Source organism: Rutidosis leptorrhynchoides, chromosome 4 (assembly GCF_046630445.1).
Source record: "Rutidosis leptorrhynchoides isolate AG116_Rl617_1_P2 chromosome 4, CSIRO_AGI_Rlap_v1, whole genome shotgun sequence".
Taxonomy (NCBI): domain Eukaryota; kingdom Viridiplantae; phylum Streptophyta; class Magnoliopsida; order Asterales; family Asteraceae; genus Rutidosis; species Rutidosis leptorrhynchoides.
In genome coordinates, this window is record NC_092336.1 from 2,432,186 (window position 1) to 2,504,274 (window position 72,089).

Genomic DNA, 72,089 nt, shown 5'->3' on the forward strand with positions numbered 1-72,089 from the left:
TATGTATTTACATTATATAATTACTCTTATTAATTAGTAATTATAATTATAATAATAATACACTTAATATTATAAATAATAATATTATTTATCTTATAATACTAATTATAATGTTATAACAAATTATATATATCAATTTCGTACCTATAGATTATATATTTAAGATAATATTAATATCACTAGTATTGACAGTAATATTAGAAGTAATAACAATATTATTTTAACAACTATAGGTATACTTGTATTATATATATATATATATATATATATATATATATATATATATATATATATATATATATATATATATATATATATGTATGTATGTATTATTATTTATGTAATATTTATTATTCATATATTATATTATATAATAACTTTTATTGATTAGTTATTAATATATATATATTACAATATATTAGATATCATATATATATTTATATATAGATTCACTTCTCATACATACTTAATGATTCAGTTTTATCATTTTACCTTTTTGTAACGACCCAACCCGTTAACCATCCGAAAACGTGCCACAAAAAAAAAAATTTCTGAAACAGTTGATCTAGACGGCGTCCAAAAGCTTGGACGGCGTCCAGCTCTTAAGACTGGGACGGCGTCCAGACATCTGTGACGGCGTCCAGATGTACTAAAACATTCTGATCAGTTTTTCGAACTCACGCGGGCGAAAACCCGCTTCCCGACACTTTTAAACCAAAACACTTTCACAATATATTACAATAGTTTAAACTAAGAGTTTTTCACAATAAAAACCGAGTTTTATGACACCGGGCCCACATCGACCCAAAATACCATAAGTGACTATTTCGACCCATTAGTTTATACAAAAACATAGACCGAGCATGGGATTGGGGACACGCTACCCAATCCTAATCAAATCCAAAAGCAAGTCTTCTAAAGCAACTACGCAAGTTCACTAGTCCCCGCGCTTACCCGAGCCACCGCATCCGTGCAATCTATAAAAATGTAGACAACGAGAGGGTAAGCTAACGCTTAGTGAATGAGAATATACTACATACATATATATGCATAAAATGAAATGCGCATCGCTAACACACAAATACGAGCCACATACCGCAATCTAAGCATAACTAAGCAATGTTATACCTAACGTACCACCAAGTCAAACCGCTAGATTAGTTACAACAATATAAGTAAATACGCGTACATAAATGGGTAACCAAACTACAAGGTTAACCCCTTAACCTCAATCATACGAACATTGGCCGAACAACCCGAGCCTTAGTGAATTCGCACAACCCGAAATTCACTTCTCTACCAATTCAACAACCGAGGTTGGCCGAACTACCCAAGCCTTAATGAATTCGCACAACCCGAAATCCATCACCTCATAAAAAGGATGACCGAACAACCCGAGTCATCATGAATCCGCACTACCCGAGATTCACTTCCCAAATACCAAAACCCACGGTCACGGGATTATAAAATCCACCACATCGGGGTTATCCACATCACAACAATATCAACCCTTCGCCATTGGGGTTATAACATCCACATCACAACCACGTGTGATCACGTACACTCAAAATGTGTACCACGTCAAAGGTGGTCAACCAAAACGCACAACCATGCCAATTGGACTCATACACAAGTCCATCAATCTACCTATATGTGAAGTGAGCTCTATAGCCGAGAATCACTTCACCCGACCCGCACTCATCCTACACATACATATGCATATAGGATATTAACACTCACCTTGTCGCCTTGATGAATGCTTCCAAATAATCCGCAACTCGTCAATGGAACGTACCTATTCCATTATCACAATACAAACAACACAATTAGGGTTGACTTACAAACCAACCCAATTGACCCTTAGTGCAAATTTGACCCATTTGCACTTCCAAGCACAAACTGCGCCCAAATTAATCAATAATCACAATACACGTGAAAATGGTCTTAACACACCAATTAAACCCGAACACAAGTGTTAAACACGTGTCATACCCATTTTGACACCAAAACCCTAATTTTGACCCATTTCAAAATTAGTTAACCAAACTCACCCAAAAGAGTTTCACCACTTCCATAATCACTAAACCTAGTGATTAAACTCAAGATCAAACCCTAAACAACGCTAAAACGTCAACCGACCCAAAACCCGCCAAGTGACAAGAATAACTAGTCACCATAAACCCATTTCATCACTTAAAAGGGTTTCACCACAAACTAACTCAAAATCCTAACTTGAATATCAAATTTAACAAATGAAATTCGGAGTTTGAGCTTACCAATACCACCACAACGTAGCTAGGAGCGAGATGAACAACTTTAGAACCCGAGCTTTTGCGAGAATCCGAATCCTTCTTCTCCAAATCCACCTCTCTCTCTAAAACTCTTACTCTCTCACTAGAACAAGATGAGAGTGTTTGTGTGGGTGTTAGTGGAGCAAATGAGGCTCCTAGAACTGATCTTGTGGCCTTAACTTGTTCCATAAGTGAAAATACCATTTTGCCCCTCTAAAAATCTTAAAATAACCCAGCTGGCCCGACAGACAAACTGGACGGCGTCCCAATTTCTGGACGGCGTCCAGCCTTTAACAGCTGGACGGCGTCCCACCATCCTGTACGGCGTCCCGAACAACTAAAAAGTCAGAAACAGGATTAGGGTCTTACAACTCTCCCCCACTTAGAATCGATCACGTCCTCGTGATCCTCGTCACTTAACCAAACGGACCACACTCCACGGTCCTCAACATAAGTCCCAATCCGACTTTCCTAGGCAACTCTTCCCAAGGAATCACCTTTTACAACTAAAATCGTCTCCCGCGATTTATCAAACCCACTATCCGAGCACTAAAACCATGCACACTCCCTATCATCAGGAAAACTCAACCAATCTCGGACCGAGATATCAACCCTTCAGCGTACCATTACAGGTACAATGCTAGAAGCAACCAAGTCTCAATCCTAAAGTCAACAATCCAAAACGATGAAGACCGATCCAAACGAATCCCTACAGATTACACTTAATACTAAACATCCCTTGTAGTGCGCAATACGACCAATACGCAACTACCGTAACATCATAACAAACGGTTAAAACCGATAGCGCCCAAAACGATCATGGTAACTCTAGATCCCAAGGTGTACAAAATCAACGATCGTCACACCCGTAACAACACGTGAGCGAAACACGGCTATCGCATCACTAAGCACACAACATAGTCCGCGCGACCCCACCATCGGCGTATAAAACAACCGATAGTTCCCACAACATGATCCTAACGACCCCACCATTGGTGCATAAAACAACCAATAGATCAAACCACGCGGTCCTTACGACCCCACCATCGGTGTATAAAACAACCGATAGATCACAACTCAACATGGCCGAAACAACCCGAGCCTGAACACATATGGAGGATGGTCGAAACAACCCGAACCTTAGTGAATTCGCACAACCCGAAATTCACCTACCCAATCCATATATCTCACAACGAAATGACCGCACAACCCGAGTCATCGTGAATACGCACAACCCGATATTCACTACCACCGCCACATAGTATAACCGAGGATGGCCGTACAACCCGAGCCTTAGTGAATCCGAACTACCCGACATTCACTACCTCAAACTATGAGTCCAACCAACAGGGACAATCGTACTACCCGAAATATTATGAATAAGAACAACCCGATATTCACGTCCCGCAACACAACTCAGGAATGGTACTCGCATTTCCCACCGGTACTCGCATTTCCCGATAATGTTGCACCATACCGACATAACACTACTCCCTTGACGAAGTCAGCGGACCCGAAGATCATGCTTCACCAATCAACAACCATGATGAAGTCAGCGGACCCTAAAGGTCATGCTTCACCAATCTCAATACCGGATGAAGTCAGCGGACTCCGAAAGTCATGCTTCACCGATATAACACCTCGCTCATGATGAAGTCAGCGGACCCCGAAAGTCATGTTCCACCAATCACGTACTACCATGATGAAGTCAGCGGACCTCGAAGGTCATGCTTCATCAATCAACGCCCTTTTGGCCTCGAATAACGAGTAGCATAACATCGCGCTCTGCTACGCCATAGTGAATCCTAACGGATACCACTAACCATTCACAAACTCGAGCAAGAACCACCTATATCAAACATAGGCACAAAACAATAATTCTCTAGAAGAGAATCCGACACACACCTCCCTTAACCGAAGGATTTCACCTTGCTCACCAAACACGTCCATTATCTCTCAACGAGATTTACCACATTACCACCTTGGTGATAATTCAAATCCAAACCATAAGTACAATTTATCCGAAATTGTACTCTACCACAAACCGACCAAATTTCCGGATCTACCAAAAGCATCATCCGAAATCTCACACTACAACTTCCTCGGGTGGAAGTGCAACTCCCCCACTTGGAACTACGTTCCAATGTCACAATGATGTTCTAGCAGAGTGGTATAAAATAGTTATTAATTTTAGCAGGAAATACTATTAAATACGATACAATTTTACACAAGATATTTATTTATTTATAGAATGGATATACTTAAACCTTGCTACAACACTTATAGGCAGTGTACCTAATCGTACAGTAGTGTAGTTTTTAGTAAGTCCGGTTCGTTCCACAGGGAATCTTTTTAAACAAAGCTTAACACTATATTAGTTTACTTTTATAAAAATACAAATATATATATATATATAATATTATTATTATAAAGGGGGGGGGGTTTTTACCGTTTAATGACCGGTTTGTCGATTTTAAAACTTTAGTCGCAGTTAAAACCAAATGTAAAATAATAAATAAATACAAGACTTAATTTAAAGCGTAAAGTAAATAATGATAATGAAATTGCGAATAATAAAAGTGTGATAAAATAAACTTGCGATAATTAAAAAGTACGATAATTAAAAGTGCAATTAAATACAATAACAATAAAAATGCGATAATTAGAAGTGCAATTAAATATAAAATAAAGGAAATTAAATAGAAATAAAAGAGTTATGCTTATTTAAACTTCCGTAATCATGATGTTTGACGTGTTGATTTTAGTTTTATGCCCATGGGTTAATTGTCCTTTGTCCTGGATTATTTAATATGTCCGTCTGGTTTTTGTCCATAACAGTCCATCAGTCATAAATATAAAGTGCGAGTGTCCTCGTCAAATTATTCTTATACCCGAAGTTAAATATTCCAACTAATTGGGGACTTAAACTGTAACAAGATTTTAATACTTTGTTTAATAATTACACCAGGATGTCGACTGAGTGTAACCCAAGGTTTTAATATTTTGTTATCAATTATACCAAGTGTCCTTGTACATAATTTCACCCCTGTTTTAATTATTATAGTGGCTATTAATCCATTCCCGTGTCCGGTTAAATGAACGATTATTCGTACATATAAATACCCCGCCCATCGTGTCCGATCGAGTGTATATGGTAATTATAGGAACGCCCAATTGTAAATCTTTATATTAACATTAACAAACTATCATTTAGTTAAACAAATATAAAGCCCATTAATAGCCCATAGTCTAATTTTCACAAGTGTCGTTCTTTTGTCCAAACCCCAATTATGGTACAAAGCCCAATTACCCAATTTTAATAATTAGCCCAACATCATGATTACTTCGTTTTAAATAAGCATAATAATAACTTAGCTACGAGACATTAATGTAAAAAGGTTGAACATAACTTACAATGATTAAAAATAGCGTAGCGTTACACGGACAGAATTTCGACTTACACCCTTACAACATTCGCTAACATACCCTTATTATTAGAATTATAATTAAAATTAAAATATAAATTATAAATATATATATATATTTTACGTATGAATGAGGAGAAGAAAAAGGTGATGATAAAATGCTCAGAATTCGGTTGGCTTTATAGGGAGTTTCAAAACTTGGGGCTCCGCGACTCGCGGCATTTTTGGCCTTCAAACTCCGCGAGTCGCGGAGATTGAAATTACAGCTCAGACCAGTTTGGAGTCTTTCTTGCTGACGGTTTTTATTATTTATTATAATATATAAATAATTATAAGAATTATTTAAATATTATATTATATTTATGTGCATAGTTGACTTGTAATTTTTAGTCCGTTGCGTCGAGCGTTGAGAGTTGACTCTGGTCCCGGTTCCGAATTTTCGAACGTCCTTGCGTACAATTTAATATCTTGTACTTTTGCGTTTTGAATCTTGTACTCTTGTAATTTCGAGACGATTCTTATCAATAATTGGAACCTCTTTGATTGTCTTTTGTACTTTTGAGCTTTTTGGTCGTTTGCGTCTTCAATTCATCGAATCTGTCTTTTGTCTTCACCTTTTATTATTTAAACGAATATCACTTGTAAATAGAACAATTGCAACTAAAAGCTTGTCTTTCTTGAGGAATAATGCTATGAAATATATGTTCGTTTTTAGCATTATCAAATATTCCCACACTTGAGCGTTGCTTGTCCTCAAGCAATATCGTCTTGAAATACTAGAATCGCTTCTTTATTCTTCACACTTTGTACATCAGTGATTTTCTTTACGGCGGTATAAACAATGGTAGTAACGATATGGTTTACAGTCCCACATGACTATAAAAATTTAGATCCATTAAGGAAATTGGATCTTTATGAAAACATTTGATCTTTTGAAAATTAAATCTAGTTTTTACCCTAGATAAGTTTTCCGGAATTGCCCTTTACCGGTGTTTGCAAAATATTTTTGTGGGTTTGGTGGGTTTCAGATTTGAAAATTTTAGCTCAAAACTTGCGGTTTTGTGTCACCCACTTGCTAACCTTGTACTTGGAAAGCAACACGTCCAGTTTACTTGTCCCGTATATTACCTTTCGGTAAACTACCGTCCGGTTGTAAAGGAAAGCGTTGAACAAGCAACTGTTAAGGCAATGTCCCCTGACATGCTTTTAATTATGGTCTATAACGTGTCGGACGCAATTACTATCCTTGGTAGGAGCAATAGTAAGGCTCACCCTTATAATTTTTCGGTCTGGCACAAGGTCCTGTCTTTGACCACTATGCAACCACCGTTCTTACAGTTGACACCCGATTTGGTTCAGGTGACCTAATGAATTCCAGGTGAATTCCTAGGATTTTACGTTCAATGGTAATGAAAGCTTTGAAAATAGGGTTTTCAGAAAACAAATCGGTTTGTAATTTTGATCAAAATATTTTCTCGTTCAAGCTCGAGTTTAGATATCATTGAATTCCATGAGTTTGAATTCTCAATCTTTAAGGTCAATCTCTAGGATTGAGTAATATCAGGCTTAAAAGCTGATTTTTAATCTTTAAGGAGATTATCCTTTCTGGGGATCTGATTTATTAGTCTTATCCAGCTAATTTGCATGGTGCCCCCCCATTTTACGAGATAAATCCTTCTCATGGTTAGGATAAATCTGACCACTTGGAGACCCTGTTTAATGCTGAGGTCCGTGGATTTCCTGCTGATTTTAGTGATGACTTTTCTGGATTTTTCGTCAACCTACAGCTGGTCTGGACTACAACTTCATGACCTAAATCAAGAAGCGCGTGTCTTTTTCGGAAGACTTTACTTCCTTTTAATGATGGAATTGATTCATCGTGTAGATCCATCTTTCTTTTCTTTCATCGGGTAAAACAGTTTAGTTTAGTCCAAAGCAAAAGTATTTTCAGTTATTTGTTACAGATATATGTGACATATGTTTAAGATAACTTGGTAAATATTCCCACACTTGGCTTTTATTTTCCTTTTTTATCGTCCTCTATTCCATTTTAAATGAATTTTAACATTTTAGTTTGTTTCTCAATTTATGTCCTTTCCGAGGTAACAATAATTTCGGTGTTAACACCTAGTTTTATCGTTCATAAATATGTATAAACATGATTTTGAGTTCATTTAATTACAAAAATTTTTTAAAAATTTTACTAGAATTGGGTAGTCAGTATATAAGACTAGGGATGTTCTTTATTATCAGAGAGCACTAGATTCTAATACAACTACTGCTTTACTAGTATTTTTAATGGTAACCAAGTGTATAAAGTAAAAAATTTTAAAATCCGAAAGAATTTAACCCCTTCCCACACTTAAGATCTTGCAATGCCCTCATTTGCAAGAAATTAGTAATAATTTAAATTATTGAGGGTGATTTGTGTGAAAATGATTAAATTTTTACCAAAGTTTCCAAATATATTGGCGTTTGTTTGCTGAATGATAAATGGTGCACATCATTTGTTCATTCCGTCTTGTTGTTATTTCACATATATTTTGCATCTTGTCGTCAAAATTAGTTGCTTTTGCTGAACTTAATGCCAGTCTTTGAAAATGCGTTGTTTTACCCTGTTGTGTACATAAGATAAACTGCAAACATATATACATATTTTTGAAGTTTGGTATATTACCCGACATTCAAAAATTATTAAAATCTAAGAATAAAAGTTAGACAATTATAAAAACTATTACAATATTAACAAAAGTATTAAACGTATCAATCATTACAAATTACAAAAAAAAAAAAAAATAAGTAGACTAGGGATGATATTGATACCAATAGGGGTTCCAGGCATAACCATAGGTGCTATAAAATGCTTTAGCAGGGTTATACGTAGGATATGGTGGCTGCATCTCTATAGACCAGGGAGGGAAGATGGGTTTCGGTGTAGGAATATAGTTTCTACCTATATGTTGGCAATGAGCTATGATTTGGTTCTGATGAACTTGCCAATCTTCAAATGCTCTCTGTCTAGCATTTTCGTACTCCTGAGAAGCTATAAACCTTTGCATTTCTTGCATCTCATTCCCCCCTCCTACATTACCTTGCTGTTGGTTTCTCTCAACCTGTGGATGTCTACCATGGTATTGTACTGCGGCGTTATTTCGCCTCTTCAAAACTTTCGCACCATGGTATACATTTAAACCTATAGTATCGCGGGGTACTGGTTCTTCTACTAATAATCCCCCCCGACTTATATCCACACCGAGATATTCACCAATCAAAGTAATAAAAATACCACCTCCTATTATGCTATGCGGTCTCATCCCCCGAACCATAGCTGATAAATAATAACCCACACAATACGGTATACTTACAGCGCTTTGTGGGTCTCGAATACACATATGGTAAAACAAATCCTGTTCATTTACTTTTTCCTTGTTCTTACCCCTTTGTGTAATCGAATTAGCTAAAAACCTATGAATTACTCTTAATTCAGCTCTATCTATATCCAAATAAGAGTAATTTCCCCCTTTGAAACGGTGATGGCTTATCATTTGACTCCACACACCGTGTGTATCAAAATTTTCATCTATCTTTCTACCATTTAGTATCAACCCTCTACAATCGGCAGATGCTAACTCCTCAGGCGTATATATACGTAAAGCCTGAGCCATGTCTAGTAAAGACATGTGGCACATCGAACCGCCTAACAAAAATCTAATAAAAGAACGATCGGTTAAACTAGCTACCCGATCATTCAACTCTATACTACACAACAATTCTTCACACCATACTTTATATACAGGTCTACGCATGGTGAATAAACGTACCCAGTCATTAAAAGTAGAATTACCATAACTCTGTACAAGTAATTCCCTAATTGGCCCGGCCAATTCTACAGCTTCTAAGGGTCCCCATTCTATGACCCTCGGTACCTCAACAACCTTAGAATGAAGAGTATGCAAACCCCTTTGATATTTTGGATAATCTATCCAAAGTCTGTCAAATCTCAGGTTCGGGTGCAACTCTTCCAAGTGCATATCAGAAAAGGTCATGACTGGATGAGGTATATCCTGCTTGTAGTAGTTATCCACCTCCTGTTATTCCGCATTCTCAGTAGGAGCATTGCGGGCTTGGGATGAAGATTCACCCCTTTCAGTCTGCAAAACACATCAAACACAATTTTTGTGCATCCAAATATGCATTAGTGTCAGCAAAATCATCAATCAAAATAATTACAATGACATGATCAATTTATATCAAACTTAAGCTCATTTTCACATTTTTATCAAATCTACACTTTTTCAAATAAGCATATACGAAAATGTTCGCCAAGTTCATAAGCATTTAACTCAAATAACATGTCAAAATAATCATTACTAGTAATTAAACAAGTTTCAGTTGGCATTATCTCTCAAAAATCAAGTTCACGAATTTTAGACTTGAAAAAGTCCACTTTAATTTTCAAAATCTTGTTTAGGCTCAAAGTTTGGATCATTTAACTACCTAGACATGTTACACTACTTAATTTAGCAACAATTCATGACAAAAATCGGTCATAACCTGTTTATATCAAAAAGCCCCAAATTTGCTCAAGAACACAAACCCTAGATTACTCTAAATTTGAAGTTTAAGGCTTCTAATCATGTTAAATAGCATCAATCTAGGTTATACAAGCATAATACATAAACAATTTAAGCATAATTACACTAAAAAGCATCAAAATCAAATTGGGGAAAAAATTGCTCAAGAACACTAATTTCGGATTAAATGGTGTTTAGGTGTAGAAATTTACCGTTTTTCTTGAGTAATTCCTAGATAGCATCCTTCTCAACATGATTTTAGTAAAAGATTTGATGATTAACGGTTAAAAATTGTGATTTTTGGGGGTGTTTTTCGTGTATTTTCGAGCAGTATTTCGCAGTATGTGTTTTGTGTTGTGGGTTGGACTGATCAGTTCTTGCGTTATATTTTTTTTTCTGTAAATTGGTCCTCCCGCGACTCGCGGGGATTAAACCTCCAAACTCCGTGAGTCGCGGAGTTTGCTATTTTTTTTATTTTTATAATCATTAACTTATAAAACAATTAAGTACTTAATTTTAAAATTTTGTTTCCCTTGTTATTTAGGACGAGGTCGTTTCGGATCGATGTCCTTGTCCGTCCTTCGACAAAATTTTAAAATTTGTCTTTTTGTAGCGATTGTTTTAAAAGCTAATATTTTTGGGTTTTTTAATGTTTTTGGCATTCTTTAATTCAATGAGATTAAAAATAATGATAATAAAAGTTCTCGTCCCTCCCTCGGGTAAAGCAATTTCGGTTCAAAGACCTAGTCTTCAACTTACGACGAATTTTAAAAATCATATTTTTAACTTAATGAGATAAAGTAAATTTTTGTTTTTAAATTCACACAATTTAAATATGAAATTCAAAATTAATATTAAAAATTTCTCACCAAACTTAAAAGTTGAAATGCATAAAATTAAAAATTCATATTTTAAAAATTAAAAATTCACACCAAATTAAATTTAAAAATTCTTATTAGAAATTCACACCAAACTTATATTAATTTTTCAAATATTTACAATTTTAAAAATATTGTTTTTACAAAGTTTACAATATTAATTTAAGATTTAAATATTAATTTTAAAAATATGGTAAAAATAAAATTAAAAATCTTTTTGGCTTTTTATCCCACTTTAATCAATCAAATATTATCAAAAATATGCGCCCCTCTTTTCGGTAAAGTAATTTCGGTTCCAAGACCTAATTTAACTCATGACGAATTTTTGAAATATTTTGGGTTGATTGTTTAAAGATATTTATACCTTAAGAATAAACGTTAAATTTCGCAGTGATGTAATAAATTTTTGAATGATATCAATAATTTCGGTCACCAAACCTAATTTTATTCAATACCAATTTAATACTTTTTAGCGAATAAATTAGCGTTTATTATCAAAAGGTTAAAAATAAAAAAAATAAAATAAAAACTGTACAGACTTACCTGTGAAATAGATTTCTTAGTTATATGATCTATCCCATTCATAAGATAGTCGGTTTAATTGGTTTTCCATGGCTACATAGGCGTAACCTCTAGCATTCAGTGTCTTTTCTTCTAAACATATGAACGGTCCGTCTCTGCATAAAGTAACAAATTCGGTATTTGAATAGGTTTGATTATTTGAACATTTACCTCCATGTGACCATTTTCCGCATTTGTGACATCTTTCTAGGTGTCGTGCTCTTCTTTTCGCTGCGGATTTTGATTTTCCTTTACCAAATTGTAACTTATTATCTTCGCATCTGGATTCTTTTCTAACTCCGTCCATTCTTTCTCTGATTACTGATACTAGTTCACTCGGTAGTATGTCATTATTACGTTTAGTGATCAAAGCGTGTAGCATTAGACCATGGTTTAGTTCACAGGCAGTCTTCATTTTGTAAAAACCTAAAAAAATAAAAATTCAGAATGGGGGGAGAAGACTAGTTCTTTAGGGTCTGCTAGGGAAAGACCATTCGGGTTCCATTTTCGAGAACTACACAAAAACAGACAATCTAACTCTAACAGAAATACATATTATCCTTTAAAGACTTGATTCTCCCCACACTTAGTTAGCTGTGGTGTCGAAATTGTGATTAACTTCGTTGTCGACTTCCATCGGACTATCTATATAATGTTTAACTCTGTGACCATTAACTTTAAATTCAATCCCATTTGAATTTATTAATTCTATCGTTCCGTATGGGAAAACTCTTTTGACTATGAATGGTCCAGACCATCTTGATTTCAATTTTCCGGGAAATAGCTTGAATCGTGAATTGAAAAGAAGAACTCTGTCTCCTTCTTTAAATTCTTTTGAACTTCTGATTCTTTTATCATGCCATTTCTTCGTTCTTTCTTTATAGATTAACGAATTTTCGTATGCTTCATGTCTTAATTCTTCTAATTCGTTTAGTTGACTTAATCGTAAACGTCCGGCTTCATGTAAATCAAGATTACATGTCTTCAAAGCCCAAAATGCTTTGTGTTCAATTTCTACTGAAAGATGACATGCTTTTCCATAAACAAGTCTAAAAGGTGTGGTTCCAATTGGAGTTTTGTAGGCTGTTCTAAAAGCCCAGAGTGCATCCTCCAATTTAATGGACCATTCCTTCGGATTTGATCCTACGGTTTTCTCTAGAATACGTTTTAAGGCTCGGTTGGTATTTTCAACTTGTCCACTTGTTTGTGGATGATATGTGGTGGAGATTTTATGAGTTGCTCCATATCTTTTAAGAACTTTCTCAAGTTGATTATTACAGAAATGAGTACCCCGATCACTTATTAAAGCTTTCGGTGTTCCAAACCTTGCAAAAAGACGTTTTAAAAAGTTGACTACAACTCGTGCATCGTTAGTTGGGAGAGCTTGTGCTTCCGCCCATTTAGATACATAATCAATGGCTACGAGTATATATAGATTATTATGAGATTTTGAAAATGGACCCATAAAGTCAATACCCCAAATGTCAAATACTTCACATACTTGGATGACATTTTGTGGCATTTCATCACGTTGACTTATTTTTCCGGCTCTTTGACATGCATCACAGGATTTGCAAAGAAGGTGTGCTTCTTTGTAAATTGCAGGCCAATAGAATCCAGCTTCATAAACTTTTCTTGCTGTTAGTTGAGGCCCATAATGCCCTCCTGTTGGTCCTGTGTGACAATGGTTTAATATTTTACTGGCTTCATCTCCAAATACACATCGGCGTATTATTCCATCGGGACAACTTTTAAACAAATGTGGATCTTCCCAGAAATAGTGTTTTATATCACTGAAGAATTTCTTTCGTCTTTGGTACGATAATCCTTTTTCAAGGAATCCACATACTAAATAGTTTGCATAGTCTGCAAACCATGGAATTTCTTTATAATCTATCTTCAATAGATATTCATCAAGAAATTTGTCTTGTATGGCCGATTCATTTAGAACTTCTAATTCGGGATTTTCAAGACGAGAAAGATGATCAGCGGCGAGATTTTCTGCTCCTCTTTTATCTCGGATTTCAATATCAAACTCTTGTAAGAGTAAGATCCAACGGATTAATCTTGGTTTAGCATCTTATTTTGAAAATAGGTATCTAAGAGCAGAATGGTCGGTATAGACCACCGTTTTTGCTAGAACGAGAAATGATCGAAATTTGTCAAAAGCAAAGACAATAGCAAGGAGTTCTTTTTCAGTAGTTGTATAGTTTGTTTGTGCTCCTTGTAACGTCTTACTAGCATAATATATAGGTTGAAATTGTTTTTCAATCCTTTGTCCTAAAACGGCTCCCATTGCAAAATCACTTGCATCGCACATTAGTTCAAATGGTAGATTCCAATTTGGTGTTATCATGATCGGCGCATTAGTAAGTTTTTCTTTAAGAATATTAAAAGATTTGATACACTCATCTGAAAAGATGAATGGAGCATCCTTTTCTAGGAGTGTATTCATAGGAGTGGCAATTTTAGAAAAATCTTTTATGAAACGTCGGTAAAAACTGGCATGCCGTAGAAAACTCCTAACTCCTCTAACATTGGTGGAATGTGGAAGTTTAGCAATTATATCTACTTTAGCTCTATCCACTTCAATTCCTTCTTTTGAAATTTTATGACCAAGAACGATGCCTTCTTTAACCATGAAATGGCATTTCTCCCAATTAAGAACTAGATTTGATTGTTCGCATCTAATTAGCATTCGTTCCAGATTAACTAGACATGATTTAAATGTATCACCGAAGACTGAAAAGTCATCCATGAATACTTCCATGCATTCTTCTATCATGTCATGAAAAATCGCCATCATACACCTTTGAAAGGTTGCAGGGGCGTTGCAAAGTCCAAATGGCATGCGTTTGTAAGCAAAAGTACCATAAGGGCACGTGAATGTGGTTTTCTCTTGATCTTCGAGTGCTATTGGAATTTGAAAATATCCGGAAAATCCATCTAGAAAACAATAGTAACTATTTCCGGCTAATCTTTCTAACATTTGATCTATGAAAGGTAAGGGAAAGTGATCTTTTCTGGTGGCGTCATTTAATTTTCTATAATCAATACATACACGCTATCCTGTTACAGTCCTAGTAGGAATAAGCTCATTTTTCTCATTTGTAATGACAGTCATGCCACCCTTCTTAGGCACGCATTGAACTGGGCTTACCCATGGACTATCAGAAATTGGATAAATTAAACATGCATCTAGCAGTTTAATAATCTCTTTCTTTACTACATCTTGCATATTAGGATTTAGTCTTCGTTGGCGTTGCACATACGTTTTATGACCTTCTTCCATAAGGATTTTATGTGTGCAATACGAAGGACTTATTCCTTTAATATCATGAATCTTCCATGCAATGGCTGGTTTATGAGCTTTCAACACAGAAATGAGTTGTGATTTCTCATTTTCAGTAAGAGAAGACGATATTATTACAGGTAATTCAGATTCACCATGTAAATAAGCGTATTCCAAATGGTTTGGAAGTGGCTTTAACTCTAATTTCGGAGGTTCTTCTATCGATGATTTATATCGATATCTGTCTTCTTCTTTTAGCATTTGAATTTTTTCTGTTGTTGGTTCATATCCATTAGCTATAAGTGTAGCTAACATTTCAGCTTCATCAATTGGTTCATTACCTTCTCCTAAAGAACATTCTCCTGTTCCTTGTAATTCTGGAAATTCTTCTAATAATTATGCATGTGCATCTATAGTTTGAATATAATAACATGTATCATCTGCAGATTGTGGTTGTTGCATTGCTCTATCAACTGAAAAGGTGACACTCTCATCCTCTATACTTAGGGTCAGTTTCTTACCGAACACGTCTATCATTGCTTTAGCCGTGTTTAAGAATGGTCTTCCTAATATGAGAGGAACTTGAGAATCTTCTTCCATGTCCAGAACAACAAAATCTACTGGAAATACTAAAGTACCAACTTTAACTAGCATGTTCTCCATTATCCCTCTAGGATATTTTATTGATCTATCGGCTAGTTGTATGCTTATTCTTGTTGGTTTCAATTCTCCAAGGTCTAGTTTAGTGTATAGTGAATACGGCATTAGATTTATACTAGCACCTAAGTCTGCCAATGCTTCTATTGAACTAAGACTTCCCAGAAAACATGGAATTGTGAAACTTCCTGGATCAGATAGTTTTTCTGGTATCTTATTCAACAGCACTGCTGAACAATTAGCATTCATAGTAACAGCCGAGAGTTCTTCCATTTTCTTTCTATTTGAAATTAGATCTTTCAAGAATTTAGCATATCTAGGCATTCCTGAAATCACATCAATGAAAGGAAGATTTACATTTATCTGTTTAAACATATCCAAAAATTTGGATTGCTCGGCTTCAAGTTTCTCTTTCTTCATTTTACTCGGGTAAGGAAGTGGTGGTTGGTATGGTTTAACATAAGGTTTAGCCTTAACAGTGTTATCTTCATTAACCTTTTCAACTACCGGTTCTTTTTCCTTATCTTGATCAGGTTGTGGTTCTTGTGGAGTAGGAATAGTTTCATTAGAAGTTACAGGTATTTCCGATGGTTTAAGTGTTGTACCACTTCTTGTGGTAATGGCTTTAGCTGTTTCATTCCGGGGGTTAGCATTTGTATCACTAGGTAGACTTCCTGGTTTTCTTTCACCTATTAACCTTGCTAGGTTACTTACTTCTTGTTCCAGATTTTGAATAGAAGCTTGTTGATTTCTAAATGCTTGAGCATTTTGTTCATTAGTTTGTTTCTGAGAAGTAAAAAACTGCGTTTGAGTTTCAACTAGCTTCGTCATCATATCTTCTAAATTCGGCTTTTTATCATCGGTTTGTTGTGGTGGTTTATTTTGAAAATTAGGTCTTTGCTGATTGTAAGTATTATTGGATACTTGTTGATTGCTAGGACCTTGTTGGTTGTTGTATGGAATATTTCTGTTATAACTCTGGTTTTGATTGTAAATCGGTCTTGGCGGTTGATAATTATTCTGATAATTATTTCCAGGCCTTTGGTTTATGTATGAAATATTCTCTCTTTGTTCCATTGTTAATTCAATACTGAGACAATCTTTTGTCAAATGTGGTCCTCCACACTGCTCACAACTAATTCGTATTGAGTGAATATCTTTAGTCATCTTTTCCATTCGTCTCTCGACAGCATCTATCTTTGCGGAAATGGAATCTAAGTCATGGCTAGAATCGGCTCTAGCTGCTTTAGATGATCTAACGATATCTTTTTCTTGGTGCCACTCATGTGAGTGGGAAGCAGTGTTATCAATAATTTTGTAAGCATCAGTTTCGGTTTTCTTCATAATAGAACCACCAGCTGCTATATCTATGTCTTTTCTTGTAGTGATGTCGCATCCTTGGTAGAATATTTGTACTATTTGACAGGTATCTAAACCATGTTGCGGACATCCTCTTAACAACTTTCCATATCTTGTCCACGCCTCATATAGAGTTTCATTCGGTTTCTGTGTAAACGTAACAATTTCTGCTTGAAGTCTTACGGCTTTAGATGCAGGAAAGAATTGTTTAAGAAATTTTTCAACTAAAACGTCCCATGTATCAATCGCCCCTTCAGGTAATGATTCCAACCAATCTTTGGCTTCTCCCTTTAAAGTCCAGGGAAATAACATGAGATATATCTGTTCATCCTCTACTTCTCGGATTTTAAATAGTGTGCAGATCCTATTAAAGGTACGTAGATGTTCATTTGGATCTTCCTTCGGCGCACCACTAAATTGGCATTGATTAGTCACCATGTGTAGAATTTGTCCTTTGATTTCATAATCTGGCGCATTAATGTCTGGATGAGTAATTGCGTGACCTTGGCCAGTGCGTTTAGCTCTCATTCGGTCTTCCATACTTAAAGGTTCCAGATTCTCCATAATTGAATTTGTTGAATCGGTATCACTAGATGATTCTGATTTAATGGTTCGTTCCTCAACAATCTCTGTTTGAATGATTGGTGGTTCCGGGGGAAAGTTTAGTGGTTCAGGATCTACGAATCGTTCCTGAATATTCTCCGGATTCTCAATTGTGAGGTCGGGTTCAAAAAATGGATTATTGGAAATTTGAACTGAAGTACTTGGTCGACTGGATGACGTTTCTAAAGAAAAATCAACGGTGGTAATATTTGCTAAATGTCTTGATCTAGTTACAGGTGGTGAACGTACAAAAGGTGGTGAACGTCTTGCTCGGTGCATTCACTGAATATCCTATTAGTTTTTAAAAGGAAAGAAAAATTATAATAAGTTATCCAATCAATAGACTTTTCTGATTTTGCCCACATTTCGAATAGCCAAAAGATGCAGCAGAGGGGCAGGATTCGTTTGGTCTCAATATAATTGAGGACTGTTTGGCTCCAATAACCCGGTCCACATACAAATCCAACTATTACTACGAACCAGAAAATTTTGATGTCTATTAATTTAACCACTTAAAATAAATTTTCGTAATTTTAAGAAAATTTAGATAAGAAGTAGAATAAAAATCTATGTCCTAAAACTAGAATAGCGAGAAATAAGAAAGAAAAAGAGTTCGTCGAAAAAGGTCGAAAAAGAAAAATGGTTGAAAAATAAAAGGTGACGGAAAAATAAAAGAAACTTATAACACTTAAAAACACTTGACTAACCTAACCTTATTACTACAACTAACTTAAAATTATAATCGCAAATTGAGATAACTAATTGGAATGATAATTGGTACATAGTAAAATGTGTCTAAAAATATTAAAGCTTACAGGAAAAACTATATCCCAAATGGAAATAACTTAAAAAGAAACTAAAACTTAAAAAGGCGTCGCAAAATTCTAAAGCACCTAAATCTTAGTCTAAAGAAAAAGCACTTAAAGAATTCTACGGCAAAGCCTAAAAATCTAGAAGTAAAAATAACTATTGCAAAAACTAAGTTTAAAACTAAATATGAGCGAAAAATACAAATATTACGCTAAAACGATTGAAAAAGGACAAAATATAAAAATATACAAAAAGTTGTAAAAAGTACAATTTTTATAAAAAATATTATTTTTATATTATTTATTTATTAAAACTACTAATTTTATAAATTAATTAAACTAATTAATACTAAATAAAACAAATTAAATAAAAAGAAACTAAACTAATTAATAAATAACTAAAACCTATTTTAGGGTTTTTAATTAAATAATAATAATAATAATAATTACACCGTAATTAATGCCTGATTAGGGCTTCTGTCGCGTGTCAGAATACCTCCGCGAGTCGCGGTATTTCAAACAGCAAACCCCGCGAGTCGCGGGGTTCCAAATTTCAACCCTGGAACAGTTTAAATTTTACGCGTTTTTTTTTTATTTTTTATTTTTTATTTTCTGTTTTAAATTTTTCTGTTTTATAATCTAAAATTTATATATAAAAAAAACTTATATTTAAAAACTAAAATAAAAATAGAATTACTTTATAATTTTATAAATAAAAATATTAAAACTAGATTTATATATATATATATATATATATATATATATATATATATATATATATATTTTCGGTTTTTATATTTATAAAATATATTTATAAAATAAATTAAATAAAACTTATATTTTTACAAACTAAAGAAACTTTATAAAACTTAAATATTTATCAAACTCCTAAAAATATTTATATTTTTGTTTTTCTTTTTATATTTTTGAATATTTAAAACGTATTTTTATAAAAACGAATTTTAATAAAAGTAAACTAAAAATCTTTTTTTTTATTAGCGTTGCGCTTCCGGCTTTTAAGAGAGTCCCCGGCAGCGGCGCCAAAAATACTTGATGTTCTAGCAGAGTGGTATAAAATAGTTATTAATTTTAGCAGGAAATACTATTAAATACGATACAATTTTACACAAGATATTTATTTATTTATAGAATGGATATACTTAAACCTTGCTACAACACTTATAGGCAGTGTACCTAATCGTACAGTAGTGTAGTTTTTAGTAAGTCCGGTTCATTCCACAGGGAATCTTTTTAAACAAAGCTTAACCCTATATTAGTTTACTTTTATAAAAATACAAATATATATATACAAATAATATTATTATTATAAAGTGGGGTTTTTACCGTTTAATGACCGGTTTGTCGATTTTAAAACTTTAGTCGCAGTTAAAACCAAATGTAAAATAATAAATAAATACAAGACTTAATTTAAAGCGTAAATTAAATAATGATAATGAAATTGCGAATAATAAAAGTGCGATAAAATAAACTTGCGATAATTAAAAAGTACGATAATTAAAAGTGCAATTAAATACAATAACAATAAAAATACGATAATTAGAAGTGCAATTAAATATAAAATAAAGGAAATTAAATATGAAATAAAAGAATTATGCTTATTTAAACTTCCGTAATCATGATGTTTGACGTGTTGATTTTAGTTTTATGCCCATGGGTTAATTGTCCTTTGTCCTGGATTATTTAATATGTCCGTCTGGTTTTTGTCCATAACAGTCCATCAGTCATAAATATAAAGTGCGAGTGTCCTCGTCAAATTATTCTTATACCCGAAGTTAAATATTTCAACTAATTGGGGACTTAAACTGTAACAAGATTTTAATACTTTGTTTAATAATTACACCAGGATGTCGACTGAGTGTAACCCAAGGTTTTAATATTTTGTTATCAATTATACCAAGTGTCCTTGTACATAATTTCACCCCTGTTTTAATTATTCTAGTGGCTATTAATCCATTCCCGTGTCCGGTTAAATGAACGATTATTCGTACATATAAATACCCCACCCATCGTGTCCGATCGAGTGTATATGGTAATTATAGGAACGCCCAATTGTAAATCTTTATATTAACATTAACAAACTATCATTTAGTTAAACAAATATAAAGCCCATTAATAGCCCATAGTCTAATTTCCACAAGTGTCGTTCTTTTGTCCAAACCCCAATTATGGTACAAAGCCCAATTACCCAATTTTAATAATTAGCCTAACATCATGATTACTTCGTTTTAAATAAGCATAATAATAACTTAGCTACGAGACATTAATGTAAAAAGGTTGAACATAACTTACAATGATTAAAAATAGCGTAGCGTTACACGGACAGAATTTCGACTTACACCCTTACAACATTCGCTAACATACCCTTATTATTAGAATTATAATTAAAATTAAAATATAAATTATAAATATATATATATATATATTTTACGTATGAATGAGGAGAAGAAAAAGATGATGATAAAATGCTCAGAATTCGGTTGGCTTTATAGGGAGTTTCAAAACTTGGGGCTCCGCGACTCGCGGCATTTTTGGCCTTCAAACTCCGCGAGTCGCGGAGATTGAAATTACAGCTCAGACCAGTTTGGAGTCTTTCTTGCCGACGGTTTTTATTATTTATTATAATATATAAATAATTATAAGAATTATTTAAATATTATATTATATTTATGTGCATAGTTGACTTGTAATTTTTAGTCCGTTGCGTCGAGCGTTGAGAGTTGACTCTGGTCCCGGTTCCGGATTTTCGAACGTCCTTGCGTACAATTTAATATCTTGTACTTTTGCGTTTTGAATCTTGTACTCTTGTAATTTCGAGACGATTCTTATCAATAATTGGAACCTCTTTGATTGTCTTTTGTACTTTTGAGCTTTTTGGTCGTTTGCGTCTTCAATTCGTCGAATCTGTCTTTTGTCTTCACCTTTTATTATTTAAACGAATATCACTTGTAAATAGAACAATTGCAACTAAAAGCTTGTCTTTCTTGAGGAATAATGCTATGAAATATATGTTCGTTTTTAGCATTATCACACAACCCGTACAACCGTACAATGCTACCAAAGGTAGACTTTACCAACAATTGGGTTCACACGACCCATCACCATTCCTTGCTCCAACCTTGAGCATACGAAGGATTTTAACCTACCCTTAAACACTTTAAACGAGAGGTGTACCACAAATTACACAACTACACTCTCGCAATCATCCAATTGCTATAGCTTGTCAACTTCACCTAGTCACTCATGTACTTAAGGGTTTCATCTCGGTACCCTAAGTACAATGTAACCACAACACAATCGGAGTTGAACAACACGCTAGTAGGTATGAAAGAGGCACCTAATTTCGTGTCACGTAGACTCCTTTACCAACATACATCGAGATTCAAAACACTCGATTTCAAGGGTTCCAACCACCCGACGAACCTCACGGTTCACCAATCTCAACACAAAAGTGTACACGCTCTTAACAATCGAACACCAAAACCCATTTCCATGGCTTGGTAGAAACATTTCCCAAATACTAAGGAATGCTTGGTTACACCAAGTCTTACGCCCTTCATGTAGCGACCTGACAAAATCGTCATTTGACGGCGCCGACTACTTAGGTCCCGTTACGTGGTCATAAGTCTTTAAAATAACGTTTGACTAAAATATGTCGCATTCATTGCAAAAGTAAAGATTGTTCCCTAGTTTACAAGAATTGTTCATCAAAAAGTTACGTTACAAAGTTATAAGTACAAATGAAACCTATGCGACACAATTTAAAAGTAGCCAAAAGATGCTCCATGTATGCATAAATACTCGACATCCAAAGCAAGTATCAAAATAATGAGCAGAAGCATGTAACACATATAGTTCAAAGACCTGAGAAAAACATAGAAATCTGTCAACGAAAACGTTGGTGAAATCATAGGTTTAAGTAAGTAAGTGAGTAAATAAGTAGATTGAACCACAAGATTTGCAACATCGAAATAATAGTTAACCATTCCCAAATTTGTTTCACGAGCACCCAATTATCAATGCTTAACATTTCTCCCATTGAACCCCATCACCTTAGTGTTAGAACATACACTGATTCTCGAAAATATATTTCATTCGTAGACGGTAGCGAACCGTCTGAATGAGGGTTTGTCAAACCCATATGGATCCACATAACATAAGTTCACGCTTACACCCGGCAAGTGTAACTAATGATAATTGAATTGAGGATTTTGTTCTAAACTCGTATGTAGAATGTTTGTTTTCCTGTACTTGTGTTCACTTAGTAAAAAGAAACGTTTATGTTTTCTCATCCCAAATGTAAATTCAAAAGAGTAAAAGTGGGACTATGATCTCACCTTGAGTGCACGAGTAATAAAGTACTTCAACAAGTAAACGTGTGCAAAGAACAATGCTAGTCTTGACCTAAACAAGTAAGTTGTATCAATAATGGTAAACGCGATTGGTCAAGGATGTTCAATTAGTCCTATGGCTCGTTACGACTCAATTAAGTAGCATGTGAATCAAATTGTCAAGTTTCATGCAAGATACAAGTATAGAAGCAAGTTAGAGAGATTGCATAAGTATTCAGTTAAGTTTGGCTATAAGTCAAACTTGGTCGGGTCAAAGTCAACGAAAAAGTCACCACGTTCAGGTCGGGTCCCGAACTATTTTTCTGAGGTTTTTAATCATATATAAGCATGTTAGTCAAGTTTCATGTTAATCGGAGGTGCGTAGCATAGTTAGAATTAATCGAAAAATGACCAAATTGGACAGCACCTGATAGGCCATCTGGACGGCGTCCAAAATGGCTGGACGGCGTCCAGTATTGAAGTACTGGACAGCGTCCAAAAGACTGGACGACGTCCAAGTCTGAAGGGCTGGACGGCGTCCAAGAATCTGGACGGCGTCCAGATCTGTATCCAGGCCCTGTTTTGCTGCAACAAAGAAATGCACGAACCAAAACTCAAACAATCCCAATTTATGACCCACAAACAATCAAAACATGTATCCTATATCATCGGGAAGGTATTTTGACAAAGGATACAACTAACCACATATCATCAATCGAGTTTATCATTTACCATAACTGAATTCTCGTCAAGTGATCATTTAGAGTTCGTTTTCCAAGTTTCAAGTTCACAACTTCATTTCATGATTCGGTAGTCCAATCTACACATACGATATGCCGTTTCGAAAGTAATTAAACGTACATTGCAACTAAACACTTACTAACAACATTAACAAGCATTCAATGCATCAAAAGTTCATTTTAAGGTTCATCAAACCCTAATTAAGAATCACAAAATCAATAATCATGTTAACGCAAGGTTTTCATATCATCCAACATACCAAAACGAAACTAACGATGCTAGTAACACTTTTAACACAATGGGTTTAACATCTAACAACATTTAATCAATCAAAATCAAAGATTAAACTAACCCATTTCAAGTGTTCATGCTAGTTACACCAAATAACAAGATCGAGCATACAAATTACATACACGACATCACAATGAGCCATAAACACTAACTAACATCATTTCAAGTCAAAAACACGAATTTAGAGAAATCTAGAGTTTTAGAAATGTTACCCAAACGAGATGAAGTTGGTACCAAAATGAAGAGGATGAAGAGAGGATCACGAATATGTAATTTATTTTGTTGCTAGCTCCCTAAATCGAATTTGGATGATGATTTTGTGTTTGAAGGTTTTGAGAGCATAAAAAGGGAAGTAAGAAAAAGAGATAGAGAGAAATGGGAGGTTGGTGGTGGATGGTGGGTTACTAGTTAGCCAAGTTTTCCCGAGTGGCGAGATTAGTCCCTCGCGTTTGTAGTCGGGTGCGGGAATTACCTAAACGGAATATTTTAAAACGCGTATTAACGGAGGATGTTAAAATCCAATAACGGAAAAATATTAAGAATGTTAGCTAACGGAGGATACGAATTTAGTTACGAAGGATATTATTAAAATAAAAAAGACGGGCGTTAAAATAATTTAACAGAAAAATGCGGGATGTTACATTACCCACACCTTAAAAGAAATTTCGTCCCGAAATTTAGTTGGAAGTAATAGTCGATGTCTCTTCCTTGAGACCTTGCATTGTCAATGCTATGAATAAGTGAAGATACGTCCTTGGGCATTCCCACGAATTTGGACAGTCGGGGTTTTATGTTGTATTAAGGCTTGGTTTTACGATCCACAATTTCAACCGGTCTTTCTACGAAGAGGAGTTGTCATCAATAGTAAGTTTATCTAGAAGGATAGCACATTCCTGTTCCGCAGGACACGTATCTAAGTTTGTTACATGGAACGTAAGGTAAACGGAAACTTAATTGAGTCGGAAGTTCTAAACGGTAGGAAGCGGTTCCAATACGCCCCAAGATTTCAAAAGGATCAATATTGCGGATATAAATTTCCTCGATTTCCCGAAACGGATTACACCTTTCCAAGGTGTGGTTTTCAATATTACACGGTTACTGACTTTAAATTTGAGAGATTTTCATCTAACATTGGTATAACTCCTTTGGCGACCACGGGCCGTCTTGAGACCTTCTCGGACTTGAACTATCTCAAAGGTTATTTCTTGAATGATTTCAGATCTGATGATTTTCTTGTCACCTACTTCGGTCCAACGAATAGGAGAACAACATTTGTGGTTATATAAAGTTTCGAAAAGTGCGCGTTAACACGCGAGTGGTAACTACTATTGTAAGAGGGATCAACTAAAGGCGACAATACAAGTTTGTAACATGTCTTTCCAAGATGTAAATTGTTCATTTGCTTAGCTCGTCTGTTTGTGGAAGATACGCAGTACTCACGTCTAAACGTGTTCCGAAGGCTTCTTGTAAACAAGATGTGTAACGAGTATTTTCGATCCGGGATAATTGAGAATGATACACCGTGTTGGAATATAATTTCTTAAGATATGCTTGGACAAGTTAGTTAGGGTTCGAAAGCGTTTGTTGGAACAGGTTTCTTGTCGGCTACTAAAAAATGTTCGTAAGGGCTAGTCACCCTCGTGGCGAATACTAGTAACACGTGAAGAGTCTCTCTCTCCATTGAGAAATTATATAAAAAGGTTTCCGTATACGGAAGTACGAGCGAAAAGATAGGAATGAAATGAGAACTTAGAATAGGATGAGTTCACATTTTGAGGTAGCCATATCGCGAATCTAGTGGCCAAATGTTGAGACTTGGTGGGAAACGAGATAGTACACGTAGTTGTATAGCTCGGGGTTGAGTAGTAGATGGCCGTATAACAGAAGTACAAGGACGTTAAGTCAAAGAAGAAAGGGGTATCCTTGGATTGTGTGTTATCTTTGGTCCCAGTAATATCAGACGGTAATAGTGAAATAGCAGAGCTATGTAGCGTGGTACGTGATGACGAGAAGATTGATCGGATCCATAAATATGTATTCAAATTCTCCGTGTAAAATAACGGATTTCAGCTTCCTTGATTTCGAGTCGAGAGGGGTTGCTTTTCAGGCGTTCACGTAGAAGTATTTCTATATTTGAGTTCCATTTTATGCCACACGAATTTATCTAGTAAGGTTGGTGTGAAAAATCACGTTCAAAGTCCGGACACGGAAAATGTTTAATTCTTTCCCTTAGTACGTTAACGAGGTTAAAGGACGAGCGATACGGGAAAAATCGGAAATTAATCTTTGGTAATAATCGCGAGATCCAAAATTTTACGAATACAAGTCGGAGTCGTGAGGGTTTCTCCAAAATTAATTAATTAATTAATTTTTTTTTTTTTTGCGAGATCTACTGTAATACCTTAACCACTAACAACATGGTTTAGAATTTGGATTTCGTTTAACCAAAATTTTCACTTGGAGAATTCGGCATAGAGTTGCTCTTTTCTCAAGAGTTCGAGCGTAAGACGGAGACGTTGTTCGTTTTTCCTTTCTGCTTGAATAGCTTAAAACATCAATTATAAGTACGGTAACGGATTTGTCTAGATAAGTTTGCATACGCGGTTCCGGAGGTCTATGAATACGGGCGGAGCCTTAGATAAACTGAATGGCACTAAAAGAAATTTATAACTATCGTAGCGAGTTCGGAAAGCGGTTTAGGAGACATCTTCTCCCTTAACCCTCAATTGATGTTAACTAGAATGAAGGTTGATTTTAGAATATACGCAAGATCCGTGTAACAGTTCAAGAGGTTGTTGATACGGGGAAGAGGATATCGGTTCTTAAACGGAAATTATTTAGTTCACTAAAATCACATATATGTGGGGAAAACATTCCCTTCCTAACGTATAGGTTTTGGGCTCCCTAGTTCTATAAATGTCAAATCAAAGTTCAAATTACCTACCCAATAAGTTTGACGTACACTCTCCGATAAATTTGTCGGTACGCAATAGTTTTCCGTTGGTCACTTGAATGGCCTAAGTAATATCTAGGGGGTGGTGGAGTGCAAATAGTAGGCTCCAAAGCCTTGGATACAAAACATATATCGACATCCGAATCGAATAAACATGAAGTATAGAAGTTGTTAAGAAGAAACGTACCCGTGACTAGTTCATGTCGTTTCGAGCATCCTCGGTGCTAATGTTGGAAGTTCGGCCGCGTGTGTTGGGGTTGGCTTTCTTCGTTGGACATGCATTCCTAAAATGACCCGGTTGGCCACATTCGAAACAAACACCCGGCTTTTGTGTGTTGGGTCCCTTTTGACTGACGGGGGCGGTACTTCCACAATATTTGGCAATATGACCACTTTCCTGGCACCGGTGGCAAATTAGCTTGCCACATTCACCAAAGTTATGCTTGTGGCATTTGTTGCAAAAAGGTCGAGTTCCAGCATAACTTTTCTTGCCGACAGAGGTGAAAGGTTCCTTGGCAAAGTTGTTGCTGTTGTAGTTGCTGGATTGAGAGGCTTCCCATTTTCTTTTGTTGTTACCCGGTTGGTCCTCGGCCGTTGGTGCCGGTGCTTCAATTTCATCCACCGTTTCTATAGATTGGCGAGCCATCGTTAAAGCCTCTTGTAGGTTGGCGGGTTTGGATGACATTACCCTGTGTTGAATGCTCTTCGAAAGGCCATCCATGTAAAGTTCAACTCTTAGGGACTCGAGAGTCATGAGGTTTGGACACATTAAGACTAGTTCAGAAAACCGTTGATTATAAGCTTCGAGGTCATTCCGGACCGTTTGTAAATTTCTTAGCCCCTATTCGAGCCTTCGAGTCTCGTCACGCGGAAAGTATTCGGTGATCATTCTTTCTCTTAATTCGGTCCAAGAGAGTGCGTGGGCTTCATCGATACCCACTGATTGTACATACGTGTTCCACCATGAGAGAGCAATACCGGTGAGAGTGAGGGTGGAAAACTTGACCTTATCTTGGTCCCGACAACCGCTTATGTTAAAAACGGCTTCCGTTTGTTCAAACCATCTGGTGAGAGCAACTGGTCCCTCGGTTCCATCGAAAGTGGAAGGTTTGCACCCCATGAAAGCTTTATAGGAGCATCCCTCGTTTGAGTTACCGGCTCCATTATTGTTGTTGTTGTTGTTGTTGTTGTTGTGGTTGTTATTATTATTGTTGTTGGATGAGTGACCAGCCATGGCCGCATCTACGGCGGTGGCTATCATGTGTTGTAGAGCTTGTTCGGGAGTTTCACGGCGTGGCGCACGGCGAGGAGGCATTGTTCCTTCAAAACAAAAGAATACCGTTGGTTAGTATTCTAAATAATACTAACCGTGATATGGAATAAAGATAGAGAGAAAATTTTCCTTGACTCGCCTTAAATTCTTTATGCCACAATGTCGGAACGTTCATATGAGTCACCGTAATATAATCCCGGAAATTATATTACCCTGATTCATATGTGCATTCGACATCATTTCATATAGTCAAGGTGGCGTGTCAATCAAATTAAACAACGTGAGATTAAGATGAACTAAGAGTAGATATGAGTAGAAGCGTTCAAGTATAAATGCACAAGTAGTCAAGTAATTCCTACTTCAAGTCTATATGCCGGTTGTAGTCTAGACTCACCAATGTACCCTATGACTCGAGGTTGACACCAATGAACTATAAATCCCTACAAACCTGGCTCTGATACCATCTGTAGCGACCCGACAAAATCGTCATTTGACGACGCCGACTACTTAGGTCCCGTTACGTGGTCATAAGTCTTTAAAATAACGTTTGACCAAAATATGTCGCATTCATTGCAAAAGTAAAGATTGTTCCCTAGTTTACAAGAATTGTTCATCCAAAAGTTACGTTACAAAGTTATAAGTACAAATGAAACCTATGCGACACAATTTAAAAGTAGCCAAAAGATGCTCCATGTATGCATAAATACTCGACATCCAAAGCAAGTATCAAAATAATGAGCGGAAGCATGTAACACATATCGTTCAAAGACCTGAGAAAAACATAGAAATCTGTCAACGAAAACGTTGGTGAAATCATAGGTTTAAGTAAGTAAGTGAGTAAATAAGTAGATTGAACCACAAGATTTGCAACATCGAAATAATAGTTAACCATTCCAAAATTTGTTTCACGAGCACCCAATTATCAATGCTTAACATTTCCCCCATTGAACCCCATCACCTTAGTGTTAGAACATACACTGATTCTCGAAAATATATTTCATTCGTAGACGGTAGCGAACCGTCTGAATGAGGGTTTGTCAAACCCATATGGATCCACATAACATAAGTTCACGATTACACCCGGCAAGTGTAACTAATGATAATTGAATTGAGGATTTTGTTCTAAACTCGTATGTAGAATGTTTGATTTCCTGTACTTGTGTTCACTTAGTAAAAAGAAATGTTTATGTTTTCTCATCCCAAATGTAAATTCAAAAGAGTAAAAGTGGGACTATGATCTCACCTTGAGTGCACGAGTAATAAAGTACTTCAACAAGTAAACGTGTGCAAAGAACAATGCTAGTCTTGACCTAAACAAGTAAGTTGTATCAATAATGGTAAACGCGATTGGTCAAGGATGTTCAATTAGTCCTATGGCTCGTTACGACTCGATTAAGTAGCATGTGAATCAAATTGTCAAGTTTCATGCAAGATACAAGTATAGAAGCAAGTTAGAGAGATTGCATAAGCATTCGGTTAAGTTTGGCTATAAGTCAAACTTGGTCGGGTCAAAGTCAACGAAAAAGTCACCACGTTCGGGTCGGGTCCCGAACTATTTTTCTGAGGTTTTTAATCATATATAAGCATGTTAGTCAAGTTTCATGTTAATCGGAGGTGCGTAGCATAGTTAGAATTAATCGAAAAATGACCAAATTGGACAGCACCTGATAGGCCATCTGGACGGCGTCCAAAATGGCTGGACGGCGTCCAGTATTGATGTACTGGACGGCATCCAAAAGACTGGACGGCGTCCAAGTCTGAAGGGCTGGACGGCGTCCAAGAATCTGGATGGCGTCCAGATCTGTATCCAGGCCCTGTTTTGCTGCAACAAAGAAATGCACGAACCAAAACTCAAACAATCCCAATTTATGACCCGCAAACAATCAAAACATGTATCCTATATCATCGGGAAGGTATTTTGACAAAGGATACAACTAACCACATATCATCAATCGAGTTTATCATTTACCATAACCGAATTCTCGTCAAGTGATCATTTAGAGTTCGTTTTCCAAGTTTCAAGTTCACAACTTCATTTCATGATTCGGTAGTCCAATCTACACATACGATATGCCGTTTCGAAGGTAATTAAACGTACATTGCAACTAAACACTTACTAACAACATTAACAAGCATTCAATGCATCAAAAGTTCATTTTAAGGTTCATCAAACCCTAATTAAGAATCACAAAATCAATAATCATGTTAACGCAAGGTTTTCATATCATCCAACATACCAAAACGAAACTAACGATGCTAGTAACACTTTTAACACAATGGGTTTAACATCTAACAACATTTAATCAATCAAAATCAAAGATTAAACTAACCCATTTCAAGTGTTCATGCTAGTTACACCAAATAACAAGATCGAGCATACAAATTACATACACGACATCACAATGAGCCATAGACACTAACTAACATCATTTCAAGTCAAAAACACGAATTTAGAGAAATCTAGAGTTTTAGAAATGTTACCCAAACGAGATGAAGTTGGTACCAAAATGAAGAGGATGAAGAGAGGATCACGAATATGTAATTTATTTTGTTGCTAGCTCCCTAAATCGAATTTGGATGATGATTTTGTGTTTGAAGGTTTTGAGAGCATAAAAAGGGAAGTAAGAAAAAGAGATAGAGAGAAATGGGAGGTTGGTGGTGGATGGTGGGTTACTAGTTAGCCAAGTTTGCCCGAATGGCGAGATTAGTCCCTCGCGTTTGTAGTCGGGTGCGGGAATTACCTAAACGGAATATTTTAAAACGCGTATTAACGGAGGATGTTAAAATCCAATAACGGAAAAATATTAAGAATGTTAGCTAAAGGAGGATACGAATTTAGTTACGAAGGATATTATTAAAATAAAAAAGACGGGCGTTAAAATAATTTAACGGAAAAATGCGGGATGTTACACTTCGTCCAAAAAAACAATCATTACCACAGGGTACTTCCATTAGGAACGTCACCGTTAACAATAACATGCACAACACAATGCAATAACAAAACCGAACTTGAACGCCACATAAATAAATATTCAAATGACATATTTATTAAAATGAAACGTACCTCAACGTCTCCTTACGGCATTCGCCGCCAACTCGGGACAATCCGGCTTGCGATGCCCCTCCTTGTGACAATAGTAGCACATCCTGTCATCACTTCTCGGCATTGTGCACTCCCATAACTTGTGGTCCCTAATACCACAATTGAAACATCTAGGTGCACGAGAATCCACCGTGCCTTTTCCCACATTACCCGTACTCGCACTTGCACCCTTATCTTTCTTACCCGGGGCGCTGTACGAATCAACCCGAACCTTACTTGAAGGTTCACACATCTTTGATCGCGTATACGACTCGAAACCTCTAGCCAAGTTGAATAATTCCGCAAACGATTTCGTTTGACCCCGACTAATTTTACTTTTCAAGTCATCATTCATGGTCCGATAGAAATCCCCCATTAACAAATGATCATTTCCCAAATACTCCGGGCAAAAACGAGCCTTCGACATAAAGGTCGTCTTGAGAGTATTCAAGTCCATAGATCCTTGTCGCAAATTTCGCAAGTCATTACGTAATTCCCACAAATCGGCCGAAGTCCGGAACTCCTCAAAGAATTCCTCCTTAAACTCGTTCCACGATAAGGCCATAAACGTTTCGCCACCGACAAGATCGATCTTACCATCCAACCAATCCCTTGCCCTGCCCCGCAACAGACTAGTAGCGAGTCTCGTCTTTTTCTCGGGAGGGCAATCAATAGTACTAAAACACCCTTCAACATCCGAAATCCAAGTTGTGCTCACCAAAGGATCCGGTTTCCCATCATACATCGGGGGTTTAGTTCTCATGAAGCTCTTAAGATAACGCTCCATTTCACCACTACTTTGAAGTTTGGAATACTTCCTATCCATTTCTTCTCGAAACGCACTCATTTGCTCCACAACGGCGGCCGCAACTCTAGAGTTAAACTCCTCGTCATTCGTCTCGATCTCGTTTCGCGTCGTCATTCTAAAGAATGCAAAACGATTAGTCCACGAACGTATAAAACAACACGCATAACACCGCCCCATCTTGCTCAACACTCGTCGTACATCACTTGTTAAACACGATTTGCACCCGTAATAAGGTTTGCAAGTCCTTATTACGCACACACATCGTATCCCCTCGTTAGTACAACGACCATCTTGCTCGATGATATTCGCAACGCAACATAAACATAAACATAACACAATCGTATATTAATAATATCCACGTATTAATACACACGTTAGTCCACCTATCAATTAAGGCACTAACCAAATTCCCATTCCGACCCGTAATCCTACAAGTCCTGCAACAAATAAGCACACACAAAAGTCTAAGTCTAGGCACCTATCTCAAGTCACCTAAATCCCTTAGACCATGCTCTGATACCACTTGTAACGACCCAACCCGTTAACCATCCGAAAACGTGCCACAAAAAAAATTTTCTGAAACAGTTGATCTGGACGGCGTCCAAAAGCTTGGACGGCGTCCAGCTCTTAAGACTGGGACGGCGTCCAGACATCTGGGACGGCGTCCAGATGTACTAAAACATTCTGATCAGTTTTTCGAACTCACGCGGGCGAAAACCCGCTTCCCGACACTTTTAAACCAAAACACTTTCACAATATATTACAATAGTTTAAACTAAGAGTTTTTCACAATAAAAACCGAGTTTTACGACACCGGGCCCACATCGACCCAAAATACCATAAGTGACTATTTCGACCCATTAGTTTATACAAAAACATAGACCGAGCATGGGATTGGGGACACGCTACCCAATCCTAATCAGATCCAAAAGCAAGTCTTCTAAAGCAACTACGCAAGTCCACTAGTCCCCGCGCTTACCCGAGCCACCGCATCCGTGCAATCTATAAAAATGTAAACAACGAGAGGGTAAGCTAACGCTTAGTGAATGAGAATATACTACATACATATATATGCATAAAATGAAATGCGCATCGCTAACACACAAATACGAGCCACATACCGCAATCTAAGCATAACTAAGTAATGTTATACCTAACGTACCACCAAGTCAAACCGCTAGATTAGTTACAACAATATAAGTAAATACGCGTACATAAATGGGTAACCAAACTACAAGGTTAACCCCTTAACCTCAATCATACGAACATTGGCCGAACAACCCGAGCCTTAGTGAATTCGCACAACCCGAAATTCACTTCTCTACCAATTCAACAACTGAGGTTGGCCGAACTACCCGAGCCTTAATGAATTCGCACAACCCGAAATCCATCACCTCATAAAAAGGATGACCGAACAACCCGAGTCATCATGAATCCGCACTACCCGAGATTCACTTCCCAAATACCAAAACCCACGGTCACGGGATTATAAAATCCACCACATCGGGGTTATCCACATCACAACAATATCAACCCTTCGCCATTGGGGTTATAACATCCACATCACAACCACGTGTGATCACGTACACTCAAAATGTGTACCACGTCAAAGGTGGTCAACCAAAACACACAACCGTGCCAATTGGACTCATACACAAGTCCATCAATCCACCTATATGTGAAGTGAGCTCTATAGCCGAGAATCACTTCACCCGACCCGCACTCATCCTACACATACATATGCATATAGGATATTAACACTCACCTTGTCGCCTTGATGAATGCTTCCAGATAATCCGCAACTCGTCAATGGAACGTACCTATTCCATTATCACAATACAAACAACACAATTAGGGTTGACTTACAAACCAACCCAATTGACCCTTAGTGCAAATTCGACCCATTTGCACTTCCAAGCACAAACCGCGCCCAAATTAATCAATAATCACAATACACGTGAAAATGGTCTTAACACACCAATTAAACCCGAACACAAGTGTTAAACACGTGTCATACCCATTTTGACACCAAAACCCTAATTTTGACCCATTTCAAAATAAGTTAACCAAACTCACCCAAAAGAGTTTCACCACTTCCATAATCACTAAACCTAGTGATTAAACTCAAGATCAAACCCTAAACAACGCTAAAACGTCAACCGACCCAAAACCTACCAAGTGACAAGAATAACTAGTCACCATAAACCCATTTCATCACCTAAAAGGGTTTCACCACAAACTAACTCAAAATCCTAACTTGAATATCAAATTTAACAAATGAAATTCGGAGTTTGAGCTTACCAATACCACCACAACGTAGCTAGGAGCGAGATGAACAACTTTAGAACCCCAGCTTTTGCGAGAATCCGACTCCTTCTTCTCCAAATCCACCTCTCTCTATAAAACTCTTACTCTCTCACTAGAACAAGATGAGAGTGTTTGTGTGGGTGTTAGTGGAGCAAATGAGGCTCCTAGAACTGATCTTGTGGCCTTAACTCGTTCCATAAGTGAAAATACCATTGTGCCCCTCTAAAAATCTTAAAATAACCCAGCTGGCCCGACAGACAAACTGGACGGCGTCCCAATTTCTGGACGGCGTCCAGCCTTTAACAGCTGGATGGCGTCCCACCATCCTGGACGGTGTCCCGAACAACTAAAAAGTCAGAAACAGGATTAGGGTCTTACACTTTTTAACTCATGTGATTATATTTTATTAACTCAAACTATTATACATATATATATATATATATATATATATATATATATATATATATATATATATATATATATATATATATATATATATATATATATATATATATATATATATATATATATATATATATATGCACATGTTCCTGAATCGTCAAGGATGGTCAAAGGGTAATTGATTATATGAATAAAATTCTAAAAAATTTAAGACCCAACCTTACATACTTTGCTTATCGTGTCGTAAATATATAAAGATTAAGTTTAAATTTGGTCAGAAATTCCCGGGTCGTCACAGTACCTACCCGTTAAAGAAATTTCGTCCCGAAATTTGAGTGGGATAGTCATGGCTAACAATAAAAATGTTTTTATGACGATTATGAGTTGATAAATAGAGTTTTATGGATTAATATAGATAAAACGATTCGATCATGTGAAACGTACGAGTGAAGCTATCACGCAATAGTGAAATGAGAAAGACAAGTTTCATCATAACTTTTGACTAGTCATGGTTGAGTTTAGACAATAAAGTTCGTCTTAACTTTTGACGTTGTCTTAATTGAATTCCGGAATTCAAGGAATTTAAAAGATCATCTTCGAAATCTATAAGATTTGATTCTTCGAGATTTAAGGAAATTAGGATCTCTATATTTAAATGCGATCATCTGTCTTGATTGCTCTATCGGATATTTCCATTATAAATTTACCTTTTCTGTTCCATTAGTTTTCACCACTTCTATACTCAATTCCCAAATTCAAAAGATTTATGAAAATGCTTAACCCTGTCCTGATCCTTGTTCTTATTCTAACTATCGTAATGATCGTTCTTATTTTCCAACTCCCACCAGAGAAATCTGCTTTCTTCTACTTCGCCCTTGGGATTATAATGTTCTTTTTAATTCTCCCGTGTCTTTATGTTGTGATAAACATTAATATACACGGTTTGTAATTTATGTGTTGTTATCGGGCTTTATATTCTCCCTTATATTTCAGAGCTCTATGCTTTTGTTTTCTCTTCCCGACTTCAAGTCAAGCGAATAATGGTCCAGAATTTGTAGATATAGAGTTTCGAATGATTATAATGTTCTAAGCAGGAAGGAACATGATAGCACGATTTGATTTTCAAATTTATCAACATCACGGAAGATAGAACCATCAAGAATACATTTTTTTTTTTGATTTGTTCAGGAGTTAAGTAGAATGAAAGAGTTATGTAACATGACACATGATGACGGTATGATCTACTGTGAACCATCATCACGTTTTATTAGAAACTCAGCATGACTTACTGTAATATAATCACGTTGATCAAGTGTCATTATATTATACTAACTCGTGCATCAGTTCCCAATACTACTTCAAAAACATTCATATTTTCGACTCGAAAGTTTACAGAATATAGAAACTAACAATTTCTATATGATGTAACACTGATAGCACGAAGAGATTAATGATTTCAGATAAGAATAATTATAAAAATATCTTCAGAAATATGGAGGATATTTATAATGAAAGATACGATAATATCTTTGAATATCTAAGAATCAGAGAATGATGGAGACTATTGTCTACAAGGGTTTAGAGTAACGAGCAAGATATTCGCTAAAGACTTCAGCAGACATTGAATCATTTAGATTCTTTGAAGTCAAACTTATTCTTTGTGATTTGTCCACGGATTTCTTCATAGTTTCGCATAATCTGCTTTTCGGTACTAAATTTTCTCTTGGATGTTTCCAATATAATGATACACAGGAAACACGAAGAGGTATATAATTTTGAAAGAGAATATTTTTGAAAATATCCTCAGAAATATCGAAGATATTGTTGATGATATTTTGGAATTTCTAAGTTCGATAGTTGATGGAGAAAGATTTTTCGCAAGATTTTAACATGACTTCGGAGCAAGATATTCTCTAAAGATTTCATCGGATTTAGAATTAACTGGATTCTTTGAATATAGGGTTTGGTCCTTGTATTTGTCCTTGGTCTCCTTCGTGATTAGCTCAATTCGTTTTCCAGTTCCAACTTTTCTGAGCTTTTCCAACATACTATTCTTTATCATCAAACTTCCGATGATTAAGGTCGTTTACAGTTGTCTACGATTTCTGCTGCTTCATTCAGCTTTTTCAACATTCAGAGTATTGATTTGTGACTGAGTGCTTTTCAGAATTTCAGAATGAGAGATAATAATTCTAAGAGATAAATGTCATACATATAACTGTTGATGTAGATATGCTGTGAGTTTTCAAAGTACTGATTGCTGATTCCCGGTAATTGTTATGGCAGTTCTCGTTACCAGATGCAGATGAGTATATGATACGGTTTCAATGAATAAATATAATGATTTGTCAGAGAGATTTAAGCCAAAAACAACGAGGTTGCTAGTACGTCTGCTGGTAATATGGTGGAATATAAAAGAATTCTCCGGTATCAAAAGGGTAATTGTATATATTAGGATTATAGTAAGGCTACTTCGAATGAAAAGTCGAAGCTAACTTGTTGGAGCTGTGACAAATTTGGCTACTTTGAAAAGGGATCGCAAAAATTATTTTTGCTAATAAATGCCAAAGGATCTAACGCGGCTACGTGTTAAACTTTTACTCAGTTGTCGAGAGTTTCTCAGGTGCATAACTATATGCATAAATCTTTCCTTTCGTAGATAAAGTGCGGTTGATTCATCCTATCGATTGGGGTGTTTTCAAGAATCATGAAAGATTTGAACGCAGATTGTAATCGTCAAGATACAAATGGGGTTTAAGATGAAATCAAGTGGCAAACTTGAAGAAATGTTTAGTTTCATATGTTTTAATCAATATTTTAATTCATTTTGATTGTCCAATTTTATTAGTCCACAGTCGATAGTCCACAATTTAACAGTCTGATAATTCATATATAGATTAATATATAATATTCTAATTGATTAATACGTATCGTGACCCGTATACGTCTCAGACTCGATCACAACTCAAACTATATATATTATTGTAGAATCAACCTCAACCCTGTATAGCTAACTCCCGCATTACTGCATATAGAGTGTCTATGGTTATACCAAATAATATATATAGATGCGTCGATATGATATGTCACAACCTTGTATACGTGTCCCGATATTTAAAGTGCGTAAAATAAATACAGAAATTAAATGACTATAAATAAAATTGCGAGAATTAAATTGCGATAAAATAAATTGCGATAAATAAATTGCGATAATTAAATGTAATACGGAATTAACAGTTAGCTAGGAACAGTTAGCGTGGATTCTTAACAAAATTTCCCATAATTAATTTGTTTGTTTCTAACAAATTTTATTTTGTCCGATGTTTTCTTCATTATGCCACTTGTTGGATTCTGATAAGTCGAAATCCAAATATGAAGTTGAATGAAAATGATTATTCTGCAGTGAACGGATACGTATATCTGTGGATGTAAGTAGGATAGTAAATGACTGTTGAATCAGATTCGATGAACATACAATGTAACTTATTAATGTGAAATCTAAATATTCCTCGGGTATTACCTACCCGTTAAAATATTTTCACCATTAACAGTTTGTACAAAAGAATTTTTAATTACAATTTTTATGAAAATATACTTACATATATATTTTCTTCAGATGTAATATAGATTTAATGAGTTAATATGATATTAATCTCATTTGGTTTACCGTCAAAACTAGAATACATAATCTCTATAACATTAGAGATTACATAATAGCCATGAAGAACGAAGATAATTAATGTAGAACGATACGTAGAACGATGATTATACTCGAGGTACATAATAAAATGTTGAGGCATGGATTGTTGATGGTACTGGTGCTGTTACTGATGGTGCTGTTGGTGCCGGTGATGTTGCTGAAGCTGGTACATTTTGCACCATATTTTCCAAGGCTACAACTCGGGTGCGAAGCTCGTTGACTTATTACTCCGGAATGATTGTCGGTAGGAACGAGTGAATGAATAAGGTTTAGAATTTTAGATAGAATATAATCATGGCGAGATATTCAGGTAATGAGGGTGAAAATGATGTTTCGGATTGGTTAAACCGGTGAGTGCTTCAGGTTCATAACCAAGAGGGAAATTTGAAAGGATCGCCTTCTTCTCGTCTCCATTGATTTGGTCGACTACGAACTCATCAGATGAATTGTGGATGGATGATTGATTGATTCATTCAGGTGACGCTGCTTTCGGAGCTGGAGTGGGACTCTATATCGGAATCCGAGGGACTTGAACTAGTTGTGAGTTTCGTTTTGTACGTTTGAATAAAGAATTTTTCGATATGAAATGATTTTCGGATATCGGATGATATTCTAATTACATAGAATACCTATACATAGTACAGAAGATCTCGTAGATTACGAAGAGAATTACGGAAACATGTCAGATAAAGTCTACAGTAACAGATACGCTAAGATATGAATTAGTAGATACGCTAAGATATGAATTAGCAGATACGCTAAGATATGAATTTTTTTGTCTATACACTATTCATGCATTCAATGCAGTAAAATGTGTCTAGACTAAGAATGATAAGTAAGTGATTCTCTAAGAATGATAAGCAGGTAATTTTTGACACGAAATGATAAGCAAAACTTTTGACATGCAGACACGGTCGAAGTCCAGACTCACTAATGCATCCTAACGACTATCGGTTAGACACACTAATGCAAGACCCGGTTCGCTAAGACCACCGCTCTGATACCAACTGAAAGGACCCATCCTAATCCATCTGGACGAAGTCACCAACATCTGGTTCCATTGCGATGATCGACTCCAAATAATGTCTTTAAAATGAGCAAATGCACATCGGACTGTTTCTTTCATACCTGAGAATAAACATGCTTTCAAGTGTCAACCAAAAGGTTGGTGAGTTCATTAGTTTAACATAAATAATCATTTCATAATTTTAATAGACCACAAGATTTCATACTTCCATTTCTCATAACAAACGTCCCATGCATAGAGACAAAAATATCATTCATATGGATTGAACACCTGGTAACCGACATTCACAATATGCATATAAGAATATCCCCATCATTCCGGGCTTCGGGCATGATATAAATTTCAAAGTACTAAAGCATCCGGTACTTTGGATGGGGCTTGTTGGGCCCGATAGATCTATCTTTAGGATTCGCGTCAATTAGGGTGTCTGTTCCCTAATTCTTAGATTACCAGACTTAATAAAAAAGGGCATATTCGATTTCGATCATTCAACCATATAATGTAGTTTCAATTACTTGTGTCTATTTCGTAAAACAGTTATAAAAACAGCGCATGTATTCTCAGTCCCAAAAATATATATTGCGAAAGCATTTAAAAAGGGAATAATGAAACTCACACATATAAATATTGTAAAATAGTTAATAAAGCATTTGCATGTATTCTCAGCCCAAAAATGTAAAGAGTAAAAAGGGCAAATGAAACTCACACAAAATCAGTTTTAGTATTTGTATTCATTTCATAAAACAGTTATAAAACAGCGCATGTATTCTCAGCCCAAAAATGTATATAAAAAGGGAATAATGAAACTCACCATACTGTATTTTGTAGTAAAAATACATATGACGTCATTTAACAATTGTAGGGTTGGCATCGGATTCACGAACCTATATAATTTATAAATATATATCAACACATAATCGTAAACGAATAAGTTTATATATATAACCTATTAATGATGTTATTTTTTATTTTTTTTTTATATTAATAATATACTTGGTTTAGTAATAACTTTATTAGTGATAGAGACATTGATATTACTAATAATACTTGTAAAAGTATTAATTTTACAGTCGATGATAGTTATGATAGTATTTTTAATGATAACAGTATTAATAATAATAATTATAATATTTATAATAATAATCCTTTCACTATTAGTAGTAATAATAATATTAACAATAATAACAATACTTATGTTGATTATAATCCTAGTCTTCCTGTTTAATCTCTAAACTAAAAACTAAAGCTCCTATAACATCAATTTGTAATTCTAGTCATAATAATAATAATAATAATAATAGTAATATTTATATTAATAGAAATCATAAATATATTTATTTTACTACTAATGAGAATAATGATAATGAGTTAAATATCAATAATACTAGCAATAAATAATGATGATGAAAATAATAATTTTGATATTTACTACTTAATACTTAATAATAATAATAGTAATAAAAATCTTATTACTAATGATGATATTAATAATAATACTAATTAATAATAATACTATTAATGATACATTATATGTAATAACAATAATAATAATAATTGAACTAAAACTTATGATAGTAATTATACTAACAATGATAATTATAATACAAGTAATACTATCAAGAATTAATAATAATAATAATAATAATAATAATAATAATAACAATAATAATAATAATAATAATAATAATAATAATAATAATAATAATAATAATAATAATAATAATAATAATAATAATAATAATAATAATAATAATAATAATAATAATGGAAATGAGAATAAAAAGTATACCCTAAAAAGAAATGCACCCAACGGGACTCGAACCCAAGACCTCTCGACACCCGACACCTTTCTTAACCGTTCCTCCAACTCTCTCTTTCTGTTTAATATCAAATATTAATGTACTTAACATATAATATTTCTGCTTTGTATTTCTTCTTCTTCATACTTTATACACGAACCAAGATCAAACAAATTTGGTAACAGCGTAATATTAACTGATTTAAAACTTTTAAACAAAATATATTCAACCTATATAACACTTTGAATCACTTGAAAACGAAAAAAAAATATAAAACAAAAAAAATTCTGCTGCCTCTGCAGCCGTCGAAGAACAACAAAAACAATTAATGGGATTTTGATTTTTTGAACGTTATAGCCAAAGGTTATAACACGAATTATGTTTTAAAATACTCCTAGAAACTTTTAAAATCCTTAATTGAACCAAATTCTTTACAGAATACCCGAATTTCTTGATAATCAAATCTGTTGACTTTTATTTTCATAACTTTGACTCGAAAATTCATCCTTGATATTGCAAATTGATACCTGTAAATTTGTAGACAGAATCACCATTTGATTTAAAACCTTTCTGCATTTCTAGATTTTGATTTTTGATTCGAAATCGAGTTATGAAAAAAAACAAATTTACGAACAGAGTTAAAGAGAAAAGAAAAAAATAAATAAATAATTTTGTTTGAATTACCAGTTAGAATCTGATTGAAATAGTGGTGATTGATATGAAGAGTGAAAGGTCGATTGAATTCTATCACCAACTTGATAATACCGAGCGTTATACGGAACTGAAGGAATCCACGGTTTTCATCAGACAAAGAAAAAAAAACAAAAGAATAAAAAGGTGATAGTAACATGTAAAAACTTTTGATATTTACATAAAAAAATTTCGTTTAAAAATAAATATAATAATAATATTAATATTATTAATATAAATATAAATATTAATAATAATAATCATAGAAATATTAATATTACTAATACTAATAATAATAATAATAATAATATAAGTAATAATAATATAATGATCACAAAATAAAGATTTTTAATAATAATTAAAATAATACCAATAATACTTTTAATACTATTATTTATATTAATATTAGTTATTATTAATGATAATAATAATGCTGGTTATAATATAACAATTTATACAAAACAAATTATATATATATTTATCTCACATTAGGATTAATAATATTAATTTTACTAATATTGATATTAATAGTAATAATAAAAGTATTAATAACATTACTCTAACAATTATATTTTTAACTTGCATTTAGTATGTAATACTGAAACTTTATATATATATATATATATATATATATATATATATATATATATATATATATATATATATATATATATATATATATATATATATATATATATATATATATTCTAATATACATATCATAATATTTATTTATAGAAATCATATTCATTTATATATAAAGTTTCATTTTATTTTATTTTTTTTATTTTTTTTATTTTTTAATACTATACATATCTGTTTATACATCTGTATTAATATATATGTATTTACATTATATAATTACTCTTATTAATTAGTAATTATAATTATAATAATAATACACTTAATATTATAAATAATAATATTATTTATCTTATAATGCTAATTATAATGTTATAACAAATTATATATATCAATTTCGTACCTATAGATTATATATTTAAGATAATATTAATATCACTAGTATTGACAGTAATATTAGAAGTAATAACAATATTATTTTAACAACTAAAGGTATACTTGTATTATATATATATATATATGTAATATTTATTATTCATATATTATATTATATAATAACTTTTATTGATTAGTTATTAATATATATATATATATATATATATTACAATATATTAGATATCATATATATATATATATATATATATTTATATATAGATTCACTTCTCATACATACTTAATGATTCAGTTTTATCATTTTACCTTTTTAACTCATGTGATTATATTTTATTAACTCAAACTATTATATACATACATACATATATATATATATATATATATATATATATATATATATATATATATATATATATATATATATATATATATATATATATTTATATGCAAATGTTCTTGAATCGTCAAGAATGGTCAAAGGGTAATTGATTATATGAATAAAATTCTAAAAACTTTAAGACCCAACCTTACATACTTTGCTTATCGTGTCGGAAATATATAAAGATTAAGTTTAAATTTGGTCAGAAATTCCCGGGTCGTCACAATTATACAGTGACGAGTATAGTGATCCATTCCATGCTTATAATTAGACTGTGTAATGAGTCTGTGACCAGTATTGTGACTATATGTGTTTATGTGCGCACCAGTGAACGTCGAGGTGTTTTGTGCGACGTAAGAGGTCAATGCTATTTACATTGTGTATTTAGGGTAATAGTATTGGGTCCAAGTGTTACTAATTAGTGGTATAGTTTGAATGACGAGTGCGTCACGTCTGGAAGACTGTACCAGTGAATCAGTAGTGTGGACTATCGGTATATTCCAGCTTGATCAGCTATGAGTTGCCGGTCCTCTTGTGTATGGCTTTAAGTGATTAGTGACCAGTGCCTATAAGCTGTGCTTGATGCTTGTAGTGATGTCCACCTAGATATTGCAATTCACTTAGCGTTATACTAATTCCCCCACAGTGTTTTGCCCTGCAGGTGTGTATTAGCAGCTTTTGGTGGGTTTTGTCGGGCAGCTGCAGATGTTTGACACAGTGTCACTCTGATGTGTTTTGTAATAAACTATATGGTTAAATGGCTTGTAGTAATAACGAAACACCCATGTTTTGTGTAATCATATGTTTGTGTAAATAATATATGATATGTAAATTAATTAGTCTTTCGCTGTGAGTGTCTTAAAAAAAATGTATGTAAAATGTACGGTGTTACAAATTCAACCTTATCCTAACACATTAAACACTCTTTCAACTACATCTCATTCAATTTTAGAGAGAGAGAGAGTTAGGGTTTAGTGAGAGAGAGCTCACTTGGAGAAGAAGGAGACCAAATCTCACCCGAGTCCAAGTTTTAAAGTTGTTCCCCACGTCTCTAGCTACGATTTGATAATGTTGGTAAGTCTTAACTCTATGTTTTGAGTTTTAATTGATTTATAGCTAGGGTTGGTTCATTTGGAACTTGTAAGACCCATTTGGGGGTTAAATGGGTGAATTTGGGTTATATTGATGTAAGGAAATCCTAATGGCTATAATCTAGGGTTTGGTCATGTAAATTGAGATTTGTAAGTGTTAATTGTGTTGTTAGTCACTAATACACTTGTTAAATGATGAAAGATTTGTTAATGGGTTAAGTTTGACCACATTTGTAAGTCTAAGTGTTAAAATGGGTCAAATGGGTAATGTTGACCTAGTTTGGGCAAGATGGGTATGAAAATACCCTAAATGGTGTTAGTTGTTGATATTGGACTATAATCACTAGCTTTTAGTGATTTATGAGGAGTCTTGGCCATTAATGGACGGTTTTGGTGTAAATGAGTCATTTAATGCAATCGGGTCATTAAATGCTCAAGTGTTAAATGTTGGTGTCTAGTCCAACTAGTTTGTGTATTGAAAGTGTACTTAATGTAATAGGTACTTTGCTTTGAAGCTTTCGGGAGTTTTAAATCATCACCTTGGCGTTAAGGTGAGTGGGATATTTATGCATGTATGTGTATAGTATATTTATTTGTATGCTAGGGCATGACCCACGAAGCCGGGAGTGCTATAGTGTGTGCGAGTGTGCTATGATGTGAACCACAGAGCCGGTAGCATCATGGTGCATGTGTTGTGATGTGAACCACGGAGCCGGTTGCATCAAAGTGTGAACCACGGAGTGAGTAGCACTATAAAATTAGGTGTGAACCACGGAGCCGGTAGCACCGAAGTGTGAACCACGAAACTGGTAACTATAAAAGAGTATGACTCGAATGCGTAGTGACGTGAACCACGGAGCCGGTAGCGTCATAGCATTACGTATGGTGTGAACCACGGAGCTGGTAGCACCATGACGTGTGTATGGTTAACCATATAGTTTGTGTATGTATTGTAGTGTAGCATATTATATTTTGGGTATATGCTATTGTTTATGCTAGTTGCGGTAGTGGAGGTTATTAGCGTTATATTTGGAGTTCGTACGCTAATATGATATTGCTAGCATGTTTGTGGTATGTGTGTAGGTGGTCGCAAGTAGGTATATTATATATGCATGTGTATACTTATTGCACTCACTAAGCGTTTGCTTACCCTTCTCGTTGTTTACATTTTTTGGTGCGAACATGGAGAAAGGGAAAGGGGTTGTGGGACATTAGATTCCCGTGATGATTGCTAGTTGAAGCTTTTTGGAAGTCGACCTAGTGTTTTGGGTAGTTTAGCCCCAAACCATGCTCGGGAGTAGTTTGGATTAAAACTGTCATTTTAAATGGGTCAAACTTGTATTACATTTGATCAATGGCATTCGAGCCTTTTGTAAACATTAAACTTGTCGTATGTTTAAACAAGTTGTATGTCACATTCTACTTTATGTAACCATTTGAATTGGGCGTTAATGGTTTATTATTCAAAAAAAAATCTATCCGGTTGATTACTGGTTGTGTTGTTTCAAGTGGCATCAGAGCATGGTCTAAGGGATTTAGGCGACTTTAGATAGGTGCCTAGACTTAGACTTTATTGTGTGTGCGCTTTAAGCGGGACTTGTAGGGGACGGGTCGGACCGGGATTGGTTAGTGCATAGGTTTATGTAAACTAACCTTGCGCTACTTGTTTTGTGTTATATTTGCAGTCATCAAGCGAGATAGATGTCGTACTAGTGAGTTAATGCGATGTGCTCGCGTAATAATGACTAGCTACCATTGTTACGGGTGCAAATTGTGCCAAACGAGCGATGTATGACGATTGTTAGATGGGGCGGTGAGGTGCATATGTGTGTGTGTGTGTATATATATATATATATATATATATATATATATATATATATATATATATGTGTGTGTCGTTTCTTTTCATTTCATTGTTTAACATATTCCGTCTTATAGAATGAAGACAAGAAACGGACTCGATAACGAAAATGAGGGTACGAGCGAGGACTCCGATTTCAAGGCCAAGGTTGAGGCCATCTTCAAGAGTCAAAAGATGAAGTTTCTTGAAGATGTTAGAAAGGTCTTCCAAGAATTGGTTGATGAGCAAATAACCGAGTTAATCAATGAACGAATGAATGTCGTGATCGAAGAGGCATTTCAAGCTAGAAACATTTATCCTCGTGGCGAAGGGGGTGATGGTAATGGTGGGAATGGAAGGCGGGACTTCCATTACAAAAATTTTAAGGATGCTCAACCCCTATGTTCAATGGGGTTAAGGGATCCGGTGAAGAGCACCTGTTGGATCTCCGATATCGAGGGGGCCTTCCGTACCGCCTAATGCCCTATTGAGAAGAAAACAAGATATGGTTCTAGCATGTTGCGTGAAGAGGCTAAGTCGTGGTGGGATTATAAATTTCAATTATACGGGGAAGAGCAATGTATGAGCTTGACGTGGGAGGAGTTTAAAAAGGAGTTCTTTGATGAATATCGAACTCAAGCCGACCTTAACCAAATCCGGGACGAGTTGCGCGATTTGCGACAAGGTTAGATGGACTTGGTTACTCTCAAGTCTACCTTCTTGTCAAAAACTCGTTTTTTTCCGGAGTATGTTGGTGATGACCGAATGTTAATGCTCGATTTCTACCGTACCTTAAGCGATGAGTTGAAACGCAAGATTAGTCAAGGAATGGCTAAGTCTTTTGAAGAATTGTTTGAGTTGGCTCGGGGTTTTGAACCGGAGGTTCCGAAAAGAAGTGATTTCTCTCTTTCCAAGAGAAAGTTTGAAGGTTCGAGTCATTCGAAATTTTCAAACAAAAAGAACAAGAAAGGCTCCGAAAGTGTTAATAGTATGAAGAAGGGTGCTTCCGGGGGCTTCGGACCCACGTGTTATAATTGTGGGCGGCAAGGACACATGGCTCGTGATTGTACAAACCCGTCTTCCGCGAACAAGCTCACTTGTTACAATTGTCAAAAGGAAGGTCACCAAAGGACGGAATGTCCTGAGTTGCGAGATGATCAAGTTAAAAGGCTAGAGAAGGTGGCGGGTATGGCTTTGGGGTGAAATTATTTGATGACCAATGATGAGGTCAAACAATCCAATGAAGTTGTCTCAGGTACTTTCATGATTAACTCTAATCCGGCAAGGATATTATTTGATAGCGGTGCTAATTTGTCTTTTGTGTCGTCTCAATTTGTGTCTAAGCTTAACAAACCGCTAGCTAAGCTAAGTCATCCGGTAGAAGTTGAAATAGCGGATGGTAAGAAGGTGCTAGGGGTTGATGTGCGTAAAGATTGTAATGTTGTGTTTGGTACCGAAATGTTTAAAATTGATTTCATTCCGATGACTTTGGGTGAGTTTGATATTGTTGTGGGTATGGATTGGCTCGATTGTTATAGAGCCGATATTGCATGCCATGATAAGTTCATTCGTGTGAAGACCCCAAGTGGGGGAGAGTTGATTATTCATGGTGATAAACAAAGAAGACTCGTACCATTATGCACTTATGCACGGGTGCGACGTTTTCTTAAGAGTGGTGGTATGGTTTTTCTCGCCCATGTAGTTGATACTCGTGATGAGCCACCATCCATTCATGAAATTCCGGTGGTTAATGAGTTTGAAGACATTTTTCCGGATGAGTTACCTGGTGTTCCGGGGGAAAGATAAGTCGAATTTCGCATTGAGTTGGTTTCGGGAGCTACTCCCATTGCTAAAACTCCTTATCGTTTAGCGCCGACAGAAATTCAAGAGTTGTTAAATCAAACCCAAGAGTTGCTTGAAAAGGGTTTTATTCGACCGAGAAAAAAAAAGATGGTACTATGCGGATGTGCATCGATTATCGGGAGTTGAACAAAGTGACGATCAAGAATCGTTATCCATTGCCTAGGATTGACGATTTGTTTGACCAACTCCAAGGTGCAATGTATTTTTCTAAGATTGACTTACGATTCGGCTATCATTAAGTGTGGGTCCGTGAGGAAGACATAGAGAAAACGGCTTTCCGAACTCGTTACGGGCATTTTGAGTTTGTAGTTATGCCTTTTGGTCTTACGAATGTACCGGCGACATTCATGGATCTTATGAACCGAGTGTACCAACCTATGTTGGACAAATCGGTGATTGTGTTCATTGACGACATACTTGTTTATTCTAGGAGTATGAAGGAACATGAGCACCATTTGTGTAAAGTGTTGAAGACGTTGCGGAAGGAGAAGTTGTATGCTAAATTCTCCAAATGTGAATTTTGGCTAAGGGAAGTGCAATTCCTTGGCCATATTGTGAATAGAGAAGTCATTCAAGTAGATCCGGGGAAGATTGAGACGGTGAAGAGTTGGGGAAAACCGACTACTCCTACGGAAATTCGAAGTTTTCTCGGATTGGCCGATTACTATCATCGGTTTATCCAAGACTTTTCTAAAATTGCTTCTCCTTTGACGAAATTGACAAGGAAGAATGTGAGGTTTAATTGGGAAAACGAGCAAGAAATTGTTTTCCAATTATTAAAGGAGAAATTGTGTCAAGCTCCAGTGTTGGTATTTGATAGTGCTCTAAATGAACATATATTTAGTCGCAATATCATCCCAATATGTAAAGTTTTTAGTTGTAATTGTTCTATTTTTGAGTTGTAATCGTTTAAATAAATAAATACGAAGCACGAAGATTAAAGAATTGAAGAAAAAGTGTCACTAAAACTGGAAAAGGGTCCTTAAAGCCATAGTGCACTCAAAAGCGTCCTAAAAAGTGAGTTAAAAGACTTGCGCGGATTTTGGGAGTTAAGGAAAATAATTTTTTGTGCAAATTACAAATTGCGAAACGCAAAGTACAAGATATCTCCGCGTACGAAAGGACGTTCGAAAATTCGGAACCGGGACCTGAGCCAACTATCAACGCGCGACGCAACGGAGCTAAAATTACAAGTAAACTATGCACAAGAATATAATATAATATATATATAATTAATATAAATTATATATATTATATATATATATATTTAAATAAAACGTCGGCAAGAAGAAAACAAAAGTAGGTGGCATGATACAGCTGGCCATGCGATCGCATGGCCTGGCTGCCTTAATCCCATGCGATCACATGGCAAGGAAAAGGTGGCCAGGTCCTATAAATTCGCCAGTTTTCTGCGAGTTTTAAACATCTTTTTCTTTTCATTTCTATGTAACGTAAATATAAATATAAATATATATATATATATATATATATATATATATATATATATATATATATATATATATATATATATATATATATATATATATAATTTTAATTTTAAGTTAATAATAATAAGGTTATTTTAAGAATGTTTTACGGGTTTTAAGTGGGGGAGAGTTGTAATATCCCGAAAATTTGAAGTATTATTTTAAATGGTAATATAATAATACCAAGGGTGATCGAGATGTTGTAGTGACTTGAAATATTATTATTTCCGATAATGATTTTGCGTTGGGGGTGTCGGGAGTTTGATGCGCAAAAGTTTGGTGTAGGTAGCGAGGTTATGCGCAAGTTCACCATTTGGGCCATAACTTTCTCATACGAACTCGGATTGAGGCGAATCAAAATCCCAGACGACCATAATTCGAGCGAGGATGTTTTTAATTTCAATTTGTGAGCTGGAAGGCTCCAGGAGCGCCACTCTTGGGCTAGGAGCGCCGCTTTTGGGCCTGATCAGGTGCTGTTTGCATTTTTGGACCTTTAAATGAAGGGCATATTGGTCAATTCACTTATGAACGTGTATATGGCTTGGAGAGCAGGTTATTATTATCATTTCATCTCCTTTCTCATCCACAAAACTCTCTCATCCTATCCTAGTGAGAGAAACTCATTTAGTGAGAGAAAGCTTTGATTGGAGAAGAAGAAGCTTGAATCAGGTGAAGGCGCAAGAGTCTAAGTTGTTCTTTTCTTCCCTAGCTACGTTTTAGTTGTAGTGGTAAGTCTTGAATCCAAATTTTAGTGTTTGATTCTTGTTTGTGTTAAAGGTTTGAGTTAGTGATGGGTTATAAACCCCATTTCTTGTGATTTAGGGGGTTTTTGGGTAAGATTCATGTGAGTAAACCCAAATTAGTGACTTAGGGTTTTGATTAATGAAATTATAAGTTTGGGTCTTGCATGTGTTGGTTTAAACCTTAGAACACTTGTGTACTAGTGATTTTGGTGTTTTAAAAACATAATCACTAGTCGTTAGTGATTTTGGGCATTTTTGGGACTTATGTCAAAATGGGTGAATTGAATTAGGTCGAATTTGGTAATGACACTAATTTTGAATTAAACGAACGTTAAACACTTTAGTTAAGTGTTAAATGGTGTTTTTGAATGAAAGTGATTGTGGGAAGTGACTTTGGGTTAAAATGGCATTTTAACATAAGTCAAACGGGGTCAAACGCAATATGGGTCAATATTGCACGTGTTGGGGTTTTGTTGTAAATGACGTTTGAAATAATTACTACCTAAGTAGTAATTTAGTGTTAAGACCTAGGTTGGTCTAATTGGTGTCAAGTATAATTTGGGTTAAGTTATACTTGTTTGTATGGGTCGGAATTACCACCCGTAGTGGTAATTGGTTAGTGTCCAATAGGTGTTAAATGGGAGGGTTTTTGCGAGCAAGGTGTGATCCCTCGGCTAAGGGATAATTGTCTCAGATTCTCTTTTAGAGAATGTATATTTATGTGTATATTGTGCCTATGTGCGATATAGGTAACTACTTGCTCGGATATGAGGACTGAGATCATAATACACTACTCGTGCGGACATTCCAAGGTGAGTGGAATAATTATATATATGCGTATATAGTTTATTTGCTTGCGGGCTTATGGTTAGTGTTATCCGGGCGTGTAGATTCACTATAGTGTTATCCGGGCGTGTGGATTCACTACTCTTTTGTGTGATGGAGACCACATGTGCGTGAAGGGTGGTTCGGTAAGTGCGGACGTCCACCTAGGGGGGTTATTGTACACTAACGGTCATTGTGCGAGTACCAACGGTCATTGTGCGAGTATCGTTCCCTTGTATGTGTGTCGATGGTTAATCATGTGCGTGAAAAGTGGTTCGGTAAGTGCGGACGTCCACTTTGGGGGTTAGTTTATACTAACGGTCATTGTGCGAGTATTAACGGTCATTGTGCGAGCACCGTTCCCATGTATGTGATAATGGTTAACCATGGTTATGTGTTGTAGAGTAGCATATTATATTGTTCGGATTATATGCTATTGTTTGTGCTAGCTTGCGTATTGGAGATTTTAGCGTTATACTTTGCGATGGTATGCTAATTAAATTGCTAGCGTGTATGCGATAATTGTGTAAGTGATTGCAAGTAAGTAGATTATATATGTATATGTATAATTATTGCATTCACTAAGCTTTATGCTTACTCCCTCGTTGTTTACCTTTTTGTATAGGTACCAATGGTTGTATTGGAGGATTCTAGTAGCTCGGTTAGGTTGCTAGAAGTTGGCTTATGACGGAGTAGCATTGGCTTTGGATGTGGGTTGGGGATTTGGTAGTCCCCGGGATTATGCTCTTGGTATCGGGTTGGGATGTCGAGTCTTAATCCTTGTTTTGGTGTAATTGGGTCGAATTTGTCACCTTGATTACATTGGGGCGTTTTGTTGTAACTAATGGTTATGTAAGACTAAAATGTGTAAACGATGGTATTTTGTGTCATAATGAACTTGTGTTTGGGTTCATGAAGTGTAAACTTATGTTTGGGTAATTGGGTTGGAATGACACTTAATCAAATTTTGAATCTGCAACATTCAGGTGCAGGAGCACCGCTCTTAGGGCAAAAGCGCCGCTCCTGGCCAGCATCTGGTAGTCTTTTTGGTCAGTCGTCAGAAGCGCCACTTTTGGCAGCAGAAGCGCCGCTCTTGAGTCTTCAAAAGCGCCGCACCTGGGAGTGGTGCGCCGCTCCTGTTTTAAAAAAACAATTTTAGTCGGTTTTTAATTAAACGGGTTGGAGTCGTTTCAATAAGTCAAAGTATTCTATTCATCCGGGTGCAACAAATATGTACTATGATTTGAAGAAAGAGTATTGGTGGCCCGGTATGAAACGTGATGTTGTTAAGTATATTGAACAATGCGTCACGTGTTTGCAAGTTAAAGCCGAACACCAAAATCCGTACGGTAAGCTACAACCATTGGAAGTCCCGAAATGGAAATGGGAGCACATTACCATGGACTTCATTACCAAGTTACCAAAGACGGCGAGAACCCAATTTGATACGATTTGGGTAATAGCTGATCGGTTAACGAAGAGTGCCTTGTTTCTTCCCATTCGGGAAACGATATCGTCGGAGACTTTGTCCAAGTAATTTATCAAGGAGGTGATATCGAGACATGGGGTTCCTATATCTATTGTTTCGGATCGAGATACTCGTTTCACGTCTCGGTTTTGGAATAAGTTTCATGAAGATATGGGTACTCAATTGAAAATGAGCACGGCGTATCATCCTCAAACGGACGGTCAAACCGAGCGTACGAATCAAACGTTGGAGGATATGTTAAGGGCGTGTGTTATTGATTTCGGTGGTAGTTGGGATGAGCACTTACCATTGGTGAAATTCTCGTACAACAATAGTTACCACACTAGTATTGGAATGCCACCATATGAGATGCTTTATGGGCGTAGGTGTCGAACTCCTATTTATTGGGGTGAAGTGGGTCAAAGAGAAATCGGGAGTACCGATTTGGTTTTAGAGACGAATTGTAAGATTGAGATGAATCGGGCTAAACTTAAGGCGGCGCAAGATAGACAAAAATCTTATGTCGATAAAGGAAGGCGACCGATTGAGTTCCAAGAAGGTGACATGGTGATGCTTAAGGTTTCGCCATGGAAAGGTGTTATTCAGTTTCGAAAGTGAGGAAAGTTAGCTCCTCGGTTTATTGGTCCTTTCAAGGTTTTGGCTCGTGTTGGTGAGGTTGCTTATAGACTAGAGTTACCCGAGGAGCTTGCGGGGATTCATAATACGTTTCATGTTTCCCATCTCCGTAAGTGTCTTGCGGATGACTCGACTTGGGTGCCATTAGATGAGATTACCTTGAACAACAAGCTAGAGTATGTTGAAGAACCGATAACTATTCTTGATGAAAAGGTTAAATTGTTGCGTAACAAAGAGGTGAGGACCTTTAAGGTCCAATGGCGACATCGAAAGGGTTCCTAATTTACGTGGAAATCCGAAGAGTTTGTTTTGGTTTATCTTCCTGCTTGTCATGCGGTTTGGATCGCGAGGACGCGCTCCAATTCAAGTGGGGGAGAGTTGTAACATCCCGTTTTCCTCTTATATGATTTAAGGTGTGTATTTAACCTCGTGTACGTTTAATAATGTATCTATGATCGATTGTGTATAGTTAAATGTTAGGAAATGTAGAATATGATTTGATCAGGTTTTCTGTCGCATTTCAACTCGAATTATCGCGTAATGGTTTGTCGCGATACGCGACAAATGGGGCTGGGACGCGATAGGTTCTGAAACCCATCTTCTGTTTATCTATCGCGTCTGAAGTGAGCATGTCGCGTCCGAAGCCATCGCGATTCGCGATGGAGTACACTGAAACGCGGCGAGTCCTGAACCCAACTTCTGTTAATATGTCGCGTTCAAAAAATACGTACCGCGTTCTGTTATCGCGTAGCGCGACAGGTGGTCGCGGATCGCGACGTAAGTCGCTGAAATGACTTTTTAGCCATTTTAAATGGCATCTTTTGGGGGCATGTTGGTCTTTTCGCCATTTTAACTCTATGTTTTGAGTTTTAATTGATTTATAGCTAGGGTTGGTTCATTTGGAACTTCTAAGACCCATTTGGAGGTTAAATGGGTGAATTTGGGTTATATTGATGTAAGGAAATCCTAATGGCTATAATCTAGGGTTTGGTCATGTAAATTTAGATTTGTAAGTGTTAATTGTGTTGTTAGTCATTAATACACTTGTTAAAATTAGGGTTTGATATTTTAATAAAAGATGAAGATGGCAATTTAAAGAAAAAGGACTACTGAAGCTTGGCTTGAGTGGTATGAGAGTGAGATTTAACTTGGAATACTGCTAACTCATGTTCGATTCTCACTCCAAGCAATGAGTTTCTGACCTTTGATGGTACTGCCAACGTCAATGCGATTTTAGAAGGTCTCTAGGGGTTTTTCCAACCTTCGATGGTACTGCCAACATCGTTACGAATTGAGTTCCTCCTAACGCGTGTGTGGGTGAAAAATGAGAGCATTCGATATCGATATTGCCGTTCAGAAAACAAAAAACATGTAATATGATGAAAACATCATTTTGGAGTTAACATAGAGTATTAAGAGTCATTAGATAATTGGATTATTAATGTAAAAAGTGCAAAGTAATCATATAGGGAATAAAAGATTGAGCTATCGCGTACCCTTTTTAATACGTTTGATAATAAACTTATAGAGACTACGAATTATTTTGTTGTTACAAATGGAAATTCATTTGGTTAGAATGGAGTTTGTTCTCAGAATTTAGCTTCCAACAGTGATGATTCACACCCTTATTATTCTTCTCTTTTTGAAGATATCTCAAAAAAGGTTATTGGGCCTTTTTCTATGGTCTCTAACCTTAATTTTGTTGAGCCTAATTGCGTTAACGAGCCGAAGGTTGGCTCGAGTCCTATGCTGGAAAATGTTTTAACAAAAGTGGCAGAAGAGTGTTTTGGGCTTGGTGCTGCAACAACTTGCATAGTTGGGTCAGATTATGCTTCTCGGCCGATCGCTGATGTTAGATCAAGGTTTGATAAAGTTGGGCCTGGTATCAGTCAAATAAGGATGCTAAAGATTCTTCGGTTTGTGTTGGACCTGGATTTGGGCCAGGTATTTTGCGGGTACATCTGCAAATTCGAGTCCGGTTGATTCAGAAGATAAGGGTGTGGGTTTGGATGTGAGTATAAAGAAATTGTCGAATGCTCATGCAACATTATCGGAGAAGGTGTCATCTTGTCGTAAATATGAAAGGTTCATCTCGGTCGGATTTGGAAGTGGCAGACGGAGATATTGTGATTGTACGACTCCGTCGTGTGAAGGCTTTTGCAAGGAATGGTTTCATTTGAATAGGAAACATGCAAATTTTTATGTTGATGTAGAGCGAAAAGTTTCGCTTAAACGGGAGAAGAAGAAGGCCACCTCAGGTTCTTTTCATTTGCTTGACCATGATGAACATCTGGATACATGTGTAGCAATCCAAAATTTGTTTAGAGATATTCCCGTCGATGGTAGTGTTGGGTGTTCTTCGGGTGCGGGTCCCAAAACAGTAGGAAAAGGTTTCTTCAAAGATCTCGAGGATCGTGGGATTAGTGCCCCTTCAGAGGCAATTTTGCTAGGTGATGGATCCTCCAAAATTTTGACTTACAAGATCGTTAATCGGGCCGGAAAAAGAGTCGACAAAGACACGGTAGACGGTAAAATGAAGAAAGCCGTTTCGTAGGGTGGTTTTTGTTTATTCGTTTACTATCTTAATATGTTGTATTTTGTAGGTTTGATGAGTCTCGTTTTGATTAAATATATTTGTAGTTTTTGGATGTTATTCACTCTAGTTTGTTTCCATTATCGCGGTTTTTTTGTGTAGTCGAGGCTCAGGGTAGATAGTTATAGCTTGTTCTCGTTTTCTAGGGTAGTGCCTCTTAGTTCATTGTTGTATTCTTTTGGGTGAGTTCGTTTTTTTTTTAAACGTTTTCGTTCTATAAGAGTTTTGCTATAAAAAAAAAAAAGAGCAAAGGCTATCCGTGTATTTTTTTTTTATCTTCCGATTAACTTAATATATAAGTTAACTAGGTTTTGAGCCCGTGCGTCGCACGGCTACTCCAAAACCGTTTCAAAATCCATTATATATATGGACATCGATAAATATAGATTTTGTAGTCTATATATAAAAAAGAAATGACGATTCTTCCTTAATGATATTTACACCAACTACGCAATATAGATTTTGTTATGCATATATTGTCGAGTTGTTATGTGTTGACACGACTCCTTTAATGATATTAACATTGAAAGTATGAATGTCAAGAGTATATTTTGGGCAGTTAAAAAAATTGTATTATGGTCATTTTAACTATCTTTATCAACCAAAGAATCTGCAAAATGTACATATTAATTAATTCCTAAATGAATTGAAATTGGTTTCTTAATATTATGTTTATTAGTTACGAAGTATTGATAATAACATGATGTTTGACCAAATCTTCAAAGTTGGATGTAATTATCCTTATTTCATTAATCAACTTTATTTATATAATTAATAATAATATCAAATTAGTTTACGTTATTTGCTGTTTAATTTTGTAAAAATTTATGGAATGGACATGTGGATTTTCCACTTGGCACAATTAATTATAATTAACGTGTTAAAGACATGTCACTATTTTTTAAATCTTTTTTATCTCTAATCTCTAATCTTCTCTATCTCTAAACCTTATAAAGCGAGAGACTTACATCCGACGTGTCACTCCACTAATTACTCTCACTAATCTAATCTACGTGTTAATTAACTAAGTAATCAAGATTATCCCACTTGATCACAATAAAATTACACGTGTACCAATTGTCTATACAATTAACCAGGAAAAAAAAACAGAAATTAAAAGTCAAAACCTGCAAATCCCTATTTCTCTCTCCATCGTTCATGGAAAAACCCTAAAAAAAAAAAAAAACTTCGCCGATTGTGTACGGGTAAGGCAATAAAAAACACAGCCGCTATCCCTCAATTATCCGTCATAATTTTTTACACACATCGGTATCAATTTTATAGATTTCACACATTTTTCTTATACACCAGCAGATTTTTACGGCGAAAATATCCGCCGTCCAACGACTGCCATTCATACCGATCATAACGTATACAATAATTACACTTTTTCGTAATTGATTCAAGTCGCTTGAGAAGTTTTTTTGTTCATATCATCGGTAATCGGATGGACTTCCGTCTCATCATATTCAAAGGTCCATGAATGGCTAATCAAATTATATTGAGTGGTAATAATTTTGTATATTACGTTTGATAAGGTAATGGTACTGTTATGGTATTATTTCATAATTCATAATTTTGGTTGTTAATCTTTGGTTTTCTGGATTACCAAATTCAATATTCAAGATTGAAATCACTCTATCATGCCTGAATCATTGACATAATTTCATAAATAACAAAATTGAAAAAGTTCAATGTTTCTTATGCAAAGTGTGCATATAATTAACCAATCATAATCTGTCAATTTAACATTGTATCAAGACGATTATCTACAGGTATGTTAATATTTGCCACAAATTCGAATTTTTCTACATTTTTTTTTTGCTACCAGTCAACCAGTCGTCAATCCTGTTTGATTTTTCTGCTACCGATTCGATTGATTTTAAGTTGTACGATATTTTTGTGTTTTATTATGTTTTGTTGATGTTTGTTAATATAATTAAACTTTGTTATTTAATTATATCACGATATGTAGTGATTTGTAGTTTATTCGCTCGCTAACAAATTGATTTGTAGTGTTTTAACCGTATGATTTGTGACTTTTTAGGTTTTAACCATTGTTTGGCTTCAGTAAGAAACCACACGATTGAGCCTATACTTTTTCTACCTCATTTACTAAAAACTTTGTTTTTAATCGATTTTGTAATGTATCTGAAGAGGTTTTAAGTAGATGCAGGTAAGTCGTCCCTCAACTAAAGCTTCCTGGTATGTGATACGATCTACTGTTTTCTTTCATATCTTCCCAACGTAATAAACTTTATTCACGTGTTTCTTTTAAACTAAAATGCTTATTTGGTTTTACTCATCATTTTTCCCTGTAGTTGAAGAGGCTATGATAGTCATTTAACATATTGCGGCATAAGCTTACGTGTTATTCATTATTGTGGATAGGCACATGCTTTTTCTTTGGTCAATATGAATTCCTATTCACGGATGGGCATACAATTTTTCTCTTTGGTTGCTTGATTTGAAATCATTTGCTTGGTACATCTACGTTTACCATCTATCTACTTATAAATAATTTAGTTTGATTATTCTTTTATCAATTAACTAATATTTTTGTCGACAAAATAGTAACCTGTTATGCTTAAATCATGTTTCAGTCAGTTACTTTTTACATCTTACTATCATTAATAATATGTTATTCTGCTATATTTGTTGACATCTGTTATATAAATGCAGGAAATAGAATATGGAATTTTGTGTCCCAGTTGAAACAAATCAGGTTGGGTTGGTATAACAGTTTACAGTTTTGACCCGTATGTCCCTTTTTTAACAGATTTATAAAGGCAGGACATGACGGTGAAGAAGTCTCTGCAAACTTTCTATCCTCTTATGACACACGTTGATGATTGCATATATGGTGTTAGGCTTCAGGATGTACTCCTTCGTGAAATAGGCAACTTCAATTCTTATTGCCATCCTTCCAGAAAACAATGTTTGTCTTTATGGTATGTAATTTCCGTTCACATATCTTTTACATAATAATATTACGTACTTACCAGAGGTACTCATATTTGATAAATTATATATATTCACTATTTTGTGTAGATTCGTTTCAATTGTATGATTCAAAGCAATTTAATATTTGGTTATTTGTTTGGTTTTGTTAGGGAGTCGTTAACCATCAAGATTTCAATGTATATACCGGTACTATCAGATCTGGTGAGGTACACATATTGTTCAATATTCGGCTAAACGTTTAAGGTTGAAATGGGTATTGTAAAAACTATAATGGGTTTGGTCAGGACTCACGTAACATGTTTGTCGAGTTAGCTAACAAATAAGTTCAAAAGGCTAAGATACTTATGACCTAAGTCATCAAAAGACCTTATTTAGTTGAATGTGTCTATGCATCTAAAAACAAGGTTAAACTGCTTATGACCTAAGTTAGCACATTTGTATATGTCTTAAATTTGATACATATACTTTTGCTGGTATGAATGTGAATGCATTAATTTTGAATCCAGCAGGAAGAGGAGTCATTCACTCGGAGATGCCTACATGCCCAGGTATTATATGCATAAAGTAATCAACCTATATTCAATAATTTATTGACTAAAGTCATATATGAGCTTATACGCTTAATCTTGCATTATTAATTAAATTCAATGTGTAAAGTTGCCATTGCGATCTTACCGTTACTTTGCAAAGTATGAGGTTTTATCTGTAGGATTAAATATTTATTCACTCGGAAATATAGGTGTGCTTCTCCACCAATGCCAGAAGAATCTAAAAGGTTATAGGAACTTGCCTTGTAGGTTGGGGTTTGTCTTCCGATGGCCGAATGCTACAAAATTTCTGATGGTCTGATCCAATATCGGTAAACGAATTTTAAATTGTTAGTTATTTATATTGAGATCTTTGGTGTAAAGAAAGGTCTCAAATTAGGCACAATTCACCTACACTTGGAATAAAAAGGTATGCTCAGTATGCAAACCACCTTTTTGTTATCTTTTACGGAGTATTATCTTTTGAATTCTTTGAATTCCTATATGATGACTTCGAAAAGATTTAATAGAATCATTATGTTTCATACGAAATGCACCATAATCTATGTGTCACACCCCCCAAAATAGACCAGGGGTAATTGTGACCAATCATATCATAACACAGTTGTATAAACAAGAACGACTCTATATGAGACTTTTTAAATAAAACATTTGTTAATAAAACAGCTGAAGCAGTAATACATGTTTACATTATTATTAAAACGTAAAATAAATGTTTATGAACTAAAATATAATATGCGATGTGGACTCCATGCAAGCATCAAATCTATCATCACAAAGTTGCAAACAGCTAGCTCAATCATCACCTGAGACAAAACATGCTTAAAGTGTCAACCAAAAAGGTTGAGTGAAATTCACAGGTTTATAAATAATATCCAAAGTTTTAGACCACAAGATTTAGTTTAAAGTTGATTGATATAGAAATATCAATCTAAAAGTGTTGCTGCATTTTGTAATATCGCTACTAAACAAGTTTACCCTATAACACCTTGTACTGTCAGTGTCGTGGAATCATTATTATGTAACCAAAGACCAATGGTCGAATGGTTAGAGACGTTACTCTCAATAGGCCTACTCACAATAATTAAGTTTGCATTTAAACGTAGCAATTGACGATATTACGGTAGGGATTTAGCATGAATCAAAGCATGACAACATAGTTAACAATTTAGTACTTGTGTCTAAGTGTAAAACAGTTATAAAGCAAGCATGTGTCTCACCTCAAAAGTTATAAATATTTAAGTAAACAGTAAAAGTGGGGCTATGAAAATCACCTTAGTAGCACAAAAGAGTATTCCACGAAAGAATTGAACGGAAGGACGTGACCGAGATCTCAACCTAGAGATAGAACGTATGATCAGACATTGCCTAACAGACAATAGTATATATTACTATATGGATAGTAATGGTTCACTGAAGAATTTCCATTTTCGGAAGGTTACTATTTATGGAAAGTTTCCACTTATAGTAATTTTCCAATTTTAGAAATTTCGGGTTAATCTTTAGCAAGACGTTGTATAACTTTACTCAAACTTCGTTGCTATCAAATAAGTCAGGAATGACCAGATGTAACCGGGGGCCCAGGACTCTTGACCAGAATCTAAGTCATGGCATTCGAGATCCACAAGCTTACCCATAAATGGCAACCTAGACATCATTCACTTACGACCGTGAGTAGTGATGAAGTTCATATGAATTATACATTATCTTTGATTAACCTTCACTTTAGGTTTATATGTTATTATATATGTTATATAATATTTATTAATGTATTAACAATTTGATTATCTTATATTATATACTATAAGTTATTATTATTAAATTAGTATAGTTATAAAATAAGTGTTTATTAATAATGTATTGTTATTAACTTACATTATCAGCATTATACTTTATTATATAGTATACTTAGTTATTAACCGTAAGTTATAATAATAATATTAATTTAGTATATCTAATATACTTATGTTAATCGAAATTCATACTAATATATGTTAATTCGAATATTAATTCATTAAATATTATATTTATAATTTTTATAAACTTAGTTAATTATACAATTCAGTAGGATATTTTATAAAAATAATTTTATCAAGTTTTGGTATTTATTTCCCACTTTTCTTTATATATATACTCGGTTTATATTAATCAAATTTAATTAGGTAATAAATATTAAATTGACCTAAATAAATAATTTTATATTTTTTATAGGTTCTATATTATGTAAGAATGTTATAAAAATTATTAAATCAAATTTTATATCAAAATATTATTTATTTAATGTTTTCTAATTATTTAACCATTGTAATCGGCCTATAATTAAATAAATAGGAAAAATAATTTAAAATTAATTTTTATATTTTTTTTAAAGTATCTAGTGATGCTACTAATCATATAAAAATTTTATAAAAATATTTAATACACGTTTTTATTTATTTTGTATTTTCTTTATTATTTTTCTCGGTTTAGAATAATGCAAAAGTAAATTCTTTTTAAATACTAATCGTCCCATTTATTTAAGTTTTATAATTTTAGCTTGTTTATAAAAGTATAATAATCTAAAAAAATTATAATTATTTTTATTACTGTTTAATATTTTATTACGAATTTTATATTATTTTTATGTTTAAATACTACATAATTCGTATTTATTTATAAATAATATTCCATAAATTATTCAAATTATTTTTATACATTATAATACTTATAATACTAATTATAACATGTAAAAATAATTTATATATATTAAATTCAAATTTTTAAAGAATATATAAAAAAATAAAAGCAATTCGATAAAAAATATAGAAAATACCTCAAGTACTTTTTCAAGTTTGTGAGAGAGTTTTTCCAAAGATTTGATACAAGTTTTTATGAAATGGAAGTGGGTATTTATAGGAAAAAAAAATGGTTGGTGAAAAGAAAAAATATAAATAAAATAAAGGTGCCAATTTTGACAAAAAATAAAAACATGTTAAAAATGTTTTTAATAAGTTTTTGTTTTTGAAAATATTTAGTCAAAATTCATGGGCTCATTATTTAATTTATAAAAAAATCACTTTTTTTATAAGCTAAAAATATATATATATATAATGATTAAAATAACTTATCATTTAATTAATAATTATGTTTCATATAGTTTTAAATGTAATACGCATTAATGTTAATATTAACTAAAGTTATTTTATATAATTAGTGTAAACTTTAGTTAACAAAAAGTGTCGACTAAAAATAAATATTTGATCAATGTCAAATTTAATTATATATTACGTATGGATAACAACCCTATAGTCAAATTAGTCAATTCAGGTATGGAAATATGAGGGTTGTTATAGTACCTACCCGTTAACAGAAATTTCGTCCCGAAATTTAGTCGTTGCCATTAATCGGTGTTGTTCGTACATAGACGAGGATATTTACGTTTTATTTGGTTTTCACGTTCCCAGGTATGCTCGGGGCCTTGCGTGAATTCTAACGGATAGAATATTGTTCTGTTTCAAGAATTAAAATCATACAAACCATAATTTCTACAAGTTCTTCTAAAAAGTGCATTTTATTATTAATGCGGAGATCATTCAAAATGATGATGTTTTACAAGTCATTTCAGTAAATTAGATACATGAAATATGTTATGAATAATATTGTGCTCATTTAAAACCTTGAGCGTTTATGCCACAATATTGGGGCAGATAAGACAAAGAGGAGTTCGTGAAATCATATTCATGAAATTTGATAGAGATCATCATTGTTACAACAAGAATATCTTAATGATGAATATGAGTTGAAAAATAAAGTTTTATCACTATTTAATAATATGGATAAAACGATTCGATTATGGAAAGCGTATAAACGAAGTTATCGTAAAAGAGTGAATGAGAAAATTAAATGTTCGCCTTAACTTTTGACGTAGTCACGATTGATTTCCGGAATTCAAGGGATTAAATGAAATCTTCATAATCTATAAGATTTGATTCTCCGGTATTTACGGAATTTTGAGATTTCTTTGATTAAATGCGGTGAATTGCCTTGATTGACGTGTTTGGAAATTTTGCTATAAATTAGCTTCTTCCGTTTCATTATCTTCACCACTTCTATACTTTCTTCCTAAATTCATACTTTCAAAAGATTTGTTAATATGCTCAATCATGTATTGATACTTGTTATTATATTAACCATATATGCAGTCATTCTTCTTTTTCTTTTACCACCAGAGGAATCTGTTTACTTCTACTATGCTCTTGGGGTTATAGTGTTTTTAATTCTCCTGTGTATTTATATTGCTATACGCATTGATATACACGGTTTGTAGTTTCGGAGTCGTTATCAGGCTGTATATTTTCCCTTATATGTCGGAGCTTTATGCTTTTGTTTTTTCTTCCCGACTTCAAGTCAAGCGAATAATGGTCCAGAACTCGTAGGTATGAAGTTTCGAATGATCATAATTTATAAAGTAGAAAGGAAAGGTAATAGCACGATTTGATTTGTCAAATTATCAGAATATTCGGAAAAGACCGAATCATCAAGAAAAATATTTTCTTGATATGTTTAGAGGTTAAATAGAATGTAAGAGTCGTGTAACATGGCGAATGGTGATTTATACAGTCTATGAATCATCATCTTCCATTAAAAATTTAGCATGACTTACTGTAATATAATCACGTTGGCCTGACATCATTATATTATACTAACTCATGCTTCAATTTCCAACACTTTTTCAAATCATTCATAATTTAAACTTGAATTTTATAGAATATAGAAACTAATACAGTTTCCTTTATGATGTGATAAAGATATGGCAAAGAGATAATTAATTGCGGACAAGAATCGTTATGATGATATCATCAGAAATATAGAGGATATTTATGATGATATTTTAGAATTTCTAAGTTCGAAAGTTGATGAAGAAAAATTTTCCGCAAGCTTTTAACATGACTTCGGAGCAAGATATTCTCTAAAGAATTCATTGGATCCAGAATTACCTGGATTCTTTGAATATAGGGTTTGGTCCTTGTATTAATCCTTGGTCTCCTCCATGATTAGCTCAATCCGTTTTTCCGTTCCAAATTTTCTTTTGAGCTTTTCCAACGTACCATTCTTTATTATAAAACTTTTGGCCATTGAGACCATCTACAATTTCGCTGTTTCCTCTGCATTTAATGCAGCAATATTTGAATCATTGGTTATCAATCCGAGATGGTTTCAAGAAATTTCGTTTTTAGATGATTAAACGCTAATTGTAATCTTCAACGGATCTAATGGTTGATGAATAGGCGTTGTAGATTTCAAAAGAAATGAACGATAATTTCGGTGGTTTGATGTGATAATTCACCATAGAATACGAATGAATATATATATGAATTTAGTAATCTTTAGGAAGATAACACCTGCTAAAGCTTTACTTGGATTCTGATATGTCAAAATTAGAATATGTAATTGAATTTGTACGAAAATGGTTGTTCTTTAGTGAACGGATACATATATCCTGTGAACGTAAGTAGTATAGTTACTGATTATTGAATCAGAATTGAAGAATGTACAATGCAACATATTAATGTGAGATATAAATATTTCTCGGGTATTACCTACCCGTTAAAATATTTTCACAATTAACAGTTTGTACAAAAGAACTTTAATTACAATCTTTATGGAGATATACGTTCATATATGTATTCTTCAAATATAATATAGATTTAATGAGTTAATATAATATTAAAATCATTTGATTTGCGGTTGGAACAAGAATAAATAATCTTCAAAACTTGAGAGATTACATAATCGTCGCGGAATATTTCTTTAATGGAGTTATGAATCAATACTTCATCATTCATTGTTATTGATATACCTCGGTATATGATGTTAGTGCTCGTGGAATTCTTGTGAAATTCACAAGACACGTATAATGTTTTCTAAAAAGTTTCGAGTACATCAAAAATGGAAGTGTAAAATCAGACATGTATTTGAATAATACACTTGATTTATTATGAAATGGAGTTTATTGTGCTGAAGCAGTGATTAACGATCATTAAATCATTAACGAAGGATGTACATTATAGCATATTAGTGATATGAATTAACCAAGTAGTACATACTAGTTAAGATTTACACGTGATAGCTTAGTACGAAAAGATTTATTATTGTTTCAAACCACATATATATATAAAGTATACATATATAATTCTTCAGGAAGAATGAGTCAATACATCTTAACTCATTATTACTAATATTCCTTGGTATCTATGGGGCGTATGATGTTGATATCCGAGGTACTGAGTGTGATGTTAAGGCGTGAGATGCAGATGTTGTTGTTGGTGATGCTGATGCTGTTGGTGGTGATACTGATGGTACTGGTTATGCTGCTGGTGCTGCCGCTGGTGTTCGTAGGTTTCGTACCATATTCTCCAGAGCCACCACTCGAGCGCGAAGCTCGTTGACTTCTTCTATTATTCCGGGATGATTGGCGGTTCGGACAAGTGGATGAATAAGATCTAGAATTTTAGATATTATATATTCGTGACTGGATATCCTGGAAATGAGGGTGAAAATAGTGTTCCGAACGGGTTTGCCGGTAAGTGCTTCAGGTTCTTCACCAAGAGGTGAATTCGGTTGGTGGAAGGGATTACCTTCTTCTTGTCTCCATTGATTAAGTTTACTACGAACCCATCCCCAATTCATCCAAAATAGATTATGGCTGATTGGTTCGTTTGTTCCGGTTAAGCTGCCATTGGAGCTCGAGGAATCGGTTGAGAAATCCATATTATGTGATTTGATTTAGGGTTTGATATGAGATTAGTGTTGAATACTGGATGATATATTCATCTCATTGAATATGTATATGTAGCAAAAAGATTTCCGTAATTTACGGAGGAAATTTAGGAAAAGTGTTAGACAAAGATTATTGGGATAGATACGATAAGATATAATAAGATATGATGTGTCTATACTCTAATAATGGTAGTATGACGTGTCTAGATGATAAGTATGTAATCTGATAATCTTTTGATTAAAGATTTTCAATTCGTAATGTCCTATTCAGGTCCAGGGGCTTGAGCTATAGGATCCTTTAAATCAGTAATCCAAACGCTTTCTATTCTATAGTTTCGTAGATGTCATCCGTCAGAAAAATTCAATGATCAAAACAACAAGAAAGCAAAGAAAGTAATGAATATGAATAGTGATGACATTATAATGTCTTTGAGATTCTCGATAACTCAATAACATTTTCTGGTTCGCAAACCGATGCATAAAGGCATATAGGTACGTGATATAACACGGAGCTATATACGTTTGAGTATGAATAGTAACAAATATAGGAGTTTCAAAATTCATGAATAATATTTCATGTAATACATATGTAATACACAAACCATGATAGATGACTTAGGAATGTCAAGAATTTCAGAAATCGTAGTGTCGCATTTAAACGCGGTGGCGTAATTGGATAGTACTTAGAAAAGTGAACAGAGTTCTTAGATTGACTTGGCATTCTAAGATAAGTAAAGTTTCTAAAGTATAGTGTAGCATTTAACAATTAAAGGCAACAATTAAAGGCACTATAGTCAAGGAAAGTTGTAGTCGTACATTGCTAAGGTACCTAATTGTATAAGGCACACTTAAAATGCAATCCTGGTTCTCTACAGCAGCACTGCTCTGATACCAATCTGTCACACCCCCCAAAATAGACCAGGGGTAATTGTGACCAATCATATCATAACACAGTTGTATAAATAAGAACGACTCTATATGAGACTTTTTAAATAAAACCTTTGTTAATAAAACAGCGGAAGCAGTAATACATGTTTACATTATTATTAAAACGTAAAATAAATGTTTATGAACTAAAATATAATATGCGATGTGGACTCCATGCAAGCATCAAATCTATCATCACAAAGTTGCAAACAGCTAGCTCAATCATCACCTGAGACAAAACATGCTTAAAGTGTCAACCAAAAAGGTTGAGTGAAATTCACATGTTTATAAATAATATCCAAAGTTTTAGACCACAAGATTTAGTTTAAAGTTGATTGATATAGAAATATCAATCTAAAAGTGTTGCTGCATTTTGTAATATCGCTACTAAACAAGTTTACCCTATAACACCTTGTACTGTCAGTGTCGTGGAATCATTATTATGTAACCAAAGACCAATGGTCGAATGGTTAGAGACGTTACTCTCAATAGGCCTACTCACAATAATTAAGTTTGCATTTAAACGTAGCAATTGACGATATTACGGTAGGGATTTAGCATGAATCAAAGCATGACAACATAGTTAACAATTTAGTACTTGTGTCTAAGTGTAAAACAGTTATAAAGCAAGCATGTGTCTCACCCCAAAAGTTATAAATATTTAAGTAAACAGTAAAAGTGGGGCTATGAAAATCACCTTAGTAGCACAAAAGAGTATTTCACGAAAGAATTGAACGGAAGGACGTGACCGAGATCTCAACCTAGAGATAGAACGTATGATCAGACATTGCCTAACAGACAATAGTATATAGTACTATATGGATAGTAATGGTTCACTAAAGAATTTCCATTTTCGGAAGGTTACTATTTATGGAAAGTTTCCACTTATAGTAATTTTCCAATTTTAGAAATTTCGGGTTAATCTTTAGCAAGACGTTGTATAACTTTACTCAAATTTCGTTGCTATCAAATAAGTCAGGAATGACCAGATGTAACCGGGGGCCCAGGACTCTTGACCAGAATCTAAGTCATGGCATTCGAGATCCACAAGCTTACCCATAAATGGCAACCTAGACATCATTCACTTACGACCATGAGTAGCGATGAAGTTCATATGAATTATACATTATCTTTGATTAACCTTCACTTTAGGTTTATATGTTATTATATATGTTATATAATATTTATTAATGTATTAACAATTTGATTATCTTATATTATATACTATAAGTTATTATTATTAAATTAGTATAGTTATAAAATAAGTGTTTATTAATAATGTATTGTTATTAACTTACATTATCAGCATTATACTTTATTATATAGTATACTTAGTTATTAACCGTAAGTTATAATAATAATATTAATTTAGTATATGTAATATACTTATGTTAATCGAAAATCATACTAATATATGTTAATTCGAATATTAATTCATTAAATATTATATTTATAATTTTTATAAACTTAGTTAATTATACAATTCAGTAGGATATTTTATAAAAATAATTTTATCAAGTTTTTGTATTTATTTCCCACTTTTCTTTATATATATACTCGGTTTATATTAATCAACTTTAATTAGGTAATAAATATTAAATTGACCTAAATAAATAATTTTATATTTTTTTACAGGTTCTATATTATGTAAGAATGTTATAAAAATTATTAAATCAAATTTTATATCAAAATATTATTTATTTAATGTTTTCTAATTATTTAACCATTGTAATCGGCCTATAATTAAATAAATAGGAAAAATAATTTAAAATTAATTTTTATATATTTTTTAAAGTATCTAGTGATGCTAATAATCATATAAAAATTTTATAAAAATATTTAATACACTTTTTTATTTATTTTGTATTTTCTTTATTATTTCTCTCGGTTTAGAATAATGCAAAAGTAAATTCTTTTTAAATACTAATCGTCCCATTTATTTAAGTTTTATAATTTTCGCTTGTTTATAAAAGTATAATAATCTAAAAAAAATTTATAATTATTTTTATTACTGTTTAATATTTTATTACAAATTTTATATTATTTTTATGTTTAAATACTACATAATTGGTATTTATTTATAAATAATATTCCATAAATTATCCAAATTATTTTTATACATCATAATACTTATAATACTAATTATAACATGTAAAAATAATTTATATATATTAAATTCAAATTTTTAAAGAATATATAAAAAAAATAAAAGCAATTCGATGAAAAATATAGAAAATACCTCAAGTACTTTTTCAAGTTTGTGAGAGAGTTTTTTCAAAGATTTGATACAAGTTTTTATGAAATGGAAGTGGGTATTTATAGGAAAAAAATGGTTGGTGAAAAGAAAAAATATAAATAAAATAAAGGTGCCAATTTTGACAAAAAATAAAAACATGTTAAAAATGTTTTTAATAAGTTTTTGTTTTTGAAAATATTTAGTCAAAATTCATGGGCTCATTATTTAATTTATAAAAAAATCTCTTTTTTTATAAGCTAAAAATATATATATAATGATTAAAATAACTTATCATTTAATTAATAATTATGTTTCATATAGTTTTAAATGTAATACGCATTAATATTAATATTAACTAAAGTTATTTTATATAATTAGTGTAAACTTTAGTTAACAAAAAGTGTCGACTAAAAATAAATATTTGATCAATGTCAAATTTAATTATATATTACGTATGGATAATAACTCTATAGTCAAATTAGTCAATTCAGGTATGGAAATATGAGGGTTGTTATACTATGTCACAATATGAAAATGTGTCATAATATTCTAAATTGCCTATTTGACACATCTGCTACAAGAAGTTAATGGTTGATCGAACTTATTAAATAAACCATATAAAATGTTCGTGAACAAAGTTTTTTCAAAAAACGAAAAAAAAAAAAATTTGCTTCCCCCGCTTCCCCCCGATTGGTTACTTCCCCCTTGATCTTACCACTATATATATATATATATATATATATATATATATATATATATATATATATATATATATATATATATATATATATATATATAGGGGAGAGATTAAGGGATAAGCACCTTTTTGGAGATAAGGGGATAAGTAAATTTATTTTTTAGATTCCATCAAATTTAGCCCGATTTAGGGCTTAGAATTTATATTTTAGGATTTCCGGGGTTAGTAGTTATTGTTTAGATTCTAAAAAAGTAGTTTAAAAGCAAAAAAGTTTTTACACCAGGTCATTTGATGTAGGATAACCAAATATGAGGTTTTTTTCTAAATTTTGCCCGATTTAGAGTTAGACTAAACCCAAAACACTAAACCCCAAACTCTAAACCGTTCGCGTTAAACGCTAAATTTAAAGCCTAAATCTAACCCTATACCCCAATTTCTAAACCTTAAACAGTGCTTTTTTATTAGTCGTTAGTCATTTTCATTATACATCAAATATATGATAACCTGCTGTTAAAAAAAAAAAAAATTTCTAAACAATAAATACTAACATCAAAAATTAAAAAATCTAAACTCTTATTTTAATGTTAATAAAGTAACAAATTTACTTATCCCCCAAAAGTTCTTAGCGCTGGATCTTCTCCCTACACACACACACACATATATATATATATATATATATATATATATATATATATATATATATATATATATATATATATATATATATATATATATATATATATATATATATATATATATATATATATATATATATATATATATATATTTCATATATGGTAATTTATAGTTACTATTTTTTAACTTCAGGCAACTCGCATGCTATACAGGGAATACAGGTAATCATGTACTCTTAGTCGATGTGGTATTGCAAACAACATGAAATTTAAGTAGCTCCATCTAGTATTGTAGCATATGTTGCTGTTTTCGATCCGCAAAATTGGCTTTGGCTATATTTGGTGTCAGATAAAATTTACAATATAGACTTATTGCTTGTTAGCAAGGTTGTAAGATTGCTAATCAGGAATTATTCAACCGGAACCTTGTAGGGACTAATCAGACATTTAAATAAATAGATTTCGAAATAATTTGTGTAAATATAGAGGAAAACCCTTAACATAAACAAACACTAACAGTAACATAATTGTCTTGAAACATAAACAAAATTATTCAATTGTTCAAATATTCAAAACTCTAATTTATATTCATATTAAAATGTTGACCAACTCGATTTTGACAATTTTGACCCATTGACTGGTGTTGACGGATTAATTAGAAGCATTTTGAAAAATCTAATCTGCCTTTAAAAAGGATTAATGGGGTATTAATGAGGAGTTTTACAACCATGCTTATTAGACTGTAGGATTGTCGTTACGAGTCAATTGATTAGGACTGATTTCCCAATCAACCAGGTAAGCTAGGAATTGCGTAATACTTGATCATGACCCACGAGCACCACATTGTTTGTTACGTAGCTTAGCATGTGCCGCGACTAACTTATTCTTGCATGTGTAGGTGCTAATTCGGATGCCAATATATCTTAACTAATTAAATTCCATATAAATTATAGACTAGTAGCAGTTGCCTTAAATAAACTCCAATATATCTTGACAACATTCTCTTGGAAATGCAGTTGGAGGTCTTCTAAATGCCACGTTCGGAAATGCAACAGAAATGATTATTTCAATATATGCATTAAAAAATGGGATGATTAGGGTTGTTCAACAGTCATTATTAGGATCCATCTTATCAAATATGTTGTTAGTGCTTGGTTGTGCTTTCTTTACTGGTGGCATTGTGCATTACCCGAAAGTTCATCTATTTAACAAGGTAAATTTTAATTTTAATCATTGTGAAAAGATGTGTGGAAATGCTGTTGAATGTATATTTAAAGTGAGTGAAGCAAAAGTGAACAAGAATGACGTGTGCGTAGACAGCTGCAATTGTTAGTTCAGGACTGCTGTTAATGGCTGTAATGGGCATACTGTTTCCAGCTGTGCTTCATTTTACACACACGGAAGTTCATTTTGGGAAGTCAGAATTGGCACTTTCAAGATTCAGCAGTTGTATAATGCTGGTGGCATATGCAAGCTATCTATTCTTTCAGCTTAAGAGTCATTCTAATCTTTACGATTCGATTGATGAGGTATTAGTGACCATTGATATGTT

General features: G+C 34.1%; 1 protein-coding gene across 2 annotated transcripts in view; it reads left to right on the forward strand.

The window, feature by feature from the left end:
- The first annotated feature begins 70,702 nt into the window (after positions 1-70,702).
- LOC139904047 (vacuolar cation/proton exchanger 2-like) overlaps positions 70,703-72,089 on the forward strand; it is a 3,043-nt gene continuing 1,656 nt past the window's right edge. The window contains exons 1-3 of one of the 2 annotated variants that reach the window (XM_071885979.1): positions 70,703-70,759; positions 71,554-71,750; positions 71,815-72,066. In XM_071885979.1, the coding sequence (XP_071742080.1) occupies positions 71,887-72,066 (180 nt within the window). In that variant the 5' untranslated portion in view covers positions 70,703-70,759; positions 71,554-71,750; positions 71,815-71,886. Of the gene's footprint in view, positions 70,760-71,165; positions 71,751-71,814; positions 72,067-72,089 lie in introns of those variants that run through there. The other variant, XM_071885980.1, reaches the window with a different exon arrangement.